The 70,855-nt window shown below is 43.7% G+C and overlaps 5 protein-coding genes across 6 annotated transcripts; 2 read left to right on the top strand and 3 right to left on the bottom strand.

Annotated features, from left to right (window-relative positions):
- The first annotated feature begins 13,650 nt into the window (after positions 1-13,650).
- On the top strand, positions 13,651-17,062 carry LOC139834139 (uncharacterized). Its single transcript, XM_071824541.1, has 6 exons — positions 13,651-13,994; positions 14,678-14,901; positions 15,289-15,416; positions 15,518-15,790; positions 16,029-16,637; positions 16,838-17,062. The coding sequence occupies exons 1-6, from the start codon at positions 13,651-13,653 to the stop codon at positions 17,060-17,062; spliced, it is 1,803 nt and encodes a 600-aa protein (XP_071680642.1).
- A 4,855-nt stretch (positions 17,063-21,917) lies between these two features.
- LOC127323865 (uncharacterized) lies at positions 21,918-24,113 on the top strand. The gene is made up of 4 exons (XM_051351974.2): positions 21,918-22,152; positions 22,253-22,358; positions 23,480-23,628; positions 23,720-24,113. The coding sequence occupies exons 1-4, from the start codon at positions 22,012-22,014 to the stop codon at positions 23,813-23,815; spliced, it is 492 nt and encodes a 163-aa protein (XP_051207934.1). The 5' UTR covers positions 21,918-22,011; the 3' UTR covers positions 23,816-24,113.
- A 150-nt stretch (positions 24,114-24,263) lies between these two features.
- On the bottom strand, positions 24,264-29,796 carry LOC127323850 (embryogenesis-associated protein EMB8). 2 transcript variants are annotated; one of them, XM_051351964.2, is made up of 14 exons: positions 29,451-29,796; positions 29,279-29,368; positions 28,844-28,911; positions 28,644-28,771; positions 28,453-28,542; positions 28,168-28,290; positions 28,006-28,083; positions 27,657-27,742; positions 26,459-26,507; positions 26,226-26,282; positions 25,537-25,667; positions 25,369-25,452; positions 24,970-25,036; positions 24,264-24,877 (listed from the first exon to the last, which is right to left on the bottom strand). In XM_051351964.2, the coding sequence occupies exons 1-14, from the start codon at positions 29,687-29,689 to the stop codon at positions 24,392-24,394; spliced, it is 1,776 nt and encodes a 591-aa protein (XP_051207924.1). In that variant the 5' UTR covers positions 29,690-29,796; the 3' UTR covers positions 24,264-24,391. The 2 variants fall into 2 exon arrangements, with proteins under 2 accessions (XP_051207924.1, XP_051207931.1); XM_051351971.2 differs by having other exon boundaries at positions 28,674-28,771.
- Positions 29,797-55,006: 25,210 nt separating this feature from the next.
- On the bottom strand, positions 55,007-57,004 carry LOC127323840 (subtilisin-like protease SBT3.17). Its single transcript, XM_051351955.2, has 3 exons — positions 56,670-57,004; positions 56,404-56,501; positions 55,007-55,268 (listed from the first exon to the last, which is right to left on the bottom strand). Exons 1-3 carry the CDS (start codon positions 56,894-56,896, stop codon positions 55,168-55,170), a joined length of 426 nt encoding a protein of 141 aa, XP_051207915.1. The 5' UTR covers positions 56,897-57,004; the 3' UTR covers positions 55,007-55,167.
- Positions 57,005-60,028: 3,024 nt separating this feature from the next.
- On the bottom strand, positions 60,029-63,760 carry LOC127323831 (serine/threonine-protein kinase SAPK4). The gene is made up of 9 exons (XM_051351945.2): positions 63,473-63,760; positions 63,280-63,354; positions 62,923-63,024; positions 62,748-62,801; positions 62,490-62,582; positions 62,275-62,367; positions 61,080-61,184; positions 60,692-60,790; positions 60,029-60,606 (listed from the first exon to the last, which is right to left on the bottom strand). Exons 1-9 carry the CDS (start codon positions 63,653-63,655, stop codon positions 60,262-60,264), a joined length of 1,149 nt encoding a protein of 382 aa, XP_051207905.1. The 5' UTR covers positions 63,656-63,760; the 3' UTR covers positions 60,029-60,261.
- Positions 63,761-70,855: the final 7,095 nt, after the last annotated feature.

Raw genomic sequence — 70,855 nt, 5'->3', positions numbered from 1 at the left:
CATAGGTACTACTTGTACTCCATATGTTGGATTCAAGTATGGATGCCATGAAGATAAAGGTATATCTTGTGTATTGGCATCAAGATCATCGGTATGAAGATACATATGTGATATGATCAAGAAGAAGAAATGAAGATGGAGTTCTTATGTGGAACTCAATATTAGCCATGCTCTATCTTAAGTGAGTATGAGAAGATACAAGGTTGAGTTGGGCAAGTTCAAGTTGAGCATCTTGAGTGGATCACATACTTGAAGCTTGCCGTCCATTTGGTGATGATGGACATGTGAAGATGTGCATCAATAGAGCTTTCCCATCATGGTGTATGGGGGAGCATTTGTGAGTCTTCACGAAGCGACGATGATCAAGTGAGGCATTCCGGCTTGAGTGGAGCTTGAAGAGCTATCATCAAGATCAAGCGGGATGCGCAAGGCAAATGTATGGCCTTGCTAGGTTTTCCTTTTACCGGTCTCAAGGTGGTTGTTGGGAGACCGGATTATAGGATAGATAGCCGCACTATCAAGAGGGGCTTTCGGTTTGGTAACTTGATCACATCGTCTTAGGGAGCTCAATCCTTTGCATACTTTGCATATCCCTATTGCTTCTTGGTGTTTCTCTGTGTGAGGTTCTTGAGCTTGTTGCTAGCTTTACAACAAGCCCAAGTTCATCGAAAACGGAATCCGCATGCATCTTCTATTGCGTTTTCGAGTTTGGACGTCTTTACCGTTTCTTGACGGTGGGAGACTCCCTCTCTAAAATCATCTAAAATGTTCTGTGAGGAGTCTCCATATTTCCAGTTTTTGTTGGGGTTCTATTCGTCGTTATCTTTCCAACAAAATTGGTTTCATGTCAATCGGAGTTCGGGAGCATTAGTTATCACAGTTTTTGTATAAACATGTTTTCCTGCTCACCCGGTCAGGGACCCGGTCGGACCGGCCTCTCAACCGGCCTGCCCGGCGTGCCGACCGGTCAACCGGGCGGCAACCGAGCTCCAAACAAAGAGCCATCAGTTCCGGTTGCCGACCGGTCAGCCGGCCTGCAGACCGGGGTGTCCGGCGCTCGGTCCGGTCAACCGGGCGGCAACCGGGCGCCAACCAGGTGACCTCGAGGTCCGGCCTATCGACCGGTTTGGACCGGCTGGTCCGGTCTGTGGCCTGGTCTGACCGGGCCCTGGACCGGACTGTCCGGCCCCAGGCCCGGTTGACCGGCTTCCTCGACAGTTTTCTCAGCCCAACTTTTCCCCAACGGTTATATTTGCTCTTGGGCTATAAATAGCCCTTCTTCCACCTTGGGCTGAGTAGTTCTTCCCATTCTCTCTCCTCCATTGTTGCATTTGAAGAACTTGCTCTCTCTCTTGATTCCTCCCATAGTTCTTGCTAATTCTTGAGGGATCTAAGAGAGGAGATCTAGATCTACACTTCCACCAATCCATTTCTCCTCTAAGTGAGGGGAACTCTTGGGATCTAGATCTTGGAGTCTTTTGTTGACTTTCCCCATTGTTCTTCCTCTCCAATCTCATCTTAGCATTTGTTGCTTGGGTGGGATTTGAGGGTGAAGGACTTGAACACCTCTAGTGTTCTTGCTTTGCATCATTGCATAGTGTTGAGCTCTCCACCACGATTTGTTCGAGTGAGAGACCGTGAGCTTGTTACTCTTGGAGGGTGACCTCCTAGTTGGCTTGGTGATTGGTGCTCCGGTGATCTCTTCAAGAAGATTGTGAAGAGGCCCGGGCTTCTCCTTAGTGGAGCTTGTGAAGTGGTTGTGGAGCTTGCCATCTCCGGAGCGGAGGAAAAGCTAACCATAAGGAAAGGGCCATTATCCTTCGTGGGTGTGGTTCGGAGAATAGGGTGAGCCTTCGTGGCGCGGGGAATCCTTCGTGGGACCTCCACTCCTCCAAACGTGACGTACCTTGTTGCAAAGCAAGGGAACACGGGAATACATCCTCGTCTCCGCGTGCCTCGGTTATTTCTATACCCGAGCTCTCTTTCCTTGTGATAGCCATCGTGCTTGAAGTACATATATCTTGCTATCACTTGTGCTACATATATCTTGTGCCTATCTTGCTTAGCTCTAGTTGCTATTGTTACACTTAGTTGAGCTTAGCATATTTAGGGTTTGTGCTTGTAAACTAAACGATAGTTTAATTCCGCATTCATACAAGACAAATCCGCAAGAGTTTGTAATTGCCTATTCACCCCCCCCCCTCTAGGCGACATCTCGATCTTTCAGGAAGTCATATTCCAAGTTTGGAAATGATCCGGTGCATTTATGGCAGGTTCTAGAAGGTTCTAGAAAAGTCCGGAAGAAATCACTATGGAAGGCGGAGTCCCGGAGGGACTCCACCAAGCTTGGCCGGCCAACCCTAAGGGGGTGGAGTCCCAGGTGGACTCCACCATAGGTGGCCGGCCACCCCACCTAAGGGAAAGGTGGGAGTCCCACCTTGGGTAGGACTCCCCCCTTGAGTAGGTTTCCCACTTTTGGGAGGTTTTGTTGTTGGGGTCTTATTCGAAGACTTGGACTACAACTCTTGGGGATTTCCACCTATATAATGAGGAGCATAGGGGAGGGGCCGGCTACACCTTGCCACCCTTGGCCGCAACCCTAGTTGGCCGGCGCCCAAGCCCCCTCTCCCCAAACCCTAGCTACCTCTCCTCCACATACAACTCCCGCATACGCTTAGGCGAAGCCCTGCCGGAGTTCTCCACCACCACCGCCACCACGCCGTCGTGCTGTCGGGATTCCGAAGAGGATCTACTACTTCTGCTGCCCGCTGGAACGGGGAGAAGGACATCGTCATCAACACCGAACGTGTGACCAAGTACGGAGGTGCTTCCCGATTGTGGCACCGTCAAGATCTTCTACGCGCTTTTGAAAGCGGCAAGTGATCATCTTCTGCAACAACGAGATCTAATCTCGTAGGCTTTGGAAATCTTCAAGGGTTAGTCTCGTTCATCCCCTCGTTGCTACCATCTTCTAGATTGCATCTTGGCTTGGATTGCGTTCTCGCGGTAGGAATTTTTTTGTTTTCTATGCTACGAATCCCATCAGCGGTATCAGAGCCGTGTCTATGCATAGATTGGTTGCACGAGTAGAACACAATGGTTTTGTGGGCATTGATGCTTTGTTGTCTTTAGTTCGTGTACTTTGCATCTTGCGACATGGTGGGATGAAGCGGCTCGGGCTAACTTTACATGACCGCGTTCATGAGACTTGCTCCACGTTCGACATGCAACTTGTATTGCATAAGTGGCTTTGCGGGTGTCTGTCTCTCCCACCATAGTGAAGATTTAATTTACTCTTTCTATTGACAACACTAGTATCACCGTTGTGGTTCATGTTCGTAGGTAGATTGGATCTTACTTGAAAACCCTAAACCACGTAAAATATGCAAACCAATTAGAGATGTCTAACTTGTTTTTGCAGGCTTTGGTGATGTGATATGGCCATGATGTGATGATGAATATGTATGAGATGATCATTATTGTATTGTGGCAACCGGCAGGAGCCTTATGGTTGTCTTTAAATTTCATGTTGAGTAGTATTTCAAAGTAGTTGTAATAGTTGCTACATGAGGTGAACAACCATGAAGACGGCACCATGGACCTTGACGCTACGCCGACGATGATGGAGATCATGCCCGTTGATGATGGAGATCATGTCCGTGCTTTCGAGATGAAGATCGAAGGCATAAAGACTAAATGGCCATATCATATCACAGATGAATTGCATGTGATGTTAATCCTTTATGCATCTTATTTTGCTTAGAACGCGACGGTAGCATTATAAGATGATCCCTCACATTAATATCAAGATAATAAAGTGTTCTCCCCTCGTATGCACCGTTGATATAGTTCGTCATTTCGAAGCATCTTGTGATGATCGGATGTGTTAGAATCAACGATTATATACAACGGGTGTAAGCCATGTTGCACACGCGGAATACTTGGGTTTGCTTGACGAGCCTAGCATGTAAAGACATGGCCTCGGAACACAGGAAACCGAAAGGTTGAACACGAGTCATATGGATGATATGATCAACATGTTGATGTTCACCATTGAAGCTACATCGTCTCACGTGATGATCGGTTTTGGTGTAGTGGATTTGGATCGTGTACCACTTAACAACTATGAGGGATGTTGTATTAAGTGGGAATTCATTAGTAATTAGATTAAAACATGAACTAATTATCATAAATATAGTCTTAGTAATATTTTGAATTAATTTGTAGTATTGGCATCCGTTTTCTACCAAGCGCTTGTCTTGTTATTGAGATAGAAATACTGTTAAAATCGGACAATAAACTTTACGGACTGGTACCGTATTGTTAAAAAAAATCAAGAAATGATTAAGTCTTATTGCAAACTTTTAGTAAACCTCACATTGTTGATTCAAAGAAGTATGGTTTCAATTAGTACCTAAAGTTATCTTGTCTCCGTAAACTTGAAGTTCAAATCTGTTTGAAAAGTAAGGAGCTGAAAATTTAGTTTTCAGAAATAATCAAGGTATGAGATATATGTGATATCTAGATCTTATTGCAAGATGATAGAATACAATTTGGTGAGACTACATAAACTCATAAGTTTTATGGGAATGTACGAAGGTTGAAGACGCAAGGCGTCCCAATCCTCCAACTATTGGGGCACTAACGATATTCGTATATCCATGAAGTGATCGTCCTTAGTATGCACCGTTGCTAAAGACTCGTCGTTTCGAATACTGAGGTATAGATTCTATGTGTACATACAACGGGTGCAAGTCAGATTTGCACATGCGAATACTGAGGTTAAACTTTACGAGCCTAGCATGTACAGACATGGTCTCTGAAAGTCGTCATGAAATGATGGATAAAATTATGAGTGAAACTGTTCATCATATTACAAAGTTACTAAAAGTGAAATCTGGAACACTTGTCATATGATGATCAACTTCAAAGTAAGAACCTCATGGTTATTGGTATTTGACCAATGGACCTAGAAGTTATTGAAGGTGAAGTATTTTCTGAGAATGAGGAAAGCTAAAAGAGAAACTACAAAAGATATTTTGGCAGAAAGAAAGAAAATACTAGAAAGTCTAGTTCAGATGTATATAAATGATATACATGTTATGGATGTATTCCTTGTTTGGTCACATAATAAAATTCTTGGGTATTTGTACCAGATTAGTTGGTATGAGATGTCATACAGTATAACACAATACAAGAATACGATGGCCTAAGTGACTGATAAGGAACTAGATGCTACCCGCGCGTTGCTGCGGATACTTTAGTTAAAGATGATGAAGTAAATATCTCATAAGAAAATTAATTCAACTGAAAATGTTTGCACAACACCATACAAAGAAAAAGGAGCGATCAGCAGATGGAAATCATAGTAATGTTGATACAAATAATTCTATTTTGTTTGCTATATGATTACAATAGTCTTACAACGTAGTGTTTTCACATGTTTATCCGTTATGTATGTCTTGTGTTCAGGTAACCTTGAAAACTTTCCTGGCAATGCATTCACTTGTTCATTTCCCGTCTCTTTCTGCCTTTTCCTTGGGCAGTAAATTAAAAAGGAGATTGCCTTATTGAAGATATACAACGACAAATAAAATGGTGTGTGTATGTTAGAAAATGCAACTCATGAAGTCATGATTGAGAAGTTCAAACAATAATACGAACCCTGGATGAATGCACTTGAAAGAACAATAATTGCACAAAAATAACCTTCGTGAGGTAGAAATATACATCTTTTTACCCATCTTTGAAAACCCGAAATGTGCCAAATACCAAATAAAATAAAGGAATTCTGATTTAATCAAATAGAAGGAGGAAACATGGCTGGAGCTAGATACATCTACACAGAGAAACATCACGTGCTTGTTGGGGTTTGATGAACAGACCTGAAAAATCATTATCTAGATGGGAAATGCAGGGTGCGTCCAAGAAAATAAAACAAAGGCAACCTAAACTAAATATAGCAGTAATTACTCACCAAGTATATTGTGGGATTTCCCCAATGGTGCCAGTAACTTTTAAACCTGCCAAATATAGTATATATAGTCCATTTGTAAATATGGAAAAAAAAATGTAATAGGAGAAGAAGGGTACCTGTGAAGAACACATCATACAAAAGTGCAAACTTGAAAGAAAAGCTGAAGGACTATGCAGAATATAATAATATGCAGCCGACACTGACTATACAAACCACAGGATCATCTCTGTATTTTGCTACTTCAAAGTTGTATAAATCAAAATGACATGCATCGATTAACTGTTTTGGTGAATACTATCAATGTCCAATCTCTTCTTTCCATGAGATAAACGGGGACTTCTGTATCTAGTCATCGGTGGAATTAGAAAAGGAGCAGTGAAAAGAAATTAAAACTGAGCCAATATCTTAAGTGGGATTCACAAAATCCATTCCAACTGATTTTAAGAACTTACTTCCGAAAGTTATAATCGTGCCAATCCCTGGAAAGTGAGGTGATGCACGGCTGACGTGGGGAGCTGCGATTGCAAGATTAAGCAGAGTGAATCAACTCGTAGAGAAGGGAGACACTTGTAGGTTTGGGTCTACCAAACGACCTTCAATTTCCATCAGAGTAATATGGTGTGAATGGCATAATAATCAAGAAGCCACATGCATGGGAGAGCTATGGAACCAGAGAAACACAATCAGAATAACATACAACGTCTTTTCAGACCATAACTTACAGAACAAAATAATTTGAAATAGTCTCTACCTCAAAGAAAATAATACGGTTGTGGAAAATAAGTATATTCGAGAAGAAAACTTACTGAAAAACTACATCTGCAGGCTGCAGCTTCAACATCTCGATCTTGCTCATCCGCTGCCTCCATGAGTACCTATGTAACATGCATCTTGCTAGATCTGCAGGCTGCAGCAAAGAATTCAGATTAGGAGGAAAGCTAGACAAAAGAGACGTGAGGGAGGGCCTTCGACCTTGCTCATCCCTGCCTCCATGAGTACCTATGTACATGTTAGAGTATATCACGTCTAGGCTATATTAGGTAGTTTAAGATTGTACTCCAATTCTATCTCTACTAGGCTTCTTGCCCTCCAATTCTCTAGTACTATATAAACAACCCAAGAGGCTCAATGTAATTACCAATTACCGCATATCAATACAATCATATTCCGCAGTCTATCATGGTATCAGAGCGGTTCTTTCTGCGACCTAGGGTTTAGCCACCCACCGCTTCCGCCGCCCCCGGGGAGATCGATCTCCATGATCTCCGCCGGGGGCATCCGATCTCGTTGCTAGGTTTTTCTTTAGATTAGTTTCGTAGTTTAGCAAATTTTGTTTCAGATCTATTTCTTTCTCTCTTTTTCTTTAGCCACCAAATAGTCTGCTCGCCATGTTGTCATCACGCGTCTCTACTCCAACCTCACGCCGCCACCATGTCGGATCATCTTCGCCAACTCCAACCGGGACACCCGTCCCAACTATGCGCCTCGCCATCAACAAAGGGCCGCATCATCGTCGCTGGTCATCATCGCCAACCACCATCTACACCAACAACTCTGCCGCACGTACTGCATCGTCGCCGTCATCACCAATCAAGGTCTTCGTCAACGCCAACGGGTTCTGCGTTGCCGCGCTCCTGCATGTAGATGAATAAAACGGGTTCGATCCCCGACATCTACTACCGCTACAGTTCAATCGCCATCGACAACCACCTCGTCATCTTCGTCCACAATGACCATACCGCCAGAGTTGCAGTCTAATTTTTTGTTTGCACCGCATGTGCTCAATTTTTCTTCTTGGAACCACTTCGTCTACTCCGGCGCATACGGCACGCAACCGACTGTACACGGAGACCTTCTCTGCTACTCCATCCAACTCTGGCGTGCATGGTTCATGGTGGTCCCTGTCTTCGCACGCCCGGTACCGGCAACACCGGCGCGTGCCTTCGTCCCCGGCGCGCTCCCGAGCCCGGCAAGTTCGGCGCGGCGTGTCGCCTATCTCAACTACCACAAATCCAGCTACGTCTACCTCGAGTTGACTACCGCTGCAACCGCCTTTTATTTTATCACTATGGCGACTTCCCCCGGGCTCAAGACGACACCGACCACAACAACATCAACATCAAGAACTTCATCAACGGTAATTAAATCACACGGCACCATTGACCACGACAACAACGGCTTCATCGACATCGGCATCAAGGGGCTGCACCACATCTTCGGCTTATGCTCCAGTCGAACCGTCCGCGACGCTCTTGCTGTATTCGCGTCACTACCGATCCGACTGCGGGGGGGTGTTAGAGTATATCACGTCTAGGCTATATTAGGTAGTTTAAGATTGTACTCCAATTCTATCTCTACTAGGCTTCTTGCCCTCCAAGTCTCTAGTACTATATAAACAGCCCAAGAGGTTCAATGTAATTATCAATTACCGCATATCAATACAATCATATTCCGCAGTCTATCAGTACATATACTCGATCCTAGTTCCTGTGAAACCCACAGCAGGATGGTGGCGTCCTTGAGGCGATGGTGGTATACTGGCATCTCCGCTTTTCTGCCACCCAGCGTATATGAAACGACGGTAGGTTTGGTGTGGGGAGGTGACGGGACTATGTACTAAAATGAAGCGATTGGGATGCGGCGTTTCATGAGCATTAGTGGTAGAGAGGCCATCGGTCGCAGCAGCGTAGGAAATATTGGCACGGTGATTACAGAGCCATAATGACGAAGAGTGTTTTTTTTTCCTTCCAGACGAACGTCGAGGGAGTCCATGCGGATGCGTGAGCCCATGAAGGGATATCCAGCCCACCTGGCCTGGAAGCCTACCAAGCGATATCTAGCCGAAGTGGCTTCACCGGCCCATGTTGAGGAAGTATGGGAATATGGATGCACGGGAGGGAATAGAGACGTGCAGCGTACCAAGCTGTGATGCAGTGCGCGAATATCGTACGAGGTTCCCGAACTGGAGGATGACGTGGACGCATGAGATGGCAGCAAAATTAGCTAGTGGGGACTCCTATTTAGAGATAGAAGATATGGTAATAATGCACGTCTGGAACGTAATAAAGTGTTACTATGTTTGTCGTTGGCATTCTACCTAGCCCTTAGAATTTATAATAGAGAACTTAATAATTGTTATTTTGATCTGGTCAAATGAAAACAATGAGTTGTTCAAATTATGACCTTACTCCATGTACGATGGATAAGTTATTATAAATCTTAATGGTGAAACACACATACATAACACTGACGCTAATATGTCGTAAGGCAAATGATTTGAATTCCACTTATTTGTGGAACCGCCATTTAGGTCATGTTGGAAAGGAACGCATGAAGAAACTCCATGCAAATGGATTATTGGAGTCATTTGATTTTTGAATCATTTGGCGCTTGCAAATCTCTTCTAAAAGGAATGACTGAAATACCGTTCATAGGCCAAGATTTGAACGGGCAACTAACTTCGTGGAAACATACATGATGATGTATATGGTTCACTGGGCATAGTTGTGTGCGGGAGATTCTTCTACTTCATGAAAACTTCCAACAATGAATTGAGTATATATATGTGGATATATTCGATAAGGAAGAAGTTTGAAACATTTGAATGGATTCAAATAAATTTCAGCATGAAGTGGAAATCATCGTAATAGAAAAGTTAAATATCTATGATTGGATCATAGTGAAAATATTTGAATTACTAGTTTTAGCGAACATCTAAGAGAGTTATGAAATTATTCTTAAACTCACGTTTCTTGGAGTATCATAGTGATGATGGAGTATCCAAGAGATGTATCCAAACCTTGTTGGGTCAATGATGAGATAAAATATTGATGTCATTATATTTTTGTGGATTATGCTTTAGAGACTACCGCTTTTACACTAAATAGAGCATCATCATGATCCGTTAAAATGACACCATACAAGTTATGGCATGGGTATAAACCCTAATAGTCCTTTCTTTAAATTTTGGTCTAAGAGTTTACAACCAAAACCGGATGAATGTCTTTGTTGGTTATCCCAAAGAATTGATAGGGAATTCTTTCCACTATGAAGTAAAAGACAAAAGTGTTTGTTAATGTTACTTGCTTATTCCCAAGAAATTATTTTCTATCGAAGTATTTGAGTGGAAGGACAATAGAACTTGATAAGGTTTATGAACCTGAGCATAATGATTAGAGTAGCACAGCATCGGAAATTGCTTTCGGAAGTGGCCACGACGATCATGGCTCCCATGACTACAAAGTGTTTTAGCCATGGAGATCGAAGTACATATTGAACCTTGTAGGTATGGTTTACTTTGTGATCAAATAAATGATTTTTGGACAAAGGATTGATTTTGAACAATGATAAACCAACTACAAACAAAGAAGTTATGATGGGCCCTGACTCCGTTAAAATGGCTATACGCCATGAAATCCAAGATAGATGAATAATTTTTTTTAAAGTAAATGGATCTATGAAATTGATAGACTTGGATGTAATACCCTTAAAAAAGCTCGACTTATCGAAAAATTATTTACGACAATGTTTAAAGAGTTGACTTCGATAAGATTAGATCTTTCGTAGCAATGCTTATAGTCTATGTGGATTATTATAGTAATCGCTACATATTACTTTTATGAAATATGCTAGTAGGATGGCAAAATACATTACTTAAAAGAAGTGTATAGTAAAGGTGTATACAAGATACAACCAAGAGTTTTGCTAGTTCGTGGAATACTAGATAGGTATACAAACTTCAATTGGATGAAGTGAGTATCGCAGAGTTGGAATCTTCACCGGATGAAATAGTCAAAGAGTTTTTGATTTCATCAGAGACGATGAAGAGGTTTGCGTTTGCAAGAAATTAAGTGGGAGCGCTGAGACATATTTATAATACTTATGTATATGACATATAGTTGGTTATAAATGATGTAATTTTATACTTGATTAAAAGATTTCATTGGGAAATTAACTTCAATGAAAGGATATGAACTGAAACAAATTTAGTATCAATATCTATGAAGATAGATTGAAACACATAATAAGTTTAAGTCAAAGTACATAGAATGGATATTGAAGTAGTTCAATATAGAAATATTAAGAAGATGTTCTTGTCATGTGAAGGTTTAACAGACTTGAAGTGTATCTGACACTCGATGAGTAAAAACACATGAGTGATTTTAGATCATGAATAATATGTACAAAATCAGATGTCCTATGCTCTCAAAAGTTAGGAGCATATACCAGAATGATTCATGTGATGATCATTGGACAAACAGTAAGAATATCCCTGTGTGCTTTAGAAGAACCAATGATACATATATATATTTTATATGGGGTAATGACAAAAAAATCGATGTAAGGTGTTACACCGATATTTGTTTTGTCACATATAAAAATAAAATTTCAGTCTCAAATTAGACTAAGTGTTGTTTAAAAGGTAGCACAATGAGCTAGTAGTTGTCTATCTAGATTTAGAAGAGTTCTAAATATTGTGACGGATTCTACAAACGAAGGCAGAGTATGTCATTGTTTTGACAATGACTGAAGATGTTAAGTCGAAAAGTTCTTTGAGAACTTGGTGTAGTTCCGATAGTGTCAGAATTTCGAAGCTATATTGTGTGTGACAATATTAATGACATATTTCAGACCGCGGAATTAAGGTTCCACCAGAAGACCAAACATATTTAATGCCGACTCATTTGGAAAATGAGTGATGCGTTAAGACGCAAATGAATTGCAAAATACATACGGTTCTGAGCATATCAGGTCTGTTGACTAAAACCTCTCCCGTAAGCAAAACATGATAAAGCACCGGAAGGCCAAGGTGTTATATCTTTACAAATGTAAACTAGATTATTGACTCTAGTGCAAGTGGGAGACTGTTGGGGATATGCCCAAGAGGCAATAATAAAATGGTTATTATAATATATCTTTGAGTTTATGATAATGTTTACATACCATGCTATAATTTTATTAACCGAAACATTGATACATGTGTGTTATGTGAACAACAAGGAGTCCCTAGTAAGCCTCTTGTATAACTAGCTTGTTGATTAATAGATGATCATAGTTTCATGATCATGAACATTGGATGTTATTAATAGCAAGGTTATGTCATTATGTGAATGATGTAATGGACACACCCAATTAAGCATAGCATAAGATAACGTCATTAAGTTATTTGCTATAAGCTTTCGATACATAGTTACCTAGTCCTTTCGACCATGAGATCATGTAAATCACTTATACCGGAAGGGTACTTTGATTACATCAAACACCACTGCGTAAATGGGTGGTTATAAAGATGGGATTAAGTATCCGGAAAGTATGAGTTGAGTCATATGGATCAACAGTGGGATTTGTCCATCCCGATGACGGATAGATATACTCTGGGCCCTCTCGGTGGAATGTCGTCTAATTATCTTGCAAGCATATGAATGGTTCATAAGAGACCACATACCACGGTACGAGTAAAGAGTACTTGTCAGGAGACGAGGTTGAACAAGGTATAGAGATACTGATGATCAAACCTCAGACAAGTAAAATATCGTGTGACAAAGGGAATCGGTATCGTATGTAAATGGTTCGGTCGATCACTAAAGTCATCGTTGAATATGTGGGAGCCATTACGGATCTCCAGATCCCGCTATTGGTTATTGGTCGAAGAGAGGTCTCAACCATGTCTGCATAGTTCGCGAACCGTAGGGTGACACACTTAAGGTTTGATGTCATTCAAGTAGATATGGAATATGAAATGGAGTTCGAAGTTTTTGTTCGGAGTCTCGGATGGGATCCAGGACATCACGAGGAGTTCCGGAATGGTCCGGAGAATAAGATTCGTATATAGGAAGTCATATTCCAAGTTTGGAAATGATCCGGTGCATTTATGGCAGGTTCTAGAAGGTTCTAGAAAAGTCCAGAAGAAATCACTATGCAAGGCGGAGTCCCGGAGGGACTCCACCAAGCTTGGCCGGCCAACCCTAAGGGGGTGGAGTCCCAGGTGGACTCCACCATATATAGGTGGCCGGCCACCCCACCTAAGGGAAAGGTGGGAGTCCCACCTTGGGTAGGACTCCCCCCTTGAGTAGGTTTCCCACTTTTGGGAGGTTTTGTTGTTGGGGTCTTATTCGAAGACTTGGACTACAACTCTTGGGGATTTCCACCTATATAATGAGGAGCATAGGGGAGGGGCCGGCTACACCTTGCCACCCTTGGCCGCAGCCCTAATTGGCCGTCGCCCAAGCTCCCTCTCCCCAAACCCTAGCTGCCTCTCCTCCACATACAACTCCCGCATACGCTTAGGCGAAGCCCTGCCGGAGTTCTCCACCACCACCGCCACCACGCCGTCGTGTTGTCGGGATTCCGAGGAGGATCTACTACTTCCGCTGCCCGCTGGAACGGGGAGAAGGACGTAGTCATCAACACCGAACGTGTGACCAAGTACGGAGGTGCTGCCCGATTGTGGCACCGTCAAGATCTTCTACGCGCTTTTGAAAGCGGCAAGTGATCATCTTCTGCAACAACGCGATCTAATCTCGTAGGCTTTGGAAATCTTCAAGGGTTAGTCTCGTTCATCCCCTCGTTGCTACCATCTTCTAGATTGCATCTTGGCTTGGATTGCGTTCTCGCGGTAGGAAATTTTTTGTTTTCTATGCTACGAATCCCATCAGTGTCATTGGGCACAGAATATGCTCCAGTTTGAGCATAATGGAGAACAAGTTACTCTTAAAGTTATGGACACTCCAATACAGATGGAACTGGCCAAAATATCTGTTTTAGACCTACAAGAATTGATGGCTGCTAATGAGATCTGGGCTATGGAAGTTCTGGATCCCACAACAGAGGTGTTAGTTTCATCTGATTCACCTGACCTGCAAGCTATTCTGACTGAATATGCCGATGTGTTCAGTAAGCCTGCTACCCTACCACCTCACCGTGCTCTTGACCATCCAATTACCTTGGAAACAACAGCACAGCCAGTCAATTCACGTCCATACAGATACTCACCCTTACAAAAAGACGAGATTGAGCGGCAAGTTGCATAAATGATCAAGGCAGGGTTAGTCACACCAAGTATGAGTCCTTTCGCCTCACCTGTTCTGTTGGTCAAGAAAAAGGATGGCTCATGGCGTTTTTGCGTAGACTATCGCAAGCTAAACACTCTGACAATCAAGAATAAGTTTCCTTTGCCCATTGTCGATGAACTACTCGATGAACTGGCTGGCACAAAATTCTTCTCCAAATTGGATTTAAGGGTTGGTTACCACCAAATCCGGATGCGACCAGAGGATGAAGCTAAAACTGCATTCAAAACACACCATGGACACTTTCAGTTTCGAGTTATGCCATTCGGCCTCTCAAATGCACCCGCCAGATTTCAATGTGTGATGAATTCTATTTTCTCCCCATTTTACGCAAGTTTGTGATTGTTTTTCTAAACGATATCTTGGTCTACAGTCCTTCTTGGTCAGAACACATGAAACATCTGCAGTTGGTGTTGTTGAAACTCCGGGAAGCACAACTCTATGCCAAGCTATCAAAGTGTGAATTCGGAAAAAACAACATCCATTACCTGGGGCACATCATTTCTGATGCTGGCGTGTCCACGGATCCGGAGAAGACACTAGTGATGAAGAATTGGCCTGTACCCAAGAACAAAACAGAGTTGAGGGGATTTCTCGGCTTAACTTGGTATTATCGCAAATTTGTTCGCAGCTATGGAATTATATCAAAACCATTGACTCAGTTTCTTAGCAAGAAGGGATTTGAGTGGAATGAGCAAGCAGATTATGCCTTCCAAACGTTGAAAGAAGCAATGATAAATACTCCAGTGCTCGCCTTGCCGAATTTCTCTATTCCTTTTGTTATGGAGACTGATGCTTGCGACACGGGAGTTGGCGCCGTGCTAATGCAAAAGGGACACCCTATCGCCTACATGAGTAAGGCTTTGGGAATTATGAACCGCAAGATTTCTGTTTACGAAAAAGAATTCATGGCGGTAATGTTAGCAGTGGACAAATGGAGACAATATCTGCAACATGGTCCCTTTCTCATTCTAACTGATCATAAGAGCTTGTGCACACTTAGTGATCAACATCTAACAACTGATTTGCAATGAAAAGCCATGGCCAAGTTAGTTGGACTACAGTTTCAGTTCAAGTACAAAAAGGGAATAGACAACAATGTTGCCGATGCTTAGTCACGCGTTGAACACTTGATGAATGTGTCAGTTTGTCGCCCTGATTGGGTTCAAGAAGTAATGAATTCCTACACTACCGACAATGACATGACGACCCTGTTGCAACAACTGTTGGTTCAATCTCCAGATGAGAAAGATTATTCGATGGAACATGGCATTATAAAATGGCAAGGGCGTGTTGTTATTGGAGCCAATCTGGCCCTGCAGACAAAACTGATCCCTCAGTTACACAACACACCAATGGGGGGCATTCAGGTATACAAGCAACATATCAACGCATCAAGAAGCTTTTCTACTGGCCAGGTATGAAACTTGCAATTGAACTATATGTCAGGCAATGTGCAATATGTCAGCAGGCAAAACATTCAAATACAAAGCCAGCTGGACTGTTACAACCTTTGCCACCACCTGAGGAACCGTGGGCAGAAATTACAATGGATTTTATAGAAGGATTGCCTCTATCTGAACATGCCAATATTATTCTTGTGGTAGTGGATCGACTGACTAAATATGCTCATTTCTTGGCATTAAAACATCCATATACTGCTTCCTCAGTTGCCAAAGTCTATCTGGACAATATTGTGAAGCTCCATGGTGTTCCCTTATCCATCATTTCCGACCGTGATAAGGTATTTACTAGTGCGGTTTGGAGAGCATTAATCAAAGCAGTGGGTACCAAACTTCACTACTCCACAGCTTACCATCCGCAGACAGATTGGACAAAGCGAGAGAGTTAACCAGTGTCTTGAGCAGTACTTGAGATGTGCCGTACAAGATAATCCTCGGCTCTTTCGTCGTATGCTACCAATGGCAGAATTCTGGTACAATACCAGCTATCATACGGCAATTGGTACTTCCCCATTCTAGGCGTTGTACAAAAAGGAGCCTAATTTTGGTGCTTTTCCTAATATTTCCGTGGCGGAAGGATCAGCCGCAACTACGGATGTTGTTGATTACCAGATGCACATCGACACTCTGCGTGCTAGACTGCTGCAAGCTCAACATCGCATGAAAGCTAATGCAGACAAGAATCGAACTGAACGCCAATTCTCCATCGGTGAGCAAGTCCTGTTGAAATTGCAACCTTATGCTAAAAAATCAGTGGTAAATCGTCCTTACCCGAAGCTTTCATATAAGTTCTTTGGTCCTTATGTTGTGCTGGAACGGATTGGCGAAGTGGCATACAAATTACAGTTTCCTAGCACTGCAAAGGTGCACCCAGTCTTCCATGTGTCGCAGCTGAAACCATTCACCCCCAAATATACTCGTGTTTTTGATGAATTGCCTAGTGTACCTGATTTGGCAGCAACAACCATTGAACCGGAAGAAATTTTGGAGCGCCCAATGGTACGATCAGGCAACATGGTGGCCACTCAAGTTTTGATCAAGTGGCGGGGTTTGATCAGGGAGCAAGCTACTTGGGAGGATTATGCTCTTCTGAAACTTCGTGTTCCTAATGCTGCTCTTTGGGATACCGTTCGAGCTCGGGGAGGGGGGGGGGGGGGGGGGTGTGTGCTCTATGAGCTGTGCTATGAACCCACGGGCCTAGCTGTAAGTGTGTGTGTGTGGGGTTAAAAGGACATGGAAGCCACGGGAGTGGGCATGCTTGTACCGTGAATTCTAAAACTCTCATCCAAATATTCGTCTGCTTCTGTGTTGTTTCGATTCCATCGTAGATCGGACATCACATACATACCGAATTCTTGAACAATGCGCCCAACGACGGATGGACGCCGTTCAGCTGGACAACGCGGGAAGAACCTCCTCCAGCAGGTGTCGAAGCATGCCATCCACTGTTGAAGAAACACTTTTTCAACAACCGCCTTATTGCGAATAGCTCAAAGAATTCAGGACGTGGCAGCAAACACCAGCCACCAGGCGGAAGAGAATATCCTGCGTAATCATCGCCTCGTTTGAATCGCCATTTTTGGCCTTGTGCAGATAACTTAACCGGTGTCCGATCGCAAGAATCAATCAACACTTGTATTAGTAGTACGTCCATGTTTTTTGGTTCACCAAATCAACCTAAACTTCGCCATGGCCATGAAATCGCCAAAGCCCGTTGATAAGATTGTCGCGGCGACACCGCCACCCGCGTTGGAGCTCCGCGACTGGAGTCAGCTCCCAGACCTGGTGACCAGCGACGTGCTCAGCCGCCTCGTTCCATGCCTCCGCTCTCTCTCCGCCTTCGCCGCGACCTGCCGACCGTGGCGGCGTTTCTTCATCGCCTCTGCCTCCACCATCCTCCCGCGCATCCCGCCTCTGATCCTCCAAGCCCAGAACTTCTCCAGCTGCCGCCTCCTTGGCTTCTCCCGTCTCGTGATCGGCGATCCCATACCCGTGCCATTACCGGCCTTCCGCGGCACGCTCCTCTCCGCCACCCGCGGCTACCTCATCCTCCTGGTGGAGCTTCGCGGCGCGCGGCGTGGCACCCTCGTCGTCACCGACGCGCTCACCGGCGTCGAGCGCCTCGCCATGCCGCTGCCTCGGGGCGAGCGGCACTGGTACGGCTACTACCGCTACGCGTCCGTCACTCCCACGCACCTCCTGCTCTTCGACAACCGCCATCACGAGTTCGCCGCGGTCCGCTTCCCCACCAAACACCCCGACCAGGAGTGGACGCAGCACCCTCTCCCGCGCGGGGCCGGCTCCGTGTCCTCGGTGGTCGACTTCCACGGCCGCGTCCTCGGCGTCACCGATCAGGCCGAGCTGCTGGAGTTCCGCGTGCGCATCATCCACCCTCGAGACCAGTACGAGGCGGTCCAGCTGCTGCCCACCACGGGTCTCCCGGACGGCGCAGCCTTCGAGCGCTCCGAGTTCGGGCCCCGCCTGGTCGTCGCCGGGGAGCGGCTGCTCCTGCTCCTGCTGCTCATGACGGACCCGGTGGGGCGCGGCGGCGGCGTGTCCACGCTGCGGGTGGAGGTGAAGAAGGTGAGCGTGCACGCCCTCGACATGGCGGCCATGAGGTGGGAGGAGCTGGATGACATCGGGGAGTACAGCCTCTTCGTGGACTGCCCTGGGAGAACCGCCGTGGCGTGCACGGGCACGGCAGGCTGCGGCGTGGTGGCCAACCGGGTCTACTTCCTCGTGTCCAAGCCTTACTACTGCTGTGACCATCGCCAGCCGCCCTTCCTGGCGTTCCCGCCGGGGTCCGACGGCGTGCCGAGCGGTTGGGGTTCGCCGTGGCATAAGCTCATCGAGGTTGACGATGACCGTGAGTGGCCACCATCGCAGACATGGGTTTATCCTAGGCTCTTCTATCGGAGCTAACCATCTGCAAGTCTATGTATTGTCCAACCGGTTATCTGTCAACTTCCACTTGTGTTTCTTGTTCGATACTAAGCTCGTTTTACATACCTAGTACAGGATTCTGATGACTTCAAGTTGTCATGAAAAATAAAAAGTGTGTTTTTACAAATGTGGCGTTGCTACATCGATCAAGTGGTTGGCAACAGAAAAAGAGCAAATCATTCATTTGACACACTGTTGTGAACAATTTTATTTTCGAAATGGGGCAATGCCCAGGCTATGCATTAGATTGATGCACACATCTTTTTCATTTATTTGAAATATCTGTACCGCTTAAAAATTTACATCACGGATCAGAGAGGGTTGAGACATGTTGAAATCACTCTAGAATCAACACTGAGATTTACTGAAATTAGGATAAAGTATACTAATTAAGCTCGTTTTACATACCTATAGCCCCTACAGGACGAATCCCCTCCCTGGCAATCGCTTGCTCGAGCGATCGGTTTCTATCGGCGCGGAGCGCTCGCGCGAAAGCGCGACTCAATTCCCTTTGTATCATGTAGTGTTTTAATTGCGTTCACACGTGTTCACACTAACAGCTTGTATTACTACTTTGCAAGTTGCATGCAGCCAAGAGCGTTCACACTGCATGCATGCACATGCACAGAGCATCTCATGGATTTGCATTTAATGAGCCAACTTTTCAGCACTCTTTCATAAGTTGTTGCATGCATACACATAGCATCTCACTCTTTTTCTTCAGCACGAGGCAGACTCTCAATTCTCTTTTTGCAATTCTCTTTTGGGTTTTTTTTTCGTACGGTAATTCATATAATGGGGTCCTTTTGCAATTCCCTTTTTCGGGTCAGTGGTTTTTAAGGGGGAAAATAACGGGTGGGAAGATCCACTTGCAACTCAAATGAACTACCACTTGCTACTCAAATTAAGTACTGTTTTAAGTTGTAAGCTAACAAAAGTTGCTAAAAAAGTTGTTAATGAAAATTACTTTTTAGGGTTGCTGGGTATTTATTTTTACCGTTGATAAATAACGGGGCACCGGGTTGATAACTTGTAAACAAAAAAAGAGCCGCTACATATTTTAAATTAAATTAAATTTTTAGGGTTGATATTTATTTATATTTACCATTGATAAATAGCGGATCACCGGGTTGATAGCTTCTAAACTAAAAGAGAGTCGCTAAAATATTCTAAATGAAATACTTTTTAGGGTTATTATTTATTTATATTTATCGTTGATAAATAACGAGGCACCGGGTTGATAGCTTGTAAAATAAAAAAATGTTCGCTAAAATATTCTAAATGGAATACTTTTTAGGGTTGGTAGTTATTTATAATTACCATTGATAAATAACGGGGCACCGGGTTGATAACTTGTAAACTAAAAAGAGTCGCCAAAATATTCAAAATAAAATTAGATTTTTAGGGTTGGTAGTTATTTATATTTACTGTTGATAAATAACAGGACACCGGGTTGATAGCTTCTAAACTAAAAAAAAATCGCTAAACTGTTTCAAATAAAATTAACTTTGGGGTTAATAATTTTATACATTTACCGTTGATCACTGAAGTACGGAGGGGTTGATTATTCAGATAGAGAGGGTTGATAAATTTTAGCCCGAAAAAAAGTTTCACGAAACATATCAACATGGGTGCTAGTTTTGAAGATCTCGTCGAGACGGATTTATTGGTGAAAGCGAATGTTAATTTGGAGTTGTCGTTTGAAAGTTAAAACGTTTTGAATTTACAAATTTAGAAAAGATTCCGCTGACATCAGCATATTCGTCTATTTGTGCATGCATGCAGAACTTTCCCTCGATAGCCTACACCAGGTTGATAATTTTATACATTTATCGTTGATCACTCAAGTACGGAGGGGTTGATTATTCAGATAGAGAGGGTTGATAACTTTTAGCCCGAAAAAAAGTTTCTCGAAACATATCAACATGGGTGCTAGTTTTGAAGATCTCGTCGAGACGGATTTATTGGTGAAAGCGAATCTTAATTTGAAGTTGTCGTTTGAAAGTTAAAAATTTTTGAATTTTCAAATTTGGAAAAGATTCCGCTGACATCAGCGGATTTGTCTTTTTGTGCATGCATGCAGAACTTTCCCTCAATAGCCTGCACCAGGTTGATAAATTTATATATTTACTGTTGATCACTCAACTACGGAGGGGTTGATTATTCAGATAGAGAGGATTGATAACTTTTAGCCGGAAAATAAGTTTGTCGAAATATATCAACATGGGTGCTAGTTTTGAAGATCTCGTCGAGACGGATTTGATTGTGAAAACGGATCTTAAATCGGAGTTATTGTTTGAGAGATAAAACATTTTAAAATTTCGAATTTGATAAGTTTTAACATGGACGTGAGTTAGAGAAAGGAGAAGAAAGAGGTTTGCTCACGTAACCCAAAAAAGCTGTCGGAAAGTGATCGCTAAGCAAGCTTTGAGCGAACGATCGCCAGCTAGGGTCGCCCCCTACAGGATTCTGATGACTTCAAGTTGTCATGAAAAATCAAAACTGTGTTTTTACAAATGTGGCGTTGCTACATAGATCAAGTGGTTGGCAACAGAAAAAGGGCAAATCATTCCAATGTGTAGCATATGGAAGATCTAAGAAATGATGAGAATTTATGAAAATATTACCAGTTATAAATCTACTCGAGTGCACAAATAGATGTTGAGCTACATCTAGCCTTTTATTTCTAAGGGCACTTCTAGATCTAAGGCGACTTGGACTTAACTAAGTCGCATGCAACTTAGACTTAACTAAGTTTCAGTCACATGATATCATCAACTCTCAACTTTCAGTTATAATCTAGTTGCAACTCATAGACCATCACGAATCTTGAAGTAAATTCAACAATGTGGATATCTTGTGGATATTTTTCTCAGTTAGAACCCACATGCAACTTGAAAAATTCCAGTTACAACTAGAGAAATCTCAATTGCAATCCACTTGCAACTAGAAAAATATCAATTACAAATTACAAACCAGTTGCAACTACGAAAATCTCTGTTGCAACCCACTTGCAACTAGGAAAATCACAGTTGCAACCCACACGCAACATGCTAGCACGAATCATGAGGCAAATTCAATGACTAATAATTCGACTAAGGCATAATAAAAATTAGGCCCCTAATTTCTAGCAAATCCGTTATTTTAAACAATCAGAAATCATGTTTTTTGAAGTTTTAAAAAATATATCATAAAATGGTAGAGGTAGACAATGATGTATGTTACAAAGTGTAAAATCTCAATACATACTATACAAAAATAGCAAAATCTGAAAATAATTTATCAGATCTTGTTGTTTTTGTGTAGCTTAAGAAACAAAGTAGCTGTGAGATTTTTGCATCTCTGTAGTAGTATTGGTTACCTCTAGGATTTTGTTTAATACTTTTTAGAATTTCAAATTGCGAATTTCAAATGCTTATAAAAAATAAAGGGCTGTAGCTGGTCCTCCGTTTTGAGTGAGTAGGATACACGCGTCAGGGAAACGATAGAAGAAAACACATCTCGCCGCCCACCTGAATATCTCAGCTCGCTCTCCGCCGCCGCCGCCGCGCGCGATCCAATGGAGGAGGTGCAGGCCGCCGTGACGGCGCACCTGGACCAGGTGTCGGGCCTTGTCCAAGCGCTCTCGTCCGAGCTCCGCAGCGGGATCGGCCCCGCCGCCGACAGCCTGCGCAGCTTTGTCCGCGCCGTCGACTGGACGGTAACCCCCGATCCCCAACTAGAGAGCACCGCCGCCGATGTCCCCCTTCCCCCCTGTTCTCTATTTAGAACTAAAGATTCTGCGTGATTTGCGTCTTCAGGAACCATGGCTGATGGGCTTGATGGCATTCCACGCGAGCCTGCTACTGACGGCCGTCGGACTGAGGAGGCATGCCAACTTACAGTTCTTCTTGCTGTTTCTTGCTTGTGAGTAGTTCTCTTTGCTTGCTCTAATTTTATCCGTATGGTTCATCTCTGAGACAGACTGTAAATTTTGCCTGTGCTAGGATTCAACGAGTTCTAACTTCCAATCGGATCAATTGTTGCCCAATTTCCATCTTAGTAATTACTACATCGTTAGGAAAAAAAAATATGTAATTCAGTTATTTGTGCAGTCTGTTTGGTTTATCTAGATTCTTCGTATGAACTGAAAACTGAAGATTAAAATGAGTCTCGGTGGAGGTGTTCAATTAGGATATGGTTCACTAATTGGCTAAATGGCTAATAGCAGTTAGGAATGTCACTGTTCTAGGCATATCTCACTAGCTTTAGCACATAACTGAATGCCAATTTTGTACTACCTTAGATGCCATGTTGTAAGTTGTTCTAGCTCTTGCCAGAAGAGTTAAGGTTTGGCAAACTTGCCACATTACCTTATCTAAGATTTTATTCCTTGGCACTATGGTTAAACATTCAGGATATCGCAACTAAATGAAGGGTATTGCGTGGAAATGATGTGGCAAATTTATCATGTTACAGTAGAACATAATATGAAAGAAAAGAGTAAGGCTTGAAGTAGAACAACTTACTTGGGATAAAAAAAACTATGCAATTGGATTTAGCACATAACTGAATGCCAATTTTGTACTACCTTAGATGCCATGTTGTAAGTTGTTCTAGCTCTTGCCAGAAGGGTTAAGGTTTGGCAAACTTGCCACATTACCTTATCTAAGATTTTATTCCTTGGCACTATGGTTAAACATTCAGGATATCGCAATTAAATGAAGGGTATTGCGTGGAAATGATGTGGCAAATTTATCATGTTACAGTAGAACATAATATGAAAGAAAAGAGTAAGGCTTGAAGTAGAACAACTTACTTGGGATAAAAAAAAACTATGCAATTGGATAGTTCTCAGTATGTTCTTAATTTACTCCTTAAGTTTTTATACGTATTGAAGTCATAATTTGCGACATAGTTTTCTGGTATTTTTTGAAGAAATGTAAAATGATATTCAGCACCTTGGGTTGCAATAAAATCTCTAGGACAGGAACATCGCCTTTTGACCTGCTGACTTCTTGATTGGTTCCATGGTTGCCTGTCTGCAGATTCAGGAGTGTATCTAGCTCAAAAGTTAAACATCTACCTTGCAGAGCACTGGAAGAGCTTTGCCAGCCGGAACTATTTTGACCGTGCTGGAGTTTTCATTTCTGTTGTTTGGTCTGGCCCCCTTATCTTCATATCTATTGTCTCCGTGGTTAGTAAAATACCTTACATGTCCTTAAGTAAAATTTTATTGATTTGTGATGCAGTTTTGTTTACGTTCCAAACCATTCTGATCATTCCAGGTTAGCTCCCTCATCACATTATGTCAATTAATGATAAAATGGAAGAGAGCAGAACTAAGGCATCGGGTTCGGCTTGCTCGTGACAAGCAGGAATGATTTAAAGAATCAGGGAAACTGGGTTATTGGTCTTCAACAGTGTTCGGATCTCAGAAAGATGCCCAAGAATCAAGTACTGTAAATGCTCGATATTCTATCAGCATGTAATCTTTAGCTGCTCTTTGTTGTTGGCAGTATATTAAACAGGTATACTACTAGATCAGAAAACTAGATGTTGTATCTGGCTCTTATCTTGTTTTGTTTCTAGCTGACCAGGGGCTGTAATTTTGTTTGATACTGGGTGTGATACATTTGCAAAACCACATCTTGGTATAAGTTTTTCTTTCTGCAAAGCTTATTCTTTATAGCAAGATTAGTGACAACCATTGTATTCAAATATAAATATAATGTGAGAGGCTCAGAATTTCAAAATAAAAGGAATAGAAGAACCACAAAGTGTGGAGGGCGCTCTACTAATTCCCAGAACACTAACTTGGAGAAGTTCGTGTGTTATAACTTGATCTTTTATTATTTCCTTAAGCACTGATGTACAAATATGTGCATCAGTGGTTATTGCCAGAATTTTACATATTACAACCGAAACAAATTTGTGTAGGCAGAAGCATCACAATTTCTTTAGCTTCTTAACCACTTTGCTAGTAAAGAATTCCTGAACTTTTTCCCGTACAAGACACTGAGCAATGGCCAAGATGTTACCACCGCAATGTAAGCAAGCCACCAGAGTGACCTTCCCTGGGATCGAATGAGCTGGTTCATGGATTTCTTAACCGGAGCAATGGCATCATGGATTTTATCTGTGGAGAGCTCCTCTCGCTGCTCTTGTGACCTTACACAGCTTTGGGAATGCGTTGTGTTATCTTCTGAGCTGCTTGTATTCGTTATCGCACTACGACGATCGCCTTGTAACATTTTGGTGACCCGGTTCTGCTCTACATCGACAGTGCCATCACTGTGATCCGTTTTACTTGGGTTAACCAAGGAGTCATGAATGTTGGTATCCTCGTTTGTCACTGCAGCTACCATTCCATCTTCCAAGAGATTAACATATGGTCCCTTATCAATGGATGATTCCAACGAAGACTGCACTACATGTTCTTGAGTCTGCATTCAAATATGACTCGAGTTAAATCATGATCAAAGGTGAATTCTGATCGATCATGTAGAGCCGCCAGAAACTCGAAAACAGATTCCACCTTTTGTTGATGCATGCAGGGACTATCATGTAGAGCAGTCAGAAACTCGGAAACAGATTCCACCCACCTATAGAACACACAGATAGACAACATTATCGGATGCCACCGTACAGTCTCAAAAATTACAACAAAAGTTAATAAGGAAGTTGTGAATGCAAAGCAAATTCAAGAATGCCAGTTAAAATGACGCAACTTTTGTCCCTGCCCCTGCCCAATGCACATGCTAACACAATTTTGTAGAGTATAATTTAAATGCACTAGAAATCTTAAACTTCATCAAAAGCACACCGTCCTCCGTTCCCTTGTGGGAGTTCAGTGCATCTGCATACCCTGTACTGTACAGATTACTTAGGCAAATGAAGAAACAAGGAGGGTAACGCTTTTGTGAGATGAACTTACCATAGTCTTCCAGCAGTTATGCCTTGAAAAAATGCGACATGACCACCATTAGGTGTAGTTGCTAAAACAACATTTTTGTTTGCCCTAAATCATAAAATGTGGAACTTCTTCAATCAACAGAACTAGAAATGATTAAGATAGTGAGCTTTGGTAAGACAAATTACTCACTTGCATTCATCCCAGGGAATGGCCTCCCGTGTGCAAAGTGGGTCATCTAAAGCACTGATACAAAGCAAAGGAACAGAAACGGTACCAATATAGTTCACACTGCTGCACTTTCGGTAGAATGTGTCCACTGTCTGAAAAATGATTAGCCGGTGCATCATTTCTGTTACTTATCTGATACTTCAGCCAATACAACCGCAGGAGGGGCGAATAACAATTCCCATGCACAAAAATGACTTCAAAAAATGTACATTATTAGACTTGCTTAAGTAAGTTGGTTGGCTCACGAATTTTCTCCTGGAACCTACACCAAAACTTACCTGTTTCGTTCATGTTTAAATTAATTCGAATCCAGATGTAAATACTCTACACTCTACAGCAGTACAGCGCATATTTTATAAAGGTACTTCCATACTAGTTAACGACTACCTAATTCACTTACAATGATTCCGTTACTTATCTCCAAACAAATGATTTGATGCCCTAGATTATGAGAAACCAGAATTCAGGTTTACTATTCCTTCTCTGCTTGAATCAAACAAATGTGATCTTGCATTATTCCACTCTAACCTTAATTATATACAAAACAATCATAACATGTTTAACCAAGTAGTGATGAGAGGATTAATGAAATTCGATGCAACTCATTATTTTAGACGAAGGAACATTACTGATAGTATTAGAAATAATACCTCATACTTTGCAACAACACAAGTGGCATGATGGTCAAATTCCCGGGTAGAGCGTGACTGATAAGAAAAAGGGAAGAAAACATTAATCAAGGTCCTTTTCTGTGACCAACTAATTCATTTAACATTAGGCATGATGTTGTTTTCATGAACTCCAATATTGTTGTTTTTATGGGAACTAAAACAATATTACTATGATAAATGATAATAATCATATAACTATGAGAACAACATACCGTCGTAATAGCTTCCCAATTTGCAAGTCGTGCCAAGACTGGTTGATGGCTGAAAAAAAGGAAGAAAAAGCCAAAAGATGACCATTACAGTTGTACCACAAGCGATCCAAACTTGCAGGATTGGCCACATTGTTACAAAAGTTTGGTACTAACACGATGCTGCACATTTTTATGGATAACTTATTGCTCAGGATCATGATGACATGCTTAAAATTTGTATCAGGCTGTGCATGTAGATTGGTTACCAACGTGCTAGACCCAGCCTCCAGTTAAGGGATGTAATCCCTGCTACCTTAAAAGTTAGGAATGCTATCATTTAAATTAGGAAGCTGTTTAATTAGAGAAAAGATATCCCTTGGCTTGGGCCTTAAGCCAAGCTAAGGGAGACATGGTCAGCAAGAAAATGTAGAGCTAGCACATTGACATATTAACAAGGAAGTAATGATCCAGTCGACCAGTGGATCTTGTAGCGTCAATTTTGACAATACATCAGCGTCTAGTGAGACACTTTTTGACTATTTGTTTTTCAAGGGACACCATGGTCAGCAAAAAAACATAGAGCTAGCGCAATAACAGATAAAAGAAGCAATAGCCTATGCCAACCCCTTTCCTCACATTCGACAGCCTTTAATTTGCTAGTTCTATCTACAAGTGCTGATTTCACTCCTATACATTTATGTAATCCGAAAATGGAATGTATCATGCATAGCAATGGGATCGGTAATTACATGATCACATGAATCAAACTGTTTGCACATACAATCTGGACGCTGACCCAGGCCATAAATCTGTGCCGGTGCTAGGGAATCCCATGCACGTTTCCATGGTAGTGTCTCCAATGATTTGCAAACAAGCAGAAGAAGTTTCAACTAGGATCACAAAACATGTTTAACTGATAAAGCCTACATCTTGGACTGCATGGCTACAAAAACTACCATCATCCATCACAATTCATGCGTGTAGGTTCATAACTCGAAGTCTCAAACGAAAATACTCTATTTGTCCAGTTTCAAAAGTTTAGAATTGTTTCAAAGAACAATCTAGGTGTTTCAAAGAACAAATCGCAATAGTAGAGACCCATATAGGTCAATCATCATGGAAAAAAACATAAATGTGAAATGATTTCTTCTGTACCAATAAAATCTCAATCAGCACCAAAAGATGGGGACGTTTAAATGTTTCAAGAGGAAATACATACAGTTTTGCATATCCTTTGAGACCAATTGCGAGGGCTTTATCATAGCAACGTTGTACTAGCGTGCGAGAAATAAATCTGCTAGTCACCTGTAAAATTTAAGTGGTATATCAAATTATTGTGACACAGCAAATCAAAGTTCAAGTGTGGTATTAGTAAGCCAAAGCAGTAAGAGGGTATCATTTGTTGTTTAGTGTGCTAACAAGAGGAAATAGAGAGTGACATTATTTGAACACTGTGTGCAGTACAGTAGGGATTATAATCAAAGTATTCATGCATAAAAAAATACTATAACCAGAACCCACAAAAGTGCAAAAAAATCTGCATAATCAGCTAACTGTGGCTCACTAACCAGTAGATCCCAGGGTGAACAAATAGATGCAGCACCAGCCACAGGAGTATTCTCACCCTCCTCTCCAAGATACTTGACCTGAATGGGCAATTTATACAAGCGTGTAAATAAAATATGTATTAGAATATTAATTGCTGTAAAAGAAAATATAACAATCTGTACCAGAATATTGGCACCTAAGCTTGCCCCAACAGCGAATAGTGGAGCCTCCGGATACTTTTGATGAAGGTAATTAACAACTTCACGAATATCTTCTGTCCATCCACCATTGTAAAAGCAATCGGACTGCCGGAGAAAAATACGAAGAGTTGCGTAAAAATTGGAATCTGAACATTTGTAGCCTCTGATTGTTAGTGAAGTTCTTTTTTGGTGCCAGAGAATATACCCAAGGTGTGACAAGCACCTAACTGATTATCATAAGATCTGTTGTTGCATAAGAGAACTTACTGTTATGGAGATGCCACCCAGACCCCTGTGATTGCCTACAACAACGTTCCATCCTTCGCTCGCCATAGAAAAGACCAAGTGTCTCACGTACTGCATCAAACCACCGCATCTTGTTAAAATCAGCTAATAAAGGTTAGCCCAAAACAAAGCATGGGTCATAACGTCAGCTTCTAGATCTTGTTTAACCCAACCAATTCAGTAGAGTAACTGTCGGGACCTACAGCAGCAGTAGAATCACTAGTTAATCCAGGCACCACAATAACAATGGGCGTCGAATCATCATCAGGAACAGTTCCGTCAGAAGAACCATCATCAGGAACTGCATAACAAATGGTTAGGCACCCCCCTTGCTCGCGGAAAAATTTTAAACTCAAAAATCGTCAGAACCAACCTTCACATTCAGAGGCCAGTAACCAATCCAAGGCGATGGTTCCACCATCACGAACCGTGTACAGCTGCCTGCAATACAACGGGTTCAGTCAATGTACTAGCTAGAATCGTGAGCGTGGGTCCAACTTCATCTTGTGAGGTTCAAACACACATGGGAATCTGGCATACGGCAGGCTAGTTTGGCAGTAGGATGTAAACTTGCTGAACCGAAACAATAGAACGCCTGGACGTTTCCTGAACACTACCTAGACAAATGCGCAATCCTATATATACATACAGGTGGAGGATTAAAATTGCTGAAGGTTTTCTGAATTATACAGGAGTACATCAAAATATTTCACGATGTACAGCCACAATCGACCAACTTAGGTTGAGGAACGATACGAACAAGTACACCTGGGCGAATACAGGGCACGAATTTACTGAACATATATACCTTCTGTACGTGAACGACGGCGATCTCGCCCCGAAACCCAGGAACAGCGTCTGCAGATGAGGGCTCGCCAGCCACGGCGTCGCCAGGTATCTAGGATGCCAAAAAATCGCAATCAAATTCCTTGGAACAGAGACGAGTTGATTGATGAGGGGAGGAGGAAGTCTGGCTCCACCTGCCGTGGAGGGAGCGGCACTTGGAGGCGACGAGGCGGTAGACGTGGGAGTCGGGGTGGAAGGTGAGGGCGACGCGTCCGCCGCGGAAGCCGCGGAGCAGGTCACCGAGGACGTGGAGCTCCAGGAAGCGGTAGAGGAAGGCGGAGGCGAGGACGAGGGCGGCGACCGCGTAGTGCGCAGGCGGCACCAGCGCCGCCGCGCGGAGCAGCAGCTCACCGACAGACTCGGCGGTCGCCATCCTGCCGCCGCGTGTTTGGTGTCGACACGAACGAGGCGCCTGTCGCCAAGGAGCGCGGAGATGGGGGCTGATTCGAGCCTGCAGCCTGTTGCAGCTGACGATTCGCTAGTGTCGAGATGCTGGCTGTATGGTCAGAGATGTGAACGGTGAGCCGTTTCGTGCCCCCACACGTCTTTTTTTTTTTTTTTTTTTTTGAGGCCAGATATCTGATTATATTAAGTAAGGAAACAAGACAATACAAGAACCAACCAGACACTGGGACAGCTGTCCCCAAATTACAAAAAGAACCCTGAAAGAAACTAAAAAGCAATCAAGCCCTCGGGCTCCTCTGAGACGATGAAGATCGGCCACCGCCATCTTCGATAGCTCCACCTCGCCGGACGGAGAGACGAAACCACCACAGGCCGCAGCTAGGTCGCCGGATCGAACCTTTAGAGGACCACGCCTCGTAGAAGTCGCCGCAGCAGCCACCCGTCGCGGACGCCGGGATCTGAAGGAGGCTGAAAGCACGTCGGCGGGGGACACGCCCCGGTTCACTCCGGCGGTCAGGACAGAGAAGCTGGCCAGAGCCAACACCCCGACCTGCATCTGCACACACAGCAACTTGGGGACGAACTGCAGAACAACCGGACTCCTGTACAAGCACCAGAAAAGCCCGTCGGCAAGCTCCGTGCCCACACCGGCGCACCCCCGAAGCACCTCCGCCGTCGAGCCAGGAGGAGCTCAACGACGACGAAGAAGAGGGCGGGGGACAAAAGCTCCAACCGACGGCCGCCGCCTTCGCACCAGCGACCACACCAGGAGCACCACCCGCCACCGGCTCGCCGGAACTGATCAGAAGACCAATCACGGCGTGGGGAGAACCGGGGCGGACTTATTTGCGCCACCGCTGCCGCCATCACCCACCATAGCAGCAGTAGAACGCACCAAACTATCCTACTATGCACACGCCGGCGGCACAGCGCCGCGGTCTCCCCACCCTCCCGCCGCCGAAGCAGCCGGAGAGGGGAGAGACCAGCGGTCTGGCCGGCGACGGAGCGAGGAACCACCAACTGCCTCCCTTTTCGCCACACAGAACTGTAGCGGAGAGGATAAGGGAGAGACTAGCTGCCCCCACACGTCAGTGTAAGAAAATTTGCTTTCTCGAGACAGCTACAGAACCAGTATCTCTAAACATGTTTCACGCGAGGTTCCTACCAAATTGTAGCGCTCCAAACAAGACTGATCACATGACAAAATATATCCATGGCCTCATGGCCTATGTTTCCATAAAACCTCAAGACTAAAACGTTTTTCTTAGTGAAACACAAAAATGGTCAAGATTAAACGATACCTGTTCAATCTTAACCATGGTTAGGGGTGACCTGAATTAGGGATAGGATGACTTAGATTAAACAATACCATAAGAGGAAACACATGCATACCGCGACCCCCTCCTTAGGGTTAGGCGCCCGCGCCCGAGGCGCGCCCCTTCCCTCCACCACCCCCCCACCCTTGCCGCCGCTGGAGGACCCGCCGGGCAAAGCCATGGTGGCGGCGGTGGCCTCTCCCCCGGGCGGTGGTTCCCCTTCCTCGCAGCGACGGTGGCGTTCTTCGGTGGAGATTCGGCGGCGGCGTGGTGGCGTGGCCCTCCCTGGCGAGTTCGGCGCCTCGGTGGTGACGAGGGGATCAGCCCCCTCCGGCGGCGCCGATAGCCTCGGGCCAGGGCGGGGCTGCAGGCTGAGGCGGTTGCTGCAGCGGCGGCGGCGTTAGCTGCTGCTGCCGCGCACCATGGTGGTGTCGCGGTTGCAAGCTAGTTGGCCGAGTGACATAGGCATCCCAAATGGGCCTGCCGAAGATGGTACCCGGGGTTTACTGGAGGCCCAATACCCGAAGAATAAGAAGATTCGGGAGCCCAAGATCTATTAAGGAAAGATAAAGAGTTGTAATAGGAAGTGTTATTTGTAATATGGCGGGATGAGTTAGAAACCGTCCCGGACTCTATAAACTTGTATAGCACGAATCCCTCGGCTCCACCTCCTATATAAAGGGGGAGTCGAGGGACGACGAATCAATCGAATCATTGTCTACAAACCCTAGTTTTCATAATCGTCGAGTACTTTTCGGCTGAAACCTTCGAGATCTACTTACCCTCTACTTCCAACTAAACCCTAGCCTACAATCCATAGGCATTGACAAGTTGATACCTTGTCAATTGGCGCCGTCTGTGGGAACTAGAGGCGTAAGGATCTGATCTCGATGGCACGCTCAAGATCTTCGACATCATCAACCGCAAGCAACACAATGGATCGAGGTAAACAGATCGCTGCTGGTCTTGTCGATTTTGTTCCTCACCCACCCTCCCGTTTGGATGCATATGCGTATCTGGCGGAGCCCATGGAGATGACGTTCGGAAGGTTCCACTTTCGCGTCGAGAAGGAAGGATCGTATCGTGTCGAGATTCCGGTTTCGTCGGGATCGTCGGCGGTCGATTCTGATTTTTTAAGCTATGCATCGTCAACCGAGTCAGGAGAAGAAGAAACTTCGGCGACACGATACGTCGACACCGAGCAAGAGAGAAGCTCGCCAAGATCTTCAACGACATGTCGTTTGAGTCATCTGCGGACTCATATATAAGCGATGGCTCAAGCGATGTCGACGCTACGACTTCATCGACAAATCTCTCACAATGGGCAAGGTCTTCATCAATCTCAACGATGATGTCACCAAACCCAACGTAGATCCGAGTACAAAGTATCATCGCATTTACGCCATTGAAGATCAAGAGGAGACATTCGAGGCTTTCGACGGTCACGGGAAATCCATACGTCGATCCCTCCAATCTGCGACAAGGCACGGGCAACAAATACGTCGGGCCAGAGCCGCGAGATAGAGTTCAACTTTCACAAGCAGCGTGGGACGAGCCGCGAGAGCTATGAACGGCACGTAACCAATGGCTACCACAGCCACACCGGAAGAATTGCAAGCATATCAATATAGGCTCGCACGAGCTGCCAGGGAATTGGAAAAACAGACGGTGAGTTGAACAGGAGGAAGGAGGCAGCTTCGCATCCGGCAGAGAAGGGCAGACCTAAGTCGACAATCGAGAACCACGGGTGATAGCCACAGGAGGCGCGGAACAGAGCAAGATCAAGGCTGCAACATATACCCGAAGCGAAAGAGAGCACTTGGTCCAAAACCTCGACATGTCCTTTATGTCGATAGATACAAGAGGAAACATCATCCCTAAGACACCGTAGGCTGGGAATATGGCGACACATGCTTTTATCCTTGCATCTAAACCACCTCCAGGTGATCCAAGGGAAACACTATACAATATGGCGGTAGCAGGAGTTGGAGCTATGGGGACAGCGTTTGTATCAACGCCTCCCGAAGGAGCGGCAAGGCAAAATAGTCCACGACCCGCAGCAAGAATGCGGTAGCACCCGAAGGGCCAAGTGGAGCAAGAGACATAGCAGCACAAGCAAGAGTCGACAGAGCGCGGCAAAACAGAAGGGATCATCAGCAATCTCCGGAGCTGACCGACGAAGATATGTGTGGCTTGCCATGCTTTACGAGGAGAGTCCGGAAAACTCGAGTCCCTCGGGATTCAAGTTACCCGATAATTTCAAGAAGTTCGACGGCCTTCAAGATCCGGAGGATTGGCTAGTCGACTATCCGGAGACGGTGAAGCTCACAGAGGAACTAGGGCAACAGCCATGCAAAGCATCCAGTGCATTTGAGTGGAGCCGCACGATCTTGGATAAAGAAACTCGCTCCAGGGTCCATCGACAGCTGGGAAAGTTTCGAGGATGTGTTCGTCAAGAACTTCAGATCCACGTGCAAAAAACCCGCGTCGTTAGAGGAGTTGAGAGCATGTCGACAAAAGCCAGATGAGCCAATGAGAAAGTACATCCAAAGGTGGAATATCATCAAAAACTCAGAAGAAAATATATCCGACGAGAGAGCAATAGATGCGTTTGTCGCAGAGTCGAGCGTGGAGATTTTGTCGAGGACTTGGGAAGGACCAATCCAAAGACGATATCCGCGTTAATGGAGATAGCAAATAAATGGGCAGATGGAGAAGACGCTGTCCACAACAAATGGCACAGTGTCGCCGAAGAGAACCGTGGTCGAAACTATCAACCAAGGCGAAGATTTCCTCGGCAGTGCGTAACTACGACGCTCCGGGACAAATTTCGGCAGGATTTAGGACAAATACAGGAGGAAGCAATAGAGATGATTACCGTAGAAGCAATGAACAGCGAGGTGATAACGGGGATGATTCACGCAACGAGGCAAAATAGCGGGCCTAGGTTCCCAAGGCCTTTCGTGTCCCCTGAAGAGATGATGAATGGACCGTGCCGGATGCATTTTTCCTCGACAAAGAACGGTAAAAGACAGTCAGGGCACTTGCGTAAAGACTGTCGAAATTTTCAAGCAATGTTGCGGTATGCGAGAGAACGCTAATGCGCGGGCAGCACAGAAATCCTCGAGAACCCGAAGCGAGATTCACTTGCCGCCTCCTCCAGCGATTACGAGACGACAATCGGCATCAGCTCGTAATAGCGGCGGCACCTGCACCACCACCTTATGTTGATCCTAACTCCAATGGAGCAAGTGTCGATGATTCGTAAAGGAAGGCCGTCCAATAGAGCTCGGAAAGTAATCTCACGACAGTGTTTATGGCGCAGAAAATGCCTCCACCAACAGCTTGAGTACCTTAATTGGTCAGACAAGATATCGGCTTCACAATAGCAGATCATCCGCAGCAAGTTCCTCGACCAGGGCAACAAGACTTATTCTCGCGATGGTTATCGCAGGATTTGATGTCTCTCGAGTGTTCATAGACAATGGCAGCAGCCTAAACCTTATGTACGCAGATACATTGAGGAAGATGAACATATCCTTAGCAAACTTGAAACCAACGAGACACAAGGTTCCACGGCATCACACCGGAGAAACCAAGTTATCCACCGGGAAAGATCAATCTCGACGTTCGGTTTGGGACCCGAGAAAATTATAGAATCGAGAGGCTCGAATTTGAAGTCGTGGATTTTCCGTCGCAATACCACGCTCTGTTGGGACGACCAGCATATGCTAGATTTATGGCGGTGCCACACTATACATACTGTTGTGGAGGATGCCTGGACCAAAGGGACCAATCACGATCAAAGGAAGCTTTGCCTTAGCCGATAAGTGCGACAAGGATTTTCACCGGTTGTCGAAACCTTCGGGATGCAAGCTGAGTACTTGGCGTCAAAAAGCATGACTGATTACGACGCATCGCCAGACGTTGGAAGGCCAAACAAAGAATCAACTTTCAGTACGAGAAAAATTCAAAAGAGGTGCAGATTCACCCGACAGACCCGAAAAAGACGACATCTATCGCAAACGACATGGATATCGCATAGGAAAGCGCTCGTCGAGTTCCTCCGTGAGCACCGGAAAATCTTCGCATGGTGTCCAGGTGACATGCCAGGAGTACCCAGGGAACTTGCCGAGCACCACCTAAACTTGGATCCACTAGCGAGACCAATCAAACAACCTTTGCGGCGTTTTTCGGAACCAAACCGCAAATCCATGTCGTCGTAAATCAATCGACTACAAGAAGCTGGTTTTATCAAAGAGATATTCACGAAGCCACATGGGTAGCAAATCCCGTCATGGTGCGAAGAAAAACACTAAGGTCCTTCGCATGTGCGTCGACTTTACGTGTCTCAATAAACATTGTCCAAAGGATCACTTTCCTCCCGAGGATCGATCAAATTATCGACTCCACGGCTGGATGTGAACGTCTTTCCTTCCTGGATGCATATTCTGGTTATAACCAGATCAGATTGAAAGAAGAAGATGAAGTAAAGACCGCGTTTATTACACCTTACGGCGTGTTTTGCTACGTAACAATGCCCTTTGGTCTAAAAAATGCGGGAGCAACATATCGAAGGATGATGCGAAGTGTTTGGCGACACAGATTGGGAAGAACGTGCAAGTATACATTGATGATGTCGTCATAACATCAAAAAGGGGGCAACGCTGATCGAGGATCTCAAGGAAACCTTCGACAACCTTGATAAGTTCTGCCTCAAATTGAACCCGACGAAGTGTTCTTTCGGCGTCCCAAATGAGAGAACTTCTGGGATTCCTAGTCTCAGAAGAGGGATTGAAGCAAATCCCGATAAAATACAAGCTATCGTAACAATGAGGAAGCCAACAAAGTTGAAAGAAATACAACAGCTAATCAAGCGAGTCGCGACTTTGAGCAGATTCGTCGCGAGGTTGGGAGAAAAAGCGCTGCCGTTCTACGCTTTGATAAAACAAGGAGATAAATTCCAAGTGGAACGAAGAAGCCGACGTAACTTTCGAGGATTTGAAGCGCACAATTTCGACACCACCAATTTTGGTGGCGCCAAAGAAAGGGAACCTCTCCTGCTGTATATCGCAGCCACGCCCCAAGTGGTGAGCACGGTGCTAGTTGTCGAAAGGGAAGAAGAAGGAAAACTCCACGGCGTGCGAGAGGCGAGATACTTCGTCAGCGAAGTTTTATCGCCCTCAAAACAAAGGTATCCTCAGTACCAAAAAATAGCATATGGAGTGTTCACGACAGCACGAAAATTGCGCCACTATTTTTCGGCACACCCGATCATAGTGGTCAATGAAGCTCCTTTGTCAAATATATTGAACAACCCAGAAGCTACGGGTCGTGTCTCCCTTTGGGGAATAGAACTTTCCCCTCGGGACATCACGTATGAAAAAGAAAAGCAATCAAGTCGCAAATCACTGGGACTTCATCGCAGAGTGGATGGAGTTGCAAAACACAGGACCCCCAGACTTATCGAGAACCTGGACCATGAACTTTGATGGGTCCAAAAGACTAGAAGGAGCTGGCGCAGGAGTAGTACTCATATCACCTGAAGGCGACAAGTTGAAGTACATCCTTCGGATGACGTTCCCCAACGCATCTAACAACGAAGCAGAATATGAGGCTCTTATACACGGGATGAAGATGGCGAAAGCCTGCGGTGCAACTCGACTAAAAATCTTTGGCGACTCACAGTTGGTGGCTCAGCAAGTTATGAACCAATGTGACGCAATCAATGATAGCATGATGGCATACAAGGAGGTGTACAACGAGCTCGAGAAGTTGTTCGATGGATGCGAAGTAAATCATATTAGTAGATTGAGCAACGACGAAGCCGACGTTCTTGCAAACATCGGGTCGCAATGCCTTGCAGTCCCGCCAGGTGTATTCTGGGAAGAGATAACAGAAAGATCCACTAAGTCGACAAAATCAAAAAAGAAGGAGAAAAAATCCTCGGGGGCTACCAAGGAAAAGCAAGAGGAAGAAGAAGAAGATCAGGACCTGGTCATGGTGATACAGATACCGTGGATGCAGCCGTACATATCATACATCCTCAGGAAAGAAATACCCGACGATCCAGTCGAGGCAAGGCGAGTAATTCGACGCTCCAAAGCTTTCACGGTGGTCAAGGGAGAATTGTATAAGCGAAGTATTTCAGGCGTCTTGCAAAGGTGCGTCACACCCGAAGAAGGAAGAATAATTCTGAAGGATGTACACGAAGGAATATGTGGCCACCACGCAAGTAGTCGAGCTATCGCAGCCAAGGTCTTTCGGGCAGGATTCTACTGGTTGACAGCAATCGAGGACGCCAAGGACATAGTAAGAACTTGCGACGCGTGTCAAAGGTTTGCCGCAAAACCTCACTCTCCAGCAGCAGAGCTAGCACCAATACCATTGTCATGGCCCTTTGCTCAATGGGGACTTGATATGGTGGGCAAGTTACACAAATCCTGGCCAGGAGGAAAGGAGTACATGCTGGTAGCTGTCGATAAGTTTACAAAGTGGATAGAAGCGAAGCCGATAAATTCACCAGACGGAGCATCCGCAGAAAATTCGTAAAAGGCCTCGTCTTCAGATTTGGAGTGCCCCACAAAGATCGTCACGCATAACGGCGGTAACTTCACATCCCATGAATTCAAAGATTATTGCGAAGAGGTGGGCATCAAGCTGAACTTTGCGTCGATTGCACATCCTCAAACCAATGGGCAAGTCGAGAAAGCCAATGGCATCATCTCGCAATGGCATCAAGAAGCGCTTGTTAGGACCATCGGAAAAAGCTCGACATACTTGGCCGTAAGAACTACCAAGCGTGTTGTGGAGCATCCGAACAACACCAAACACAAAGCAACGCAGGAAACTCCGTTTTTCCTGGTTCATGGAGCAGAGGCAGTACTACCAATCGAGATAGAGCACAACTCTCCACGTGTCGCTGAATATGATGAAGAAACGTCGAGAAGAGCGCTAGAAGACGACGTCGACGCACTTGATGAAGCTCGAGATGAAGTACTATCTCGGGTAACCAAATATCAACAGGACTTGAAGAATTACCACAGTCGACGTTTGCGGCCAAGATCTTTTCAGGTGGGAGACCTAGTTCTTCGACTCACGCAAAAAAGTCATGAAAAACTCGAGTCACCATGGCTTGGCCCTTACATTGTCACGGAAGTAATCGGAGGAGGAGCATACAGGATAAAGGACAAGAAGACAGGGGTGGAGGAGCCAAACCCCTGGAACGTGGCGCAACTTAGGCGGTTCTACGCCTAGAGTCGAAATATAGTCCTTGTAAAACTTCAATGTACTGAAACGCCCGCGAGTTTTCAGACGCACTCTTTTCCTTTTTCGGGGCACCGAGTGGGGCCGGAGAAGGTTTTTAATGAGGCGGGCTCGCGGTGCTGCAATATAATAAAGATAGTGGCAATATAACTTTTCTTCTTTATCGACATTATCAAAGTCTTTGCTCCGACGAATTTCAATATAGTTCATCGACAAAAGAAAAGCCTTGTCTTGGTATTCAAATACCTCGTGAGTCAATAAAAATACAAAATAGTACTCAATAAAAAGCTCGGGGGCTCATATTCACCATAAATATATAAATGCCTTGGTTCAAAACCTCGCAAATATACAAATACAGCAAAGAGTCACCGAAACACTCGGGGGCTAGACAAACAGAGAAATATAATGATTGCTTGATGACCCACAAGTATAGGGGATCGCAACAGTCTTCGAGGGAAGTAAAACCCAATTTATTGATTCGACATAAGGGGAGACAAAGAACACTTGGAAGCCTTAACAACGGAGTTGTCAATTCAGTTGCACCTGGAAACAGACTTGCTCGCAAGGGTTTATCAGTAGTAACAGGTTTATAGCAAGATACTTAGTGAAATAACGCAGAGTAACAGAGACAGCAGTAGTGATTTTAGTAAACAGCAGGATTAAAATACTGTAGGCACGGGGACGGATGACGGGCGTTGCATGGATGAGAGAAACTCATGTAACAATCATAGCAGGGCATTTGCAGATAATAATAAAACGGTGTCCAAGTACAAAGCAATCAATAGGCATGTGTTCCATATATAGTCGTGCGTGCTCGCAATGAGAAACTTGCACAACATCTTTTGTCCTACCAGCCGGTGGCAGCCGGGCCTCAAGGGAAACTACTGGATATTAAGGTACTCCTTTTAATAGAGTACCGGAGCAAAGCATTAACACTCCGTGAACACATGTGATCCTCATATCGCTACCATTCCCTCTGGTTGTCCCAATTTCTGTCACTTCGGGGCCATCGATTCCGGACAGCGACATGTGTATACAACTTATAGGTAAGACCATAAACAATGATTATCTTGATGAAACAATAACATGTTCAGATCTGAGATCATGGCACTCGGGCCCTAGTGGCAAGCATTAAGCATAACAAGTTGCAACAATATCATCAAAGTACCAACTACGGACACTAGGCACTATGCCCTAACAATCTTATGCTATTACATGACCAATCTCATCCAATCCCTACCATCCCCTTCGGCCTACAGCGGGGGAATTACTCACACATGGATGGGGGAAACATGGCTGGTTGATGTAGAGGCGTTGGCGGTGATGGCGGCGATGATCTCCTCCAATTCCCCGTCCCGGCGGAGTGCCAGAACGGAGACTTCTGGCTCCCGCGACGGAGTTTCGCGATGTGGCGGCGTTCTGGAGTGTTTCTGGCGACTTCGACTTCTCCCCTGGCGTTTTTAGGTCGAGGCCGATAAATAGTCCGAAGGAGGGCGTCGGAGGCCGGCCGAGGGGGCCACACCACAGGGCCGCGCGGACCCCCCTGGGCCGCGCCGCCCTATGGTGTGGGGCCCTCGGGCCTCCACCTCAATTGTCCTTCTGGCTCCGTTAGTTTCCTGGGAAAATAGGGCCTTCTGCATAAATTCCGAGGTTTTTCCCGAAAGTTGGATTTCTGCACAAAAACGAGACACCAGAGCAGTTCTGCTGAAAACAGCGTTAGTCCGTGTTAGTTGCATCCAAAACACACAAATTAGAGGCAAAACAATAGCAAAAGTGTTCGGGAAAGTAGATACGTTTTGGACGTATCAACTCCCCCCAAGCTTAGCTTATTGCTTGTCCTCAAGCAATTCAGTTAACAACTAAGCGATAAAAGAACTTTCACGAACACATTTGCTCATATGATGTATATATTCTCATGATATGGCTAATACTTAAGCAATTCATAATGAGATACATGTAAATAAGATCATCTAACAGCTATGTCAATCATGGAGAGGTACCAACAATTAATAATAAGCATCATGAATCATGTATGTAAGCAGGATTGCAATGTTCATAAGAGAGTATGATAAAGTGGTATCTCGCTTGCCTGTATTTGGTTGGCAAAACATAAATGCCCGGGCACCTCTGGAGTTCATAGAAAGACTAGAAGTAGTGATTGTCAAAAGATAAATGCATCAAAGTTATACCACAATCAATCATATTTTGAGACAAGCATATTATACTAAGAATGACAGTTGTGCTCTCAAGATAGTGCTCAAAGAAATGGAGACACAACATAAAAGTAAAAGATTGACCCTTCGCAGAGGGAAGCAGGGATTAACATGCGCTAGAGCTTTTCATTTTTGAAATCAGGAGTAAAATTATTTTGAGAGGTGTTTGTTGTTGTCAACGAATGGTAATGGGTACACTAACTTCCATGAATTATTGCATATTTATTTGGCACTCCTTCCAACCTTTCTTTCACAAACCATGGCTAACCGAATCCTCGGGTGCCTGCCAACAATCTCATACCATGAAGGAATGCCTTTTTATTTTGGTTTTATTATGATGATGACACTCCCCCCAACCTTTGCTTACACAAGCCATGGCTAACCGAATCCTTCGGGTGCCGTCCAACAATCACAAACCATGGAGGAGTGTCTATTTAAGTTAATTAATTCAGGACTGGGAATCCCATTGCCAGCTCTTTTTGCAAAATTATTGGATAAGCGGATGTGCCACTAGTCCATATGAGAGTCCGTCAAAAGTAAATGACAAGGTTGAAAGCTAAACACCACATACTTCCTCATGAGCTATGAAACATAAACACAAATTGAGAAGCATTTTGAAGGTTTTAAAGGTAGCGCATGAGAATTTACTTGGAATGGTTTGAAATGCCATGCATAGGTATTTATGGTGGACACTTTTGGAACAACTTGGTTTTCAGGTGTTTGGAAGCACGAGCAGCGTTCCCGCTCAGTACAAGTGAAGGCTAGCAATAGACTAGGGAGCGACAAATCAAGAGAGCAGTAACTGTCATAATCATGCTTGCGGCAAAATAAATTAATCGGAGGCATAAAAGTGATACAAGAACTCTGAAGCAATATAAATCATCGAGGCTTAATTGACTTTTTTGTTCAGTCATATGCATGCGTGAGCATGTGCCAAGTCGATATAAATGAATTATTCAGAGGAGGATACCACAATGCCATACTTACTTATGAATAAAACAATGCAAACAAACATACATGACATGCTACTCATATTAATAAATTGGAGCTAAACATGAGAGATCATGAACTACTAGGCTTTCTCAAATAACATATACCTCACATGAACCAACTAAGCATGCTCACATGGATGAGTATATGTACAAAAATGAAAACAAATAGAGTTCATACCAGCCTCTCACCACAATCAGATTGTCGTAGATCGTCATTATTGCCTTTTCACTTGTGTAGCTTGGATAATATGAAATGAAAACCACGCTCCAGCCACCGAAGACCATTGAACTCATAAAGAACTTTACAAAACAAAGAAGAACAGCAAATATTTTTGGTGTTTTCGAATTGCAAATAAGAACAAGAGGAAACAAACAAACAAAGTAAAATCTTTTTGGGTTTTCTTATAGCAAACTAGAAATAGCAAATAAAGTGAAACAAATGCAAGAAACTAAAGCAAACAAATGGTGAAGAGAAATAACAGAAATATTTTTGGTCTTTTTGTGTTTTGGGAAGGAAACAAAGCGAAATCAAGAAATAGCAAACTAAAAGAAACACAGAAAAGCGAAATGGCAGAAATCTGCCAAAACCTGACAGCAGTATAGAAATCGATTTTAACAAAAATCTTACGTTGCTCAGATCGAAAAGTGTTCAACTAATGAAAGTTAGATAACAACCTGGGGAACCTACACAAAAATTTGCAGCTCAAAATGACGCTCTGGTTATTTTTGACGATTTTTACAGTAACGTTCCAGAATCTGTTTTCAGGCAGCACTTCCCCAAATATCATCTTCCTCTCATTAGAAAACCACTCAAACGAACAAAACAAGTATGTGCAAGTATCCAGCAACCATAATATGCAAAGAATGAGTGATGCCGGTATACCTCCCCCCAAGCTTAGGCTTTTGGCCTAAGTGGAGTTCAACCCCAACGAGGGTCATTGTTCCTCGCCGGTGGGTAGTCCATGGAGTAGTCATAGTAAAGCTCCTGTGCAGAAGAAAAGCGTGGAGGCTCCGCATATCCACCATGTTGATGCGAGGAACTTGCTGCATCGGATGATGAGTCGAGGTGATCCTCAACCTCTATGTCATCTCTTGCATGATTGCCTCCTCTCTCTATGTGTGCATCCAGTGCACCTTCTGTAACCGACCAATCTCCCCTGGAATCAAGGTTAGACAAAACAGGCGCAGGCAATCTTACCAGTTTCTCAGTTTTCTTAGTTATTCTCCAAACTTTCTTATAAAATATCATCTTATAATACAGGTTATCCAAGTTGGAGGAATCTGAAACAAATTCATGTTTAATCATAGAGGCTATGTCAAGTTTTTCTATGGGGAATGGAATATCAAAATGATGAGGTTCTACATTATGAAAAGCTAGTAAACGAGAGGCGATGAGACCTCCACAAATTCCACCTTTCTCACGGTTAGTAGTAAGTCTATAAGCTATTAATGCTCCCAAATTATAAGACCTACTATTTTGCAGTGCTGCAGCTAGAAAAGCCAAATCCGGGATAGAAAGTTTACCACCAATCCTTTTAGCGAGAACGCATTTGGTAATAAAATAGGCAAAGTAGCGGATAGACGGGAGCTGAATACTAGTGATTTTACCACTTTCACCTGAGAAACTCCTTCCATCGCAAATCATCTTGTAAAGATCCGAGAGTTCTTGCGGCGATCCCCTTATCTTCTCGCACGACCCCCATTGCGGTATTCTAATTGCTGCACAAAAAGCACTAAATGGCAAGTTGACAGTTTTATTGTAAATTTTATACTGGACCGTGGGGTTAGATCGCGACCAATTAAACTTGAAGTCCTGCACAAAAGCCATAGTTAATTTTACATATTGTCTTGGCTCTCCTTCAACAAAGTCGCTCAGCCCTGCACGAGAAATTAGAGTTTGAACATCTTCGAGTATCCCCGCGCTTCTCATGAAATCCGCGCACGGGTAGTAAGAGGGGTATACTCCCTCTTCACGATTGACTATCATAACTTGTTGGACTTCCAATTCTTGCTGGTTCAAATGATATCTATTCCACTCCATTTTCTGAAATTTCAACAACCAATATAAAAATTTGATTTGGTGACATATAATTGAGGGAAACTACCATAAGAACTTGCTAGAGTACTAATCATGCATCAAAACTAGTTTCTACCACTTAGAACAAGCATGCAAGCTCACTAAACATGTTACCTACAGCAGCAAAATATTCAAGATATACTCAACCAAACGAAATTCTACTTGGATGGGTGGAGGAGTCACATACCGAAGAGCAAATGTGTCAAATTTCAGACAGAAATCTGGGCTGAGCAAAGAGATCGAAAAATCTGGAGCTCTGGAGCAAAAACGCGAGTGAGAGGAACTTGGTACGAGTTTTTTCGGGAGAGAGACTGTTCTGGGCGAAAGAGATGACAAAGTGGGGCAGAGGGGGGCCCACACCACATGGTGGCGCGGCCACCTCCTTGGCCGCGCCGGCCTGTGGTCTGGCGCCCTCTGGTGCCCCACAGGTCATCCTCTGGTGTTCCCAGGTGCCTCGTCGAAAAATAGGACCAACGGTATAATTTTTGTGAATTTTTGAAAACTTTGAAAAACGCACATTTCTGGGTATTTAGTTTATTATTACTGGCCAGGAAAAATTTCGAAATCTTCAAATAACTAAAGAACTTTGCAAATTAAAAATGCTACAGCAACTAGAGCAAGTGGAGGAAGAAAAATATGTTGTTTACCTCCTCTATGCATATAAAAAGTATCCGTTAACAAGGTTGATCAAGTTTTGTCACCAAATAAATTTTACATAGCATAAGAAGAAATAAACCTCAAATCAATCATGTTACCTTGAATTGTATTGATATGGATCCAATCACGAGAATTTGATATTCTTCCTTAGGCTCATATATAGGACAATCAATAGTTCCCACTTTGATAGTTCTCACATTAGAAATAGTATTAACTCCACACGCTTTCTCAATCTTCTTAGGAAAATAAACGGTATGCTCCCTATCATCAACATTGAAAGTAACCTTTCCTTTATTGCAATCAATAACAGCCCCTGCGGTGTTAAGAAAAGGTCTCCCAAGAATAATAGACATATTATCATCTTCCGGCATTTCCAACACAACAAAATCAGTTAATATCAAGCAGTTAGTAGTAACTTGAACAGGAACATTCTCACATATACCAACAGGAATAGCAGTAGATTTATCAGCCATTTGCAAAGATATATCAGTAGGTATCAACTTATCTAAGTAAAGTCTCTTATAAAGAGAAAAAGGCATAACACTAACACCGGCTCCCAAGTCACATAGAGCAGTTTTAACATAATTATTCTTAATAGAACAAGGAATAGTAGGTATACCTGGGTCGCCCAACTTCTTCGGAACTTTGCCATTGAAAGAGTAATTAGCAAGCATAGTGGAAATTTCCTCATTCGGGATTTTCCTTTTGTTAGTAACAATATCTTTCATATACTTTGAATAAGGAGGCAATTTAATAGCATCAGTCAAAGGGATTTGCAAGAATAAAGGTTTCATCCAATCGCAAAATTTATTATAGTGTTCTTCTTCCTTTGATTTTAATTTCTTAGCAGGAAAAGGCATTTGCTTTTGCACCCAAGGTTCTCTTTCATTACCATGTTTCTCAGCAATAAAATCTTCTTTAGTGTACTTTTTATTTTTAGCATGCTTTTCAGGTTCTTCTTCAACCTCTTCTTTATCAGGAGTATCATTCTTATCATTATCATTATCATTATCATGTTCATTACCACTTTCGGTTTCAGCATCGTAAATAGAAATACTATTAGGATCATTAACAGGTTCGTAGGATTCTACAACATTTTTATGTTTCTTCTTCTTTTTCTTCCTAGAATGAGCACTAGGTTCAATGCGTTGAGAATCTTGTTCAACTCTTTTGGGATGCCCTTCAGGATATAAAGGATCCTGGGTAGAGACACCACCTCTAGTTGTTACTTCATAAGCATGTTTCTCTTTAGAATTATTCCCTAACAAGTTATTTTGCACTTTAGTGAGTTGATCAATTTGAGTTTGAATCATTTGAAAATGTTTAACAAGCATCTTAACATCATTGGAGGTTCTCTCCACAATATCATGCAATTCACTAATAGCTTGAGAATTTTCCATTAAATGATTCTCTACTCTCATATTAAAATTTTCTTGCTTAACAATATAATTATCAAACTCATCTAAGCATTGTGCAGGAGGTTTCGAATACGGAATATCTTCCCTAGTAAAGCGTTGAAGGGAGTTTACCTCAATCATGGATGAAGGGGGAATTATCTCACATATATCTTCAATAGGAGGTAGATTCTTCACATCTTCAGATTTAATACCTTTCTCCTTGAGAGACTTCTTGGCTTCCCTCATATCTTCATCATTCAATTTAATTAAACCCCGCTTCTTCAATATTGGAGTTGGAGTCGGTTCAGGCGTAGTCCAATCATCATGATTCCGGCTTATTTTAGCCAATAATTCTTCAAATATTGCCCTGAGTTCTTTTCCTGAAAACACAGCCAAGACAACTATCCAGGTATGCCCTAGACTCAATGGTTAGTCCACTATAAAATATATCAAGTAAATCATGCTTTTCCAAATCATGCTCAGGTCGAGCTCTAATAAGAGAGCAGAATCTCGACCAAGCCTCAGGCAATTTCTCTTCATCTTCCTGATTAAAATTATAAATTCTCTGCAAAGCAATATGTTGAGCACTAGCAGGAAAGTATTTGCGGAAGAAAACATCAAGCAATTCTTTCGGACTTTTAATAGAATTAGGTGGCAAATTATTATACCAAGTTTTAGCGTCATCCTTTAATGAGAATGGAAATATTTTAGCAACAAAGTAAGTACGCATCTTAACATCATCAGAAAACAAGCTACTTAGAGTAGATAACTCAGTCATGTGTTCAACAGCACTTTCTTTTTCAGTACCACAAAAGGGTGTTTTCTCAACAATAGCTATATGAGATAGATCAAGAGAAAAATCATAATCTTTATCCTTAATGTTTATGGGAGATGTGGCAAACTTAGGATCAGGAGACAGTTTATATCTAAAGACATGTTCTCGCAAGCAACTTTTTAATTTTTCTTGCATCAGTAGTAGCATTGCATTTTTCAATAAAATCATCATTAAGCTCCACATAATCTTCCTAATGATAATAACTAAAATAACCAAGTTCGGGTGAACTAACGGGTGTAGTAGCATTAGGAGTTTCAGTATTTTCAATTTGTCTAGACCTAGCAATTGTAGCATCTAGAAAAGATCCCAATGAACCACTATCATCAAGCACAGCAGAAACATTATCAATATTATGAGAGTGTTCAGATTCAGCAAATGTACCCGCATGCGAAGCATGTGGCGGTGAAACAAGTTTATCAATCACAGATGGTGAATCAAGAGCAGCAGAGGTATTCAGAATTGTACCTTTTCTTGTAGTGGATGGTAATATGGCGATCTTAGTATCGCGAGGTTTACCCATGATGGAGAATTTGCAGCGAACAATATTAATCCAAGTGAACTTCCAAATAAAGCTATGCTCCCCGGCAACGGCGCCGAGAAAATAGTCTTGATGACCCACAAGTATAGGGGATCGCAACAGTCTTCGAGGGAAGTAAAACCCAATTTATTGATTCGACACAAGGGGAGACAAAGAACACTTGGAAGCCTTAACAACGGAGTTGTCAATTCAGTTGCACCTGGAAACAGACTTGCTCGCAAGGGTTTATCAGTAGTAACAGGTTTATAGCGATAGCGATAGTGAAATAACAAGCAGAGTAACAGAGACAGCAGTAGTGATTTTAGTAAACAAGAGGATTAAAATACTGTAGGCACGGGGACAGATGACGGGCGTTGCATGGATGAGAGAAACTCATGTAACAATCATAGCAGGGCATTTGCAGATAATAATAAAACGGTGTCCAAGTACAAAGCAATCAATAGGCATGTGTTCCATATATAGTCGTGCGTGCTCGCAATGAGAAACTTGCACAACATCTTTTGTCCTACCAGCCGGTGGCAGCCGGGCCTCAAGGGAAACTACTGGATATTAAGGTACTCCTTTTAATAGAGTACCGGAGCAAAGCATTAACACTCCGTGAACACATGTGATCCTCACATCGCTACCATTCCCTCCGGTTGTCCCGATTTCTGTCACTTCGGGGCCATCGATTCCGGACAGCGACATGTGTATACAACTTATAGGTAAGACCATAAACAATGATTATCTTGATGAAACAATAACATGTTCAGATCTGAGATCATGGCACTCGGGCCCTAGTGGCAAGCATTAAGCATAACAAGTTGCAACAATATCATCAAAGTACCAACTACGGACACTAGGCACTATGCCCTAACAATCTTATGCTATTACATGACCAATCTCATCCAATCCCTACCATCCCCTTCGGCCTACAGCGGGGGAATTACTCACACATGGATGGGGGAAACATGGCTGGTTGATGTAGAGGCGTTGGCGGTGATGGCGGCGATGATCTCCTCCAATTCCCCGTCCCGGCGGAGTGCCAGAACGGAGACTTCTGGCTCCCGCGACGGAGTTTCGCGATGTGGCGGCGTTCTGGAGTGTTTCTGGCGACTTCGACTTCTCCCCTGGCGTTTTTAGGTCGAGGCCGATAAATAGTCCGAAGGAGGGCGTCGGAGGCCGGCCGAGGGGGCCACACCACAGGGCCGCACGGGCCCCCCTGGGCCGCGCCGCCCTATGGTGTGGGGCCCTCGGGCCTCCACCTCAATTGTCCTTCTGGCTCCGTTAGTTTCCTGGGAAAATAGGGCCTTCTGCATAAATTCCGAGGTTTTTCCCGAAAGTTGGATTTCTGCACAAAAACGAGACACCAGAGCAGTTCTGCTGAAAACAGCGTTAGTCCGTGTTAGTTGCATCCAAAACACACAAATTAGAGGCAAAACAATAGCAAAAGTGTTCGGGAAAGTAGATACGTTTTGGACGTATCATTGCTTTACAATATAGTCATGGATTACAAAGAAGAAATATCTACAAGAGGAAAATAACTAGTCTTGATTCAATATGTCATCAAGAGTAACTCTGTTTTCTTCAGGGGCAGCACCAAGAAAATCGGCATAATGGCCATCGGCAAAAAAGTCAGCATCCATCCGAAGAAGGTCCTCAATCATTTCTTCGGCTATAGGCGTAACCTTCGTGTTAATCCTGTCAACACCAACTCTTCGACGTTTTACCTTTTGATGAACTTTCGCGACAACTTGGGTAAGGTCAAGATTCGAGTGGCAGATCTGGAGCATGATAAGAGCAAATCTGACGCCAGCTACCAGTTGAGCTTTGACAAAATCATGGATACTGCGAGCATCCTTGAACCTTTCCATCAATTCAGGAAGAGTTTTTGGTTGGACGTTCCGAGGAAACATGGAGTTGTAAACCATGGACAAGGTCTTGGTACAGAAGTCAAGGAAATCGCGAGTTTGAGAGGTGCGATCTTGAAATCTGACAATTTGGCGAGTCCTCTCTGGGGTAGCCCAAAACAAAGAACCATGGTCCAGGGAAAGATTAACAAGGAGGTTCGTCCTGGCATTTACCCTTTCTTCCTCGGCAGCAGCATCAGTAAAGGTACCTATCAAAACAACGAAGTGGAAACCTTTAAGAGACAATAGCATGAAGATGAAAGATATCAAAGGATGAAACAAGCATACCCGACATATCTGCACTGGCTTCATTCATTAATTCGAGCATGAAATTTTCTCGAGTAGTCGCCTTTTCAGCCTCGGAAGCAGCAATTTCCTTAGCAGCCACGGCCTCGCGAGCTTGCTGAAGAGCAACCTTTTCGGCTTCAGTATGACTTACGAGATTGCTCCATCATCACAAGTGTTTGCTTCTTCGCATACCGAAGTTGCTTTGTCGAAGTTCATCCAGTTCTTGCGACAAGGTATCGTCGACAGTGCAGCATCAAGAAAAGCTCTCCTCGCGCGAGAAGAAGAAGGCGAAACATTGGAAGGAGCGGAAGATGGAGTATAGTTATCAAATATCAACTGAAATTTAAACAAGACAACATCAAACAACAAGCAAAGATAGAGTTTTCATTAATCTCTTGGAATAATTACAAAGGCATTACAGTGGAGCTAAGGAAGTACATGTCGCCAAATGACTACTTTGGCGACAAGAGCAAAAGAAACAGAAAGAAAAACAGAGGCATGCAACTAGACCTCCGGCCTTGACGAGCTAGGAGTCGACAATGGCTTAATCCCGAGATAGGCCAAGATCTTCTTTGTGTTGGGCTTGGCTGCCTTAATCAGCGACTTCCACCTTGATTGCTCTATCTGCTCGGTGTCGCCAACTTTCATCCAGTCAATAGTCTCATCGACCGTCGCAACCAACGCGACAGTGTTCTCAACGGCAACCTTCATATTTTCTTGGCGCATCTTCAGTCCAAGGTCTTCCGGTGTATTGAACATCTTGGCAAGGTTGAGGAAAGTTGCAGGCTCCTCTTTCTTCGGGAAGAAGTAGGGGAACAATGCCGACAATACTGCGCTAGCATTCGACACACCTTCACGAATCTCGGACCCATGAAGCTCCAGATAGGAAAGTGCGTCAAGGACAGGATCATCGACAGGATTCGTCAGATCAAAATCCTGGTTTGTTTGGGCTGTCAAGGAAACAAAGCATTAGTGAAAAGACAAGAAACAACGATCCTCATAAAAATAGAAGGGATCAGCAAAATTACTGAAAGTGCGGCGGCTTTGAGTTTTCAGACGCTTGAGGATTCCTTCTTCACGAGAAGCTTGCGCAGCTTTGTGCTCATCTAAGGCAGCTGTCGCATCCTCAAGTTTTTTCTGCAGTTCCTCGACACCAGCAGCTTTCGCCTTGGCTTCATCAGCTTCGGCCTTGGCTTTGCTAGCAGCGAGTTCGGTTTTCTTGCGAGCCGCTTCACTTTGCTCAAGTTTTCGAGCAAGTGCGTCGGCGCGTTCGTTGACCTCTGCAAGTTTCTCTGTCGAGATATGGAAAAGAGAGAGAAGAAAAATCAAAAATCGCGACAAGCAACAGGAGTAAAAAATCAAGGAAAAACAGCAAGTATAAAAGTCGTTACCTTCGGCTCTATTAGCATATTCACGGTACCCAATAAATTGGGAACCGATGCGGAGAAGATCCTTGATCATAGGCTGTTCAAGGTGAACACAGCAAGAGAAACATTGGCATGAAAAAAAGAAAAGGTGTAAAAAAAAAAAACAAAATAAGGAAAATATAGATGTCGACAAGCTTACATCATCTAAGAGCAGAGTCGACGAACTGCCCAACTGAGGGGCAGGTTCAACAATCTTTTCAACCCTTGTCCTTTTTGGTGAAGGGGCAAGGGGGCTTGATGGTGGAGTAGTGGTGACGACGTTTTGTTGAGGAGGCGAGGTTTCTTCTCCTTCAACTAGCGTGTCTGAGGCAAGTACAGTACGTGACGTGCTTGTCCGAGGAGCCACGTCAGTAGTTGGAACTTCTTCCTCGTCATCACTATTGATCAAAAAATCGGCAGCATAAAAAGCAAGACAAGATAAATATTTCGAGTACAAAAATAGGGAGAAATAAAGACGACTTACGAGCTGACGAGGGATTCAACATAAGGATCGTAAGCTGCCTTCGGAGGAGAAGGAACAACTTCTTCAGCCTTAGAGGTGCCAGAATCCTCGGCATCAGTCCTTTTCCTTTTGTTCCTTGGAGAAACAGCAGGAGGAAGGGATTGCGTCGATTCACTGGCTTCAGACTCAACTTCTTTTTCATGAGAAGCCGCAGATTTGTGAGAACCCGCGACTTCACTTTCAGGAATAGAAGAACCTTGAGTATCTTCGGCAACGATGGCCTGTTCTTCGACTTCTCCATCCTCCGGAAGAGGAGGAAGGGAAGTCATAATAGGATGGTTCTGTAAAAAATAGTGACCAAAGGAAAATTAAAGAGATGACAATATAATGAGATGCAGAGAAAGTGCGAAACAAGATAAAAACTCGGGAAGACAAAATACCTCGGGGAGTGGATTGGCGGCGCTGTACGGTTCCACGCGACAAGAGGAAGGAATTGGGTCTTTACCCAGGCGAGAAAGTCTTCGAATCAACTTCTCCAAGTCCTTGGTGGAAAGATCACCGGAGATTCTGTTGGCGTCATTTTTACCAGAATACGTCCAAAGGGGATTTTTGCGAGCACGAAGAGGCTGCACTCTAATCCTAAGGAAGTAGGCGATGATTTGAACACCAGACAGCTCTTTGCCTCGAGTGTTTTGAAGCCGACGAATACGAGACATGAGTGCCTCTGTCGCTTTTTCTCTTCCTCGGAAGCTTCGGCATCCCAGGAGCGGCGGCGCTGAATTCTGGCACTTCCGTCGAAAGGAACTATGTTGTGCTCAACGGAGTTGGCGCTTTCTTCGTGAATGTAGAGCCACTTTTTGCGCCATCCTTGGACAGAATCAGGAAATTTGACGTCGAAATAGTCGACATCGCATTTAACACAGATAACAACGCCACCTATGTTATAAGTGACGTTGTGGGAGCCATTGCGGCGGAGGCGTAAAATGCGTTTCCACGAGCCCAATTGGGAGGGATTCCGAGGAAGCATTCGCAAAGTGTGATGAAAATAGAAATGTGAAGGATGGAATTGGGGGTCAACTGGTGCAGTTGAATCCCATAAACGAAAAGAAGGCCGCGGAGGAAATCGTGAATTGGGGCCGAAAGGCCGCGGATTAGGTGATCAACAAAACTAACCCAATACTCCATTGGAGGCTTGGGGTAGCTTTCTTCGCTGGGAAAGCGGATGGCGTCCTCCTTCTTCATGAGGCCAAGCCTCTTCAGCATGTTGGTGTCTTGGTTGGAGATTTTGGATCTCTCCCACTCAAGATCCTCGGCGGCCATCTTGGATTCCGGAGTCTTTGTGGCGAGTCGACGCGCGCGCGGTGGCATCAACGGCAATGGGCGAGCAATGTATGTGAGTGCGGAAGATCGTAGAGAGTTGGGCGCAGGGAAGTTTTGCGAAGAGGAACAGGTGAGCGGCGCAAGCGAGTGTATGAACGGAGGTTGAAGAAAGGTTTATATAAGAATCAGGTGAAGCAGTGTGCCGTTGGATGAAGAAATCGTGTGGTGAGAATAGATCTTCTAGAAACAAGGGTAAAAAAGGTATTTTTACAGAGATAGGCGTTACCGTACGTGCGCCAGAAAAAGCGGAGGACGTGTGTCTCCCACTTGCACGACGTGTCAACATGGTGGAAGCAATGGACCCACAGGGCAGAAAAATCACGACTATTCAACAGGGATGAAGTAAATTTGATTAAGGGAAGCATGTCGACAAGAAGAATAAAAGAAGATTGGCGACAGGAAGAATTATTCAATACTTCGGGAGCCTTTGATCAAATACAAGTTTTTGCCCAAATGCTCGGGGGCTACTTCGACAAAAAGTAAAATTTCGAGTATGGCAGTATAGAAATTGCGGGAGCCTACAACCAAGCACAAGTCCTTGGCTGTAGCCTCGGGGGCTACTCCCATCGGGAGCGCTGTTCGCGCACCCGAGAGATAAAAAAAAAAGAGAAGAAGAAGAAAAAGATCATATTGGGAAATAATGACAATATAGCGACAAGGTGGACTAAAATGTTGAGCCTACAACCAAGCACAAGTTCTTGGTTGTAGCCTCGGGGGCTACTCCCATCAGGAACGCTGTTCGCGTGCCCGATGAAATTAACAAAGGAAAAATAGAAAAGCAAGAGAGTATATTTCGAGTTATAGTTAACTCTACATATACTCCCATCGGGAGAGCAATATAAGTCATATTTGACTCGATAAAATGTGCCATTTCAACAGCCGGAAAAGCACTCGACAATATATTCTCAGAACGCCGAAGTTGCGATCAATTTCTGAATGCCGCAAATTTGCGAAGGTAAGACCCCAGATCCGTTCTGCTGGGCGTGGCATCGCCAAAGACTGCGCTCTGCTACCTTTATCCGTATCAACAGATACGAAGAAAAATCCTAACGGACGCGTTAGGTACCCGATAAATTTGACTGGGACTCGACAGAATGGTAAGACCTTAAGCGGCACCTGTCGAAGTTTACACCAGTATCCCGAGATCATGTCCAGGGACGTGATTTTGAAGTAGGTTTTTGCGGATTGCCACTAGAGCAGTTAACTAGTACCTGATCCGTCAGATGAACTAGCCCCAACTACCATTATCCCTGTACAATATAGAATTTTATGTGAAGAAGTATGAAAAAGTTAAAGCTTTCGAATAAAAATAAACAGTCGAGATTTTCCTTGATTCTACGATTCAAGCAAAATCTCGGGGGCTACTGACATAGGCATCCCAAATGGGCCTGCCGAAGATGGTACCCGGGGTTTACTGGAGGCCCAATACCCGAAGAATAAGAAGATTCGGGAGCCCAAGATCTATTAAGGAAAGATAAAGAGTTGTAATAGGAAGTGTTATTTGTAATATGGCGGGATGAGTTAGAAACCGTCCCGGACTCTATAAACTTGTATAGCACGAATCCCTCGGCTCCACCTCCTATATAAAGGGGGAGTCGAGGGACGACGAATCAATCGAATCATTGTCTACAAACCCTAGTTTTCATAATCGTCGAGTACTTTTCGGCTGAAACCTTCGAGATCTACTTACCCTCTACTTCCAACTAAACCCTAGCCTACAATCCATAGGCATTGACAAGTTGATACCTTGTCACCGAGGCCCCGACGTCGGATGCGGGGGTCCCCGATCTGGCCGGCGGTTGTTACGTGGTGTTGCCGGTGGTGGGCACAACCGTCACCACCGTCGATGTTCCTCTTCTTCGGGTGGTGGTGGCTAAAGCTGGCGGTTTTCATCCTCATCCCCCATCTGCTCCAGCTGCATCGGGGTTACCTTGCTGAAGGCGTGGTCGTGGCCTTCAGCATGCCTTCCTTTACATCTGATGCCAGGGGAAACCCTAGGTCCAGTTCACCGGACCAGGCGGCGTTAGCGCCAAGGTGTCGTTATCTTCTTGAAGACGTCGTCTAGGCCATCGAGGAGGGAATGATGCAGCTTTCGGAGTTTGGGGTTAGTGTTGTGCTACAGGTGGTGGCCGCGAACCAAGGCTTGCGCTTCTAGGGTGCAATGTACGACGTGGCAGATGCTCCGTTCGATATCTTCCCCAAGTCCGTCAAGACCCTGGCATATGAGGGGAGTTGCCTTTTTGCTCCTCTTCTCGCTATTCATGGTAGAATGTCGGGCAAGAAGAGTCGTTTACCATCGGGTGTGTTGAGAGTGTGTTGTTTGCCACTTAACCGTTGTATCGCGATGTGGCGTTGTATCGTGGAGTCAAGTTGTAGCCTTTTTGGCTTTGTATCGGCCATCTTGGCCTTTTTTCTATGTGATTGATACACCTTCCAGGGTGTGTTCTCGGAAAGAAAAAACACAATACCATGATACCCCTTCAGAGGTTTACACTATTGTAACATTTAGGGATCTATGGAAGCACAACCCTATATCCATATAAAAGCATCAGCACAAAACAGAGCAGATCAAGCAATTCGTTTGCCTCACATTGGTATCAAACTTGCAGGTACATGTGCATTTCACTTGGTTACGCGGATACATCCCTTATTTAACATTACACAGCAAGCCATGAGATGCACATCCATCACACAACACTCGTACTAGAACATCATCATACACTGGGGAATCACATGAGGCCCATGGTGCGCGTGGTGCCGGCATGTCCACCCTCGGATCCATGGAGCTGGTAGGTCTGGCTAGGGGTGACCTGAAGAACACAGGGTTGCTCTGCAAACCAACAAACAACCTTGTTTAGAAAGACTTACACATACAAGTGAAGACAGTAGGATGTAGTACCAAATGTTGCTTATGTAACAGGCAATTCTAGCAATGGCAAGTACACTAAATTCTAGCCAGATGAGATTGGCATATACAGAACGGAGATTAAAATAATGGATTTGGCATGATGATAACAGCACTACAGCTGCATTCTGGCAGTCATGAAAAGTGGGAGTTGGTAACTGTGTGCTACTAAAATGCATTAGCATTTCATCATATCATGGTAGTACAGGTTCAGAACTGTAGTTAAGTCACCATGACCACACGCTAGAACTGGAAGAAGTTCAGACATATAGTAATTCCAACAAATGAACAGCGGAAATCCTGTTTCACAAGATCTTATGGAGAATGCAAGATTTTTAGTTCAGATCTATCACAAATTTATCATCCATCAAGCCTCTTCACTATAGGAAGAGTAGGATATTTGATTAATAATCATACCAATTCAACGTCTGTATGAAACGATACTGAATCTTCTACTTGTAAATATAGCACGAAACTCCCATATGGTGCCACCTTTCACAGGGTTGATCATATAAACAGATGTTCCGAGCAACATATTTTTGGAGAGCTTGCTTCAACAGGTTCTTTTTAGTCCTTGTTTTTATGTAGAGAAGGTTCTTTTTAGCTTCTGATTCGTATATATATGCAATGAAATCTTGTATCCTGGGATGAACGCATTACTGCTCCACATATCTTAGCTGCTTACAGGTCTAGACTAAAATGACAACATATTCTTTTTAGCCTTTTTTTATAGAGAGAAGGTTCTTTTGGGCATCAGATTCGTATAAATGCAAAGAAATCTTCTACCCTGCGATCGAATGCATTATTGCTCCCACATTTCTTAACTGCTTACAGGTGCAGACTAAAATCTCAAGTGAGTAGCACGGAGATATTCTACAGCGTTACCAAGAGCATGACTCAAATCGTAATTTATTTGTGTAAGTCCACATGTTCTGGCTGGATATAGCCTGTGTGATGGCATAAACTGCTTGAATGCAACAAAATTCCTCACTATGAATCCCCCTCCCCCAGTACAGCAGCAGTACAGCACAACGACTAGTAGAAGGAAGGGGGCACTCACTCTTGAGGTCCTCGACCTGCGCGGGGGTGAGCTTCGCGGAGAATCCGCTGGCAGCGTGCTTGTAGTGGTAGAGGACCGCGTCCTTGGCCTTCTCCTCGCTGCCAAAATTTTCCCCAAATTAGCACATAGTACAACCCAGTCTCAAGAGAGCAGATCAACGCGACCAGGTCAAGCTAGACCGGATCCCCAAAGACCTAACTAAACTCTGCAAGCATACGCAAATCGGAGCCGCGGATTGGGTTCGATTCGACGGCACGGCACAGTACCTGCCGAGGACGGGGGCGAGGGTGCGGATGTGGAACTCCTCGGCGTCGGCGCCCTCGGGGCGGTCCACGTACACGATGTGCACGGCCGCGTCCTGCGCCGCGGGCGTCTGCTCCGGCTCGGTCGCCATGGCGATCTGGGCGAGGGGGAAAGCTGCTGCTGCTGCGAGGAGGATGAGGATGAGCAGAGACGGGTTGCGGAGAAGATGACGCGGGGATTCGGCCTTCATTGCCGTTGATTCGGAGGTGGCTTTCTGCTTTAATAACCGTGTCGTGTGAGCGTGTCGCCTTCGGTATCTCCGCGTCTTCTTCTTGGCCTGTTTTGGCTTCTACGCGAAGTATCTTCTGTCCACCTCGCACGCTCTGCTGCTATTATCCGGACGTTTGGTTTGATTTCTTCACAGAAGGTTCTTCTCCTTGCCGACTAGTCGCTCGGTGAAAAACAAGGGGCTCTTGACTAGTAGCAAGTGCCTGTGTTTTTCAGCGGGGACGCTCGAAATGAAGTTGGTATTTTCTGCGCCTAAAAAATAAGTGGTTCAAGAGGTGTCTTTTTTTTTTTTGCGGAGATCATCGGAAAATGAATAATAATATGTATGTATTATGTATTAATTAAATAAATTAATATTAAATATACATATATATATATTTATTACTAAAATAAAGCAACCAACCTTAATGGGCACCTTTCTGAGGGGAGGCCACTAAAGTGGGCCGGTCGAACCCCCATGGGCCAAGGAGGCCTGCTAGGGTTTCGGCGGGGCGGAGGCACAAGGGTTGGCCATTGCCCCACCTTCCCATTCTCCAAGTTGGACGGCTAGCCCCTCCATCCCCGTATATATAGTGGCGTCGCGTGGAGGGAGGAGAGGACACAATCCCCGAGGCCTCCTCTTCAGGGTGCCTCTCTCCCTCTAGTTTTCTCTCCTGCACACGGTTCTTTGAAGAGTTGCACACGTGAGGGTTGACTCCATCTAGGTACGCCGTAGCGCTGCTGGGGTTTTGATCCAGAAGATCTACTTCCGCAATCTTGGCTGGACCCGAGGTCCGGGAGTCACCTCCGAACACCGTACGTGTGCGAGACCTTGAGGTGTTGCCACTTGTGGTGTCTGTCGTTGTACGAGGAGCTTCACGACCCTAAGGTCGGCGACAAAGTACGACTACACCATCCACGTTGCAAAAGAACGTTAACCGTTTTCGGTCTATGAGGGTATGTCACATAAACACTTAAAAGCATTACTCTTAGATAGATCTAGGCAATCGAAATACGCGAGTTAGAAAAAATATTGTTTTCTGCTACAAGCCTTATCAACTTGTACAAGGGATTCAAGAAAAAACATTAACGGAATGTCAGTAAACAGTAGAAGGAAAAGAAACAAGAACACTAAGCTAAGTAGTAAAAGGAAGGATGTTCACTACTTTCTCCTCCAGAAAACATCCGACATTTTGCGCGAACATACAAGGTGCGATCTGAATTTAAGCACAACACCTTGAGTGCAGCCTTTGGATGAGAAGTTTCAAAATATAATATTAATATTTGCATGAGTAAAAGCAACAGGGGTACAAAGGCAAATCTAAAATTGTAAAACCGTGGCTAAAATTCTTTTTTTTCAGATGTCACATTATTTTAAATTATTATGCCAACTTACCGGTCCAACAAACGACGACGACAAGGCTGGTAGTGGTGATAGTAGCAGTAATACTACTAACAATAAATATCTCTCAGACACTTTCTATATCTGAGAAGAAACACATTTTTAAGTTTCATAAAATCTTTAAAAAAATTTCACGCACTCCGCCAATAAGGTTATTTGTGGTGATAGTAGCAGTAATACTACTAACAATAGGTGAATCTTGGACACTTTCGATATCTCAGAAAAAACACATTTTTAAGTTTTGTAAAATCTTGAAAGAAAGGTTCACACACATAGATATTGAGTTGAAACTTACCTATGTATTATTTTTGTCAAAAATAGGGCTACTGAAATGTTCTTCAAAAATGAGAAAACAAGATTTAAAATCTCAAAATTATGCTCACTTTTCTATGTTTTTGGGTAAGTTCTAGTACTTAGTCCATGGTTGAGATCTTGAGAAAATATGTGGCTGAAATTTCTCTCTACTGGGATCAGATAGAAATGAAAAAAAGGAGAAAGTGATAAGTATAGTTGTATTCACTGCTATAACGAGGGCCATACAATTTTGGTGTAGAAGGGCAAGCAGTATCCACTTCAACCATGAGGATGGTCAATCACGAAAGCATGTTTTATTGAAGTCAAATTTCTTGCTTCGCCGCCCTCTAGGCGAGCCCGTTCTCCCAAGGAGGTGGCCACCACGCCTTGTTGGAGCAGTCACATCGAGAAGAAGAAGCAAACACGGAAGGATGCTACAACTCAGGAGTTGTTTGCGCGTGTTTTGGGTGTCCTGAAAGAGAACGCTGAGTTCGATTAAACGCCCTTGCTACCTTCATTGACAAGTTTAAGACCCCTTTGTCGCCTCGCGCCATCACGATGCTTGGCTCCCTTGTGAAGAATGTGTAGAAGGTGAAAAAGCCCAAGGGAAACAAGGTCGACGCCAAGAAGAAGGGGATTGAGATTACATGGTGGATGCAGTTCATGCAACCTTCATGTCAAATATGTAGCACTTTATCGTTGACAGATTGTTCGATCTTGTTGTGTTATTGTTTTAGACTTTAGGAGTAGTCCACATGTTGGAGGTACTCAAGTTTATATGGTTTTTGATCCGGTTTTTCTTATAAACTGGATCATTTTCCTTTCTTCTTAAATGAATAGCCATAGCTCCTGACGTTTGCTCCAAAAAAGGTCAAATTTCTTGATTTGGCAAATAATCTTGCTGGACGAAACTATTAGCTTGCAGAAGCAGGACGAAGCAGGTTAGTTTTTCCAATGTAGGGTTGGGCATTCGTCTGATGTCGCTCCGCCAAATAACTATAATCCAATACTTTGGTAAACAAGTACTCATTTTACCTCCTCAAGACAATAAAACGCTTTTATCATACTTTTACTAACTACAGTAGTTTTTTTGCTCTCAAGTACTCATTTTACCTCCTCAAGACAATAAAACACTTTTATTATACTTTTACTAGTTTTTTTTGTAGTTTTTTTTAGAGCAAAAAAACTGCTGTAGTTAGTAAAGTTTTCACTAACTACAGTAGTTGTAGAGGAAAGAAATGTACACTTTGGAAAAACAAATGACAAATCCAGGCTGATCCAAACGAGTCGTTGCAATAAATCTCGAGTTATCTGAAAACTGTATATGCTGGAAAGCGGTAAATCCTTCTCAGACAACCAGACACACAGATCCCTGTAGCCAATAAAGCAAAAATCTGTAATCACTCCCAACCCAAATAATTTCAAGCAAATAGCACACTTTTGTTTTACCAAAAACAACACAACCAATGAAATGGATCCTGTGTGCAAAAAAATATCCTCCTTGTGAATATTAGATTACACATAGATTACGTGAAAGGCAACAAACTGCCTCTGCACCAGAATTGCATACATCCTACTACCAAAATACAACAACCACATAATAAGCCAAAATTATCTACATCCCTCCCACGGTCCCACCTCACAAATGGTATTTAGATGCGCAGCGAGCTCATATCCAGCTCCCCACTCTCAAGAACCTCCCTGACCTTCTTGTCACACTCATCTTCTTCGTCATTCTGTTCTGGCTCATTTGTCTCCACCTTCTTTTCCTCCTCATCGTATCCCTCGTCGCCATAGCCGTATCCTGCTATGGATGATCTTGGCCTCTTCTTCGCATCTTCCACAATCCTCATGATATCTTGGGTAGTTTGCTTCGAGAAAGGAGGCACGATGCTGCTGCTCCTCATGTAATAGGTAGATTGCCCTGCTTCTGTGAGCTCCCTCGGCAAGTTCTTCAGGAACCATGGGTGTCTCTTTATTTCCCTCATGGTGATTCTCTATAGAAAACAGAAAGATGCCATGTCAACGTTGACTCGCTCATGGACTCATTGATACTACACCCTGGATAGTTGAGATCATTACCTTTGTTGGATTGCTTGTAAAGATGAGTTGGATGAGCTGTCTGCAATCCAGAGAGATGAGAATATTGTTTGGGATCTTATAATCGACTGCTGCTATTCGCTGCAAACAAAGATAAGCGGCTGCAAGTGTGATTTTGGATGGCAAAAAAACTACTATAATAAGGCCTTTAAAGTAGGGAAACTATATTGAGAGAATGTTTAAATTTAAGCACATGGAGTGATAAGAGTTGCCAGCTATTGGATACTTTTTTATCCACGGTGGATAGAACTGCCTGGCTAAAGCATTTACACGTGGCATCTCATGGATGATTTCGCTCCGCAGAACATCCACTCCATATCGATGAAGTCACTAGAAGTATATTGATGAGATAATAGGAGTAGACGATCACCTTAATGATCTTCGTAATATTCTTGGGATCATCCTGGTCTTCAAATGGGTAGGCTCCCATAATCATGACATAAAGAGTCACCCCACAGGACCATACATCTGCCATCTGCCTTACCAAAATACATTTGTCAGTGTTACACCTCCCTCTGTCCAAAAATAAATAACTCAATATTTTCTAGATACGGATGTATCTACACACTAAAAACACGTCTAGATACAACCGTATGTAGACAAAGTTGAGTTACTTATCTCTGGATGATCAAACGACCATCTGTACATAAATTGAATGACCTACATCCACTTTGTTTTATTATTAAAATTGCGCATGAATCCAATTGACATGTATGTAACCATATGACATCAAATGAACTATGTCTGCATGAATCAATAAACTTCAACCAAGAGGGTGTTCAATCAAATGAACCACATGTGCAAAACATGTTCATAGAAAAATAAAATTCCTGATGTCAACACATGTTCGTTGCAAAAGGAATACCGATTGGCCAGACTGTTTGTGTTCTAAGAATGGGTGGTGAAGTCTGAAAAGAAGGAGCAAAACATGATGATTTTTTCACAATACTATGAAAGAGAGAAAAAGGGAAGGGGCAAAACATGATGATTTTTTTTACAATACTATGAAAGAGAGAAAAGGGTTTCACAAATGAGGTGTAGTAGCAAACTAGTTGCCAATTTTACTTTTCCCAATAGCAGTATCTTCCATGAATCAAGTCCCTACCTCACGTGATGCTAAGTTGAAGTGGATTCTCCAGAACCAAGACACAACATTGTAGGCTGTCAGATTCGACTTCCCTATTAAATTCAAGACCATAAACTCAAGCATATCCAGTACCATATCCAATTGCAATCTTGTATATATTTATATGGAGAATTTCAATCACCGTCACCTAAAAAGAGTTTGGTAAAACTTCTACTCCTAAATTATGATGCACAACCAAACAACACTTTCAAGTTTGTTTGGCATGGCAACTCGTTCTTCAAGTAATGTAGTATGTCAACATCATGTATTTATGTGCATGTCATTGTGAAAGGAAGATGCGTAAATTTATCCGTACACAATGCCAAGACGTAGAATCTTAAGTGGCGACTGACGTGCTCTTAAGAGATGTGCTTAAAAGGAGAGGTTCAGAAACATAAAAATCCATATCATATATAAACAAGAGGCTTTTCCGGGTTACCTTCCCATCATATTCCGTGCGGCAAAGAACTTCTGGTGCAATGTACGCTGGCGTCCCCACTGCAGATTTGGGCCTTGAATGTAGTACTGACGACTGTAACGAAATGACATACAGTTAACTTTTTAGCAGTAACAGAAAGCTTATGCAAACTTACAGGAACATGACAAGATTTACACAAGACGTGGACAACCACTCTATGAAATTTGATAACCAACCTTGGAGTACCCAAAATCGCATATCTTTAGCCGTGGTGCTTGGCTACCATCCAAGAGAACATTCTCCAGCTTCAAATCCCTATGGCATATTTGCTGGCAAGCAGTAAAGATGGGTGCAACATTCAGCATATTTTCAGGCCCCACTCTCATAATTTGGAAAAAAATCACGCTGCCACTTTGTAGTTCTCAAAGAAACATGTGAAGTGTAGTTTGCTTGATGTCCAGCTAATACAAGAGTAACTTATTGATTCTCCTTACCATGTGGTGGCAGTAGCTTACGCCGCAGATCAGCTGCTGGAAGAAATATCTGGCCTGCAGAGGAAAACAGTTACTGGAAGCGATGAAATAGCAAAAAGGTAAATTACACTCTGGATTCAGCAGTACTTCTGCCGGGGAAGAAGATGATCAAAACAGGGTTGTTATAGATTGGTACCTCGTCCTCGCTGAACCGCCCGCGATCGACGATTCGTTCGAAGAGTTCCCCACCAGACGCGTACTCCATCACAATTGCAAGATGTGTGGGCGTTAGGATCACCTGTTGAATTGAAACTGTCAATGTAAGCACTCGCGGTTCTCGCTTTGAAACAGAAAAACACCTTGGTGCCAAGTTAGTTCAGAATAAATTTCAAAATCGATTTCTTTTTCCCCAATAGCTATCCACGCCAACGTCTGAACTCCATTTGAATAAGTTTTTTTCTCTCTAGCTCAGCCAATTTAAACCCGAGAGGACAAAACAGATGAGTAATATAATCGATTTCGAACTCGTTGGTCCTTATCCACAAAGGATCACCTCTATGAACTGGACGATGTTGGGGTGCCTGAGGGAGCGATGGTTGACGATCTCCCGGTACACATTCTCGTCAATCTGCGAAAACCAGAGCCACAATCCGTCAGAAATTCATACCGGGCAACACCCTACAGGATTCGAACGACACAAAATCACGCGGCGATGGAATTGCGGGAGAAGGAGATTAGCCCCCCACCCGGTGGCCGCGCTCGATGAGCTTGACGGCGACGAGCTCGCCGTTGGAGCGGTTGCGCATCAGCCGCGCCACCCCGAAGTTGCCCGACCCGATGTCCCGCACCGGCTCGTACTTTTCGTCCAGCTCGTTGCGCGCGCTGTCTTGCAGTGGCCCGGTCGTCGCCGTCGCCGTCGCCGTCGTCATCGCGGGGGCCGAGGAGGGGGACGGCGGGGCAGGCCGGCGAACCGATCGGGGGTTACAGGTGGCGGGGGAGGCGCGCGGTGTGGTCTGTGGTGGAGGCGTCGCTTTCCCGGCGTAGCGCTATGTATGTTGCGCGCCCCGAGTTTATATAGACGCCTGCTGCGTAGATTAGTCTTTGTTTAGTTTTCCAATTTGTTTCCTAATAGATAATCGATCTCTCCGTTAAGACAATATACTCTACTACGGACTGAAGATAGTTTGAGAATACACTGGAATATATATAAAGTCGTCTTAACTAAATCTTGACCTTTTTTGCAGCAAACATGTCACATGGGTGCAACTACTCCATGCGGTACAAAAAAATGTAATGCATATTTGTTTTGTCCTAAGCCGTGTTTGTAAAGTTTGGCCAAGTTTATAGAAAAATGCAAACGTCTTTAACACTTAGAAATATATTTTCATATCGTTTTCATGTGAAATTGTAGATGGTGACTGTTTTCCTATGAGGTTAGTCAAGTTTGTGTTAGGATGAATATAATATGCGCTGCATTTTTACATGGAGGTAGTAAGTAAACAGATTAATGATAATAATGATCTCTTCACAGATTTTAAACACATATATATCATTTCTTAAAAGAATTAATTTATTTTGTAGAAATGTGTCTATTATAAACTTAGAAATATGATTCTTAGTGCGACTTAAATATTTTGAACTATGGAACTACTCCCTCCATTCCATTTTAGTTATCAGAAATTCAGATGTATATATACACATATTAAGTCCCCAAAAATCCCCAAAAATCATTTTTGAGAGATAACTAGATTGCTTTTGTTTTATGTAGAGAAGATTAATGACCATGTTGTTAGATGAAATATATAGTTCTCAATCTAGAATTCTAATTACAGTACTTTATGGGAAATGCTACAAAGAAAGAGCGAGCAGAAACTATCAACAAACATTATTAGTTGTAAGCATAAGAAACACGTACAACAGACAAACATTTTTTTTATCTTTACCTATGAGATCCAAACATTTACGCCATTGGATGATTTTTCACATTTTGTTCACAAGGGCACTATGTGTGTGTGCGTGTGTGTGAAGTACACTGCTCGGTATATGGGTTTTATTTTAAAAGAGAACCAATAGGTCTACCTCATAAATTAGTCTCCACCTCTTTTGCTTAGCCTCGATGTGTTGTACTTTAGGTAAATAAGAGTTCTACCTTATAAATTAGACCCCTCCTCGTTTGCCTAGTCGCGTCATCGAAAGTGCATTTATCCCGGGAAGATTGATCACTGTGATCACATCTATTGAGAGTATTCGCTATCTGAAAAGAAAGAAGGGTAATTAAGACGAGATCACAACTATTGGATATGGATAAAGCATATGATATGGTGGAGCGGTCATATTTGAGAGCCATCATGGCACAGCTAGGTTTTAGTGAGCATTGGATAAATCTAATCTTGAAGTGTGTTAACCTTGAGACGGTATCATTTACGGTGCGGGTGAATGGCCAATTTTCAGACTTCTTCAAGCCAACGAGAGGAATAAAACAAGGGTCCCTATTTCACTCTACTTATCTCTGATATGCGCCGAAGATTTAAGTAGCATGCTCAAATACACATGGTCGTTCACATCTATTTAAGTAATTCAAGTGTGCAATCATGCACTGTGGGCAGACACCGATACAACCGGCGTCGACCCCACACGTTTACCGGGCGAAAACCAATTCGCTTCATGTAACTTGACTTTAAGCGAAAGTAAAGTACAATAATATATTGGCATAGAGAGTACATGCACTACAAAAAATGTGTTGACTCACGACCCTCCATATTGGTCACGAGAAGGTCATTGTGCCACATTTATGACCACGCCATGACCAAAAACTGTTGGTCGCCAGTTGAGCGTCACTGACGGCTCACAACGACCTTTATTCTGTATTAGTCACAGAGGACTATGACCAAAATAGATGGTCCTAGATTCCATGACCAATGTTTTGGTCATGGGCGATTTGGCTTATCCACGTCAGATCCAACGTGGCCAATCCTACGTGGCAAATCTACGACCAAACCAAATGGTCCTAAACAAATCAGCCCAGTCCAGTTTGATGCTTCACATGGGCCGAGCCCAACAATGTTGTTATGCTACATGGGCCGAACCCAACATTGCGGCCTTTTTATTTTTGACATGTACCTTTGGTGTCATTTATTTTCGATTTCAGCGTTTTTATTATATCCATATAACAACCAATACTGTGGACATAACAGATAGAGAGCACATGAAACTTTACAGTAGTTGGAGTCACAACCAGTACACCATTGTATAGCCAATTACACTATTTCCACATTACATATCTTTTTTTACAGTAATTCCACATTACGTATCACATTTACAGATGTCCCACCTATAAAATTATAACTGCTCTTGGCAATAACCAGCTTCCATTTCTTTACCGAGACTTCTCTTTTATCTTCCTCAACCTTGACCTCTATCATACTGCTCTTGATCACTCCTGCATGACAATACAACATAAAAAAGATCATACCATGACAGTGCTTCTAAATTAAAATACTAATAACTGCAAACTAGCTAGCAAAATGTGCATGATCTTGTCCGAGCATTTGGTTCAAAACTGGTTCAGAATCAAAGGTACATTCTGGGATACCTACAAAACACTAAAACTTCATATGACCATACAGGTCTTGGGAAAAGTGTGTTAGCTAACGAAAAAACAGAAGTATTTTTATTTGAATACCAAGCAACCAAGAAGGGAAAGGATGCATGTTATACTCATATACTGGCGTGGCCTTCCAATTGCAAAAATATGCAACCACGTGTAACTTATGACCTGACTACTATTAGTAATGCAGGAGCCAAAAATATTCTTTTACTCTGTGTTTCAGTTTGAGAAAGGCACAATTAAGCATAGTATTTATAGTCAATAATCAGACAAGCAGCAAATAAGGCATTTTTAACTTCAGCCATCACGAGTTCATCTCATGATAAGCGCGAAACCAATATTATGTCAAACTTCCAAATGTCAACAAACAACTAAGTGTCATACAAAACTCTAAATGAGTCCTTGCCAGACACACAAGATATATACTACGCAACATCCTGCTACAAGCATCCACATCTCACACAAAAACATGTCCTGGCAGAAAAAATAGAACAGGTAGCACAAGGAAACAAGAACAGGGTTGAATACTTACCACATTGACTTGGGAAGAACCCAGTGTATACAAAGTACCTCAGCGATTAGAAAAAACATGTGTATCATGCACGTGACGGCGCAACCCTTCTAAACATTGTGCAATGTCCATCAATCTGTCTACCTGCAATGCACACAACTTTAAGCGAAAATGCCTAAACAGGAGCAGGAAAACTACCAGTTACTGGAAATAGTTAAAGTACAACAACACACGTTAGCAGAGTACTCTGAAATATTCAGAAGGTTACAAACGGAAGTCACAATGCAGACGATGCTGATCTTCAACATTATGCAGAAACAAGAGATGGAACAAGCTACTTATCAACAATTTAGCAAGGTGCAGAATGAATCAGGCACACGGAACTATAGAACATCATCTGGGAAATTACTATAGGGCATTCATATTACCAGGTATTTGCATTTAGATTCATTCTTCACTGAATTTTGAGTCCACGTAACCACACATCAAAGAATAGCTCATTTTGAAATAGTTCTCGAGGTTAAGCATTTACATTCTGATGGTCTCCAGTCACTACTATTATTTCCTTCACTTAAAGGAATCTCATATCATCAACAAACACGCAGCTGTTTAGAGATAGTAAGACATCAGCACAACAAGTGCCACATGTGAGAGTTAATATGGTTCAGTTTGGTTCTTTATATTTGCACATCTATTTACACACTTTAATCACTCAAACAGGCAAGGAAAAGCAAGGTATGCGAAGCTGCAAACAATCAGGAATAAGTTCCTTATTGCAATTTTAGAAGTTGTATATGAATTTGACGAAACAGTACGCTATAGCTTCAACAAAATCAATTCCCAAGTCAATTCCCAAGTCATCAGACATCGATAGTCAGTTTGTTTTAATAGACGATCATTAATTTTCTCTAGTTCTAAAATTAATGGATCTAACTCCATTCTCTCTTACTTCCTTCGTTCCATAATCTTTGGCGTGACTTTAGTTTAAATCTAAATTAAAACCGCCATAAGAATTATGAAACGGAGGGAGCACTTTCTTTTAGACTTTGTAGGCACGGATACAATGGATTGGGGAATATACATACTAAATCAACAGCCAGTCGCTTCTTTTTCTAGTACGAACAAGAATCCAAGAGGTGTCTCACTAGCCGCGGAGGCGCGGACGTACCCGAAAATTCCTGCGAGATCAACAGTCGCTTCCATTTTGGTACCAGTACGAGAGAATCCAAGGACGATCATGGCTGGAGTAGATTCAAAAGAGACGGTGTAGCCGGGGTGTAGGCAGCGAGCACAGATTCCATGTGCCGGAGCAGCGACTCGAAAGATTCATCCAAACGGCGAGGGGCCACTCCACACTCCAGAATCGAATCTACCCTGAAAAAAGGAAAAAGTCCATTTCAAACCCTGAATTTGTAGAGGTTCGGCGAATCAAACCCTAAAGTCGAAATCCCTGTCGTTTGCACCCTAAACTTACTAATCCCGGTTTAAATCAAACCCTGGAGCCGTTTGGAGCGACCAATCCCGGCCGGGATTAGAACCTACTCTCATTTGACAATGGGGCTCAACTGTAATATTCATCTTTCTCCTCTGATTTCTTTCTTTTTATTCACCCCAAATCAATCACGATCTAACAGCTGCGCCCACACACACACATGGGGACGCACGGGAGGAGCCGGATAGTGCAGACGACGCGTGAGGGCACGCCACCGCGCGACGACTCGGCCCAGGCCGCGTCGCAGCACTGCTGGCTGGCCTGCTCGCATGCGGGCAACATGGAAGCTCGGGCTTGAGGTGGTGACTGACGTGGGGTGGAGGTGAAGCTCGGGATTTGGAAGCCACGAAGTGGTGGTGAAGCACAGCTCGAGGAGGGCACAGTTTTTTACTCGGCCGTGATGGTGTCGACCTGGTTCCTTGGACCTCCATGGAATACAGTATTACGACTTGTGGCATATGCGTTTGTACTACCCAAACCCATACGGCCATAACAATTTGATCTTGACAACATTGATATGTAAGTGGCCAGAGAAATCAATCAGGCCATGTCGCTATATTTCACATATGGACGCCGCCGGTAGATGGGGATTGTTTTTTTTTTAGACAGAAGATTGATTTTGATTTTTTTTTACAGAAAATTGGGATTGATTTTGAGGAATAAAAGAAACGAACCAGAGGAGAGGGATGAATATGACAGCTGGGTCCCATTCTCAGTGAGAGTAGCTTGTAATCCCAGCTGGGATCAGTGCATTCCCAGTGCTCCAAACAGTTTCAGGGTTTAATTTAGACCAGGATTAGTAAGTTTAGGGTGCAAACGACAGGGATTTCGACTTCGAGGTTTGATCCGCCGAACCTCTACAACTTTAGGGTTTAAAATGGAATTTTTCCCTGAAAAAACCGGAAGATCTGAGAGGGACATGTTTCCTGCTGTTGGACACGACATGCGGAGCCTGCACGGGCATGTGGGCCGCGGCCGTGCACGTACGAAGGTGGGGGACTGGGACGCGGCTTGCCTGTGCCCGCACTCGTGCGACCATCCGTGCGCCCTTCCGTTAATTCTTCATCCCACGGTCTAATCAATTTTCCTCCCCGCCTTTCTTTTTCTGGCTAAAATAAAACACAATCATCTGTATAAAGAACTGGGCCTTAATACGTACGTGCTGCAGCAAAACCGCGCGCGGGCTGCGGGGCCTGTAACTCTTCTAGTCGTTGCCCCCTTTCTTCTCTCGCCGGAGGAACATGTTGCGACGCTAGTCGGGCTCGAGCAAGACAGGTCCTGCGTCCTGCCGCCCATCACCGTCTTTCGCAGAGCTGACCAACTGCCGTGTTGTTGGCTCCATCTCCGACGAGTTCATATTGACCCCACGCCTGAGCGAAAGAGCAGCAGAACTCAGGCTCGAATTTCCTCCCTCAACCTGATGGACGACGGCGGTGGCGACGGCGGACGGGTGAAAGTGAGGTGGACGAGCGTCGATGCCTTACCCAAGTTTGTCGACCCCGTTATGAACCCAAGAGTCCGCCTCACGGGGCCTCGCCTCATCACGGTGATCTTGCGAACGCTCGCTGCTCGCCGCACCAACCTCAACTTGTTGGTGCAAAATATTCTCTCCCCTCTCATTCTGGTACCAACTACTCCCCGTCCTCTTGAAGGAATCACCATACTAGCTAGATGAATCAATTTGGAATTGATAGCGTTGTTGATTCCGCCTGCTGATTGTTCCTCCTGGGAGTTCAGGGACGAGAAGCGGCTACAGATGGAATTCGTATGCCATAGGATCACAAAATCATGCGCTAGTTCAATTGATTTTCTGCTGCCTGCGCGATTGATCTTTATGATGCATTTTAATCTCCAAACTGCTGAGTCGCTGTTTGATTTGGTCTCTATGTTGGCATGTTACAGTTTGCTGCAGCGCGTACGTATTAAGGAGAACAAAATACACAGTGTGATCTGTTTATTTTAGCCGGAAAAAGAGAGGCGGGGAGGAAAATTGATTAGACCGTGGGATGGAGAATTAACGGAAGCACTGGTGGAAAAAGGGGCTTTGGTCGCGGTTCGCAACTGCCATTAGTCGCGGTTGCGCAACCGCGACCAAAGTAGCGCGACTAAAGGCCCCCCCTTTAGTCGCGGTTCCTTACGAACCGCGACTAAAGGCCCGTCCACGTGGGCCGCAGGCGAGCGCCAGGGCGGAGGACCTTTAGTCGCGGTTCTTCTGGCCAACCGCGACTAAAGGCCTCCGCAGGGTTTAGGGTTTAGCCCCCCTCCCCCTAAATCTGGTTTCTTTTTAATTTGTATTGTTTTATTTCTTTTGGGTTTTAATTTTGAAGGAGTTTCACATATTCTACGGCACTACATACATGCATATGAATGTACAATTTCAAACAAATTTGAAATTAGAACCAAAAAGAATTCAAGAGGAATATACAATATATATTCAATATCGGATGACCATATACAATTTTGAACAAGTTTCCATCCATAATTTAGTGCATATGAAGTTCAACGTCATCGTAATGGTG

The sequence above is a fragment of the Lolium perenne genome, chromosome 1 (assembly GCF_019359855.2).
Source record: "Lolium perenne isolate Kyuss_39 chromosome 1, Kyuss_2.0, whole genome shotgun sequence".
NCBI classification, from domain to species: Eukaryota; Viridiplantae; Streptophyta; class Magnoliopsida; order Poales; family Poaceae; genus Lolium; species Lolium perenne.
This window is presented reverse-complemented; position numbering and strand designations above follow the sequence as displayed.

Bases quoted from the DNA above. Each gene is read 5' to 3' on its own strand.
- LOC139834139 (XM_071824541.1), top strand. From the start codon at position 13,651: ATGCTCCAGTTTGAGCATAATGGAGAACAAGTTACTCTTAAAGTTATG. The intron at 15,417-15,517 runs GTATACAAGCAA...ATATGTCAGCAG, and splicing joins CACCAATGGGGGGCATTCAG to GCAAAACATTCAAATACAAA. The intron at 16,638-16,837 runs GTTCGAGCTCGG...ATTCCATCGTAG, and splicing joins ATGCTGCTCTTTGGGATACC to ATCGGACATCACATACATAC.
- LOC127323831 (XM_051351945.2), bottom strand. From the start codon at position 63,655: ATGACGACGGCGACGGCGACGGCGACGACCGGGCCACTGCAAGACAGC. The intron at 62,802-62,922 runs GTACCAATCTAT...TTTCCTCTGCAG, and splicing joins GGCGGTTCAGCGAGGACGAG to GCCAGATATTTCTTCCAGCA. The intron at 60,791-61,079 runs GTGATCGTCTAC...CTTTGTTTGCAG, and splicing joins ATATTACGAAGATCATTAAG to CGAATAGCAGCAGTCGATTA.
- LOC127323850 (XM_051351964.2), bottom strand. From the start codon at position 29,689: ATGGCGACCGCCGAGTCTGTCGGTGAGCTGCTGCTCCGCGCGGCGGCG. The intron at 27,743-28,005 runs GTTAGTGAGCCA...TAAATTTTACAG, and splicing joins GTTCACCCTGGGATCTACTG to GTGACTAGCAGATTTATTTC. The intron at 26,508-27,656 runs GTATGTATTTCC...CCTTTTTTTCAG, and splicing joins CTCAAAGGATATGCAAAACT to CCATCAACCAGTCTTGGCAC.
- LOC127323865 (XM_051351974.2), top strand. From the start codon at position 22,012: ATGGAGGAGGTGCAGGCCGCCGTGACGGCGCACCTGGACCAGGTGTCG. The intron at 22,359-23,479 runs GTGAGTAGTTCT...GCCTGTCTGCAG, and splicing joins CTTCTTGCTGTTTCTTGCTT to ATTCAGGAGTGTATCTAGCT. The intron at 23,629-23,719 runs GTTAGTAAAATA...TGATCATTCCAG, and splicing joins TCATATCTATTGTCTCCGTG to GTTAGCTCCCTCATCACATT.
- LOC127323840 (XM_051351955.2), bottom strand. From the start codon at position 56,896: ATGAAGGCCGAATCCCCGCGTCATCTTCTCCGCAACCCGTCTCTGCTC. The intron at 56,502-56,669 runs GTACTGTGCCGT...AAATTTTGGCAG, and splicing joins CTCGCCCCCGTCCTCGGCAG to CGAGGAGAAGGCCAAGGACG. The intron at 55,269-56,403 runs GTGAGTGCCCCC...GTTGGTTTGCAG, and splicing joins GCAGGTCGAGGACCTCAAGA to AGCAACCCTGTGTTCTTCAG.